Source organism: Terrapene carolina, unplaced genomic scaffold, assembly GCF_002925995.2.
Source record: "Terrapene carolina triunguis isolate 2854851 unplaced genomic scaffold, T_m_triunguis-2.0 Scaffold374, whole genome shotgun sequence".
NCBI classification, from domain to species: Eukaryota; Metazoa; Chordata; order Testudines; family Emydidae; genus Terrapene; species Terrapene triunguis.
This window is the reverse complement of record NW_020664725.1, coordinates 6,517,049-6,588,278: the sequence shown is the minus strand read 5'-3', so window position 1 is coordinate 6,588,278 and position 71,230 is coordinate 6,517,049. Positions and strand designations below refer to the sequence as shown.

At 50.0% G+C, this 71,230-nt stretch overlaps 1 protein-coding gene across 1 annotated transcript; it reads right to left on the bottom strand.

Annotated features, from left to right (window-relative positions):
* Nucleotides 1-26,763: 26,763 nt before the first annotated feature.
* ADAMTS15 (ADAM metallopeptidase with thrombospondin type 1 motif 15) lies at nucleotides 26,764-56,050 on the bottom strand. The gene is made up of 8 exons (XM_024195043.2): nucleotides 54,787-56,050; nucleotides 41,254-41,386; nucleotides 39,226-39,393; nucleotides 37,571-37,854; nucleotides 36,363-36,540; nucleotides 31,654-31,835; nucleotides 30,609-30,784; nucleotides 26,764-29,276 (listed from the first exon to the last, which is right to left on the bottom strand). Exons 1-8 carry the CDS (start codon nucleotides 55,750-55,752, stop codon nucleotides 28,496-28,498), a joined length of 2,868 nt encoding a protein of 955 aa, XP_024050811.1. The 5' UTR covers nucleotides 55,753-56,050; the 3' UTR covers nucleotides 26,764-28,495.
* Nucleotides 56,051-71,230: the final 15,180 nt, after the last annotated feature.

Below are 71,230 nucleotides of genomic sequence, written 5' to 3'. Positions count from 1 at the left end.
CTTTGTTGAAGGTTTATTTTTCCTATTGTGCATTTATAATATGAGTATATATATATTCTGAGGGTCAGCCTTTAGGGTTGAAGTGAGGAGGAGAATAGAGGAACAGGGGAAGTCCTGAAGGAATAAAATAACGAGGAGAGATATAGCACATGTTCTCTACCAGTTTTTGCATACTGTGTAGTAGGCCCTGATCCAGCAAAACAGTGGGATTCCTCGTGCGATTTAAATTAGGCACTCATTTTAGTACTTTGCTGACTTCTGACTTTAGTATATTAGGGCTAGTCTACACTAGAAGCGCGACAGCAGCGCAGCTGCACCGATGTAACACGTCTAGTGAAGACGCTCTTTGCTGACGGGAGAGAGCTCTCCTTCCAACATAGCGCTGTCCACATCGGCGCTTAGGTCAGTGTAACTTCTGAGGGGGATGGCTTATTCACAACCCTGAGTGCCATAAGTTATACTGACATAAGTGGTAGTGTGTACGAGCCCAAAGAATCTACAATGAAAAGCACCTAAAATAAAGACCCACCAGGGGTCACCTTATTAAATTAATAGGTAGTAGGTTTAAAACAACCATAAAGATATACTTCTTCACACAACACAGACTCAACCTGTGGAACTCATTGCCAGGGGATGTTGTGAAGACCAAAAGTATAACTAAGTTCAAAAAAGAACTAGATAAGTTCATGGAGGACAGGTCCATCAATATCTATTAGCCAAGATGGTTAGAGATACAAGCTCATGTCCAGGTGTCCCTAAACCTCCAACTGCCTGTAACTGGGAGTGGACGACACAGGATGGATCACTCAATAGTTGCCCTATTCTGTTCATTGCCTCTGAAGCACTGGTTACTATGAGAAGACAGGATCCTGGGCTAGATGGGACATTAGTCTGACCCACTACAGCTGTTCTTCCGTTGTCTCTCTCAGACCCTGATCCAAAGTCCTTTGAAGTCAGTTGAAACACCCCCACTTACCTGTTGAGCTTTGAATCTGATATCCTGTTGTCTCTCTATCGATCAGCAGAGGACAGTCCTACAGCATCACCGAGGGCAGCCTTACTGGAATGTGATTCGACTTAGTTCTGATGCTGACTGTGATAGGAAATGCCTGCATTCAAGCCAGGCTAGCTTGTGACGAGAACTGTATGCTGGCTGTTGCTTCAGCAGATGCCTGGAATAAAACAATGCAGAATGCAAGAGAAGTAAAGGATGACTCATGGATGAGTGACCATCAATTAGCAGCAAAAAGGAATATCCCCCCCCCCCCCCCCGCCCCGAGAGAAGGGTGGAAGGTGCATGGCAAATAGGCACGGAGCAACAGAAAATAACAAAGAAATGTCAGCAGCTGCGAAAGCCAAATTCATAATGAGGGTTTGCAGCATGTCATACGCACATGCTGATACCAATGTCATTTTGCTTCAAATTACAGGGAGGGGAAACACGCTCATTGGCTGGGTCGTATTATCTCTGCCACACAAACATGTACAGTGGGGAGAAGAGATGTTCGCACCTGGCGACATCCGTCCCCCCGTTGGTAAACATTGATGCATTTGTGATTACATGTCCCAGGTCACCAGAATGTATCTCACTTGCTCAAAGGAAAGATGAATAATACCCTCTGTAAATCAGCCAGGGACAGATAGCTCACTCCTGCAGCCTTCCTTCACATCATGCTCAGGCTCATTGACTTCCATGGGCCCACTCACATGTGTAAAGACCACTGGGAGGAAGGAGGGTCATGTTGCTGGAGCAGTAGCCTGGGCTCAGGAAAACTGGTTCTGCCCATGCTTCTGGGCTAGTCCCTCTCTCTGTGCCTCCGGCTCCCCCTCTGCAGAATGTGGTTAATAATGTCTCCCTTCCTCACAAGGGTGTGGAGGGTGTGAAATACCAGGGTACAATCCAGACTAATGAGCTGTTGCGTTCCCCCTGCCCTGCAACCTCGGGTGCCCTACAACGCCTTGCTGAAGTAGCTCCCACCTCAGCTGCTCACAAACATTTTCCCAGCATGCAAGCCACATCCTGAGTGTCTGTGTGTAACTGCAGCCTGCTGGCCACACTTGGGTTACATTCTGGCTCTCACCAGCCTGGGTTTTACTTCAAGGTGACCCCAACATACTCCCAGTCAGCAGCCTGTTAAGCCTAGTCCAGGGTCTGCATCCCAGGGTGGATACAAGTTAGCATTTTTGAAATTCGTCAGCATGCCTCTCTAGCCCAGAGTTGCTGCCACTCTGCGAAGACGTAGCTGTCAGCCCTGCTTTACCGTTGTTGGCCAAAAATTGACACTGGCCCGGAAGCACTGGATAAACGCATGAACCTCCGCCGTGAAAGGATGTCAGACGAGTTGTACATCGATGAGGGAGTGTGTCTCCTGAAGCAAGACATGTCCCCTACCAGGGGAACTGTAGTGGAGCTACTCCATCTTTACACCAGTGTGAAAGAAGAATCAGGCCCCAGGGGTGGGATTCAAGGTCCGTTCCACAGACAGCGTGAGTGTTTGTATTTCTCCCTCCCTAGCTATCCATTGTAGCACATTTCTGGCATCCATCAAGGAAGCCCTGAAGCCCCTTTGTTTGTCTCTCCCATCATGCTGTTTGGTTTACAGTCATTTTCAGCCTTTGTGCCTCACGCCATGAGGGGGATTGCAGTCGGGTTTTATCTCCTTTCCGCTCCGGATTTATCAGTTATTTGTTTATTTGGGTTTATTGCTTTACTTGTTCATTTTGTCATTTAATTTATTAAATCCCCGAGGCTGCTGAAACATGGCACCGAAAAAAAGCAAAGTACAACTTATTATTATTTGTGTGTTCTCTGGACTGAGCCAAGAAAAAGAGTCTGTGGGGGAGGGGGGATTCTTCTCTGTTTGTTTCTTCAGAGACACGATCAAGGGGGGGGGAAGGCTGATGAAATACTTAACCCTTGCCTGCCTGGGCCGTCACTGCACCATCAAGCTCTCGGCATCCCATTGAAACAGAGGAGATTGTGGGGTGTAGGTTGAATATTCGGTAGCAGGGAAAAGGAAAATGAGAGAGTGTGAATCAGAAGCAAGTTTCTTTATATTACCGGCTTTCTGCCGTCAGAAACTTGTCCGGTTACAAATGCTGGGGGCATGTCTATCGAGCAAGTGGGAGAAGGGGCCAGTGTGGTCTGATAGGGCACCAGAATGAGAGTTGGGACCCCTGGATTCTACTGATGGAGCTAAGAGCTATGAATATACCCCCACAGGCTTACATAGCAGAGGCCTGCAAATGCCTTGGCGGCATGAGAAGGATCTGACCTCAACGCTGCGAATGAAAGTCTGTTGCAGCAGCTCGGACTTCTCCCCCAGCCACTTTCTCCATTGCAAAGGGGTGTCCGTTGCACATCCCCTGCCTTCCTGCAGTGGCAATGAGGTCACAGCTCTGCCGTCACTCGGCAGAAGGGTGAACAGCAGTCTTTGCTCCGACGGGTCTGACACATTGATGCCCATCAGATACTTTTCTGGAGATAGTCCTTGGGCAAAACAAGGGGTTTCAGCTCTGATCCTATGGCTGCCTATTGTCTCTTCTAGCTCGGGTCAGAACTGTTGATCTTCATTGTATCGTTTGCAATCATTAAATCCCACTCCATCATTATCCCCTGGCATATTCCGCAGCACAGCTGCTATTCCATCATTAACTGGATACAGCAGCTTAGATAAGTCATAAGCATCTCCTCAGCCTGTGTCTTTCCCGCTGTGTGTTTAGAGTTTCTGCATAGAGCATCTCAGCCTTCCCCCAACACTAGATCAAACCTCTGGAACAATTTTGTTTGCTTTGCAAACTCAGTTCACATTCACAAAGGTCTTCTCCTGTCATTTAAGCAGTTTAAAAACGTTTATTTCAAGGGTGTTTTGAATTTTAGAAAAACACAACCGACGTGACATCTTTTCCCCGGCTGAGCTGTGTAGGTGGGGGAGCAGCGCCCTTAAGTGCTCAGCCGGCCCAGCAGGGTGCACTATGTACTGCAGCCAAGATTTTCAGAAGTGACTAAATTTGGTTTCTCCCATTTCTTGGGAGCCCAACTTGAGATACCTTACAGAGGCCTGGTTTTCAGAAAGTCCTGAGCACCCCCCTGCCCCCTGGAAACCAGGCCCCTTTAAGGTGTCCCAAGTTGGGCTCCCAAAATCACTAGTCACCATGGGCAGCACGTGCACTCCCCCATTCAGAGAGGCTACCCCGGTCTAGGGTGACCAGATAGCAACTGTGAAAAAACAGGACAGGGGGTAGGGGGTAATAGGCGCCTATATAAGAAAAAGTCCCCAAAAACGGGACTGTCCCTTTAAAAACGGGACATCTGGTCACCCTACCCCTGTCCTGCTTCTTCTACCCAAGGCCCCGCCCCACTACACCCCTTCCTCCTGAGGCCCGGCCCCCACTATGCCCCCCATCCCATGCTCTCACCAGCCATCCCGCTGTCACAGCCCCAAACCCCAGCCAGTGCCCAGAGCAACCCCGAGCCTGGGACAGCCTGCCAGCACCCAGAGCAGTGCGGCGGAGCCCCGAACCCCAGCCAGGAGCTCTGACCCCCACTGAGGCCCGGCCTCAGGGCTGGGGCAGGAAGCATTAGCAGACGTTTGGGGAGGTTTAGCCTCCTCCAGCCTCCATCATCCATCGCCCATGCTAGTCACTTTTGAAAACCTCGTCCTAGACACCTAACTGTTGGCACCCCACTTCGCAAATGCTGACCCCAGAAACGTCCCATGGCTCGCACAATGCATCAGCGGCACATCCAGCGACAGACCCTGATCCCTAGCCCTCTGCTTTCCGCGAGTCCTCTCTGGTTCTAGACCACACCTTTCTGCAGGAGCGGCGCCAGGGTTTTTGCCGCCCTAGGCGGGGGGTCCTTCCGCGCTCCCGGTCTTCGGAGCACTTCGGCGGCGGGTCCCAGAGCGAGTGAAGGACCCGCCGCAGAATTGCCGCCGAAGACCCGGAGCACGGAAGGACCCCCCGCCGCCGAAATGCCGCCCCCCCAAATTTCTGTTGCCCTAGGCGACCGCCTAGGTCACCTAAATGGAAGCGCCAGCCCCGCCTTTCTGCCCTCTCTCCCAGCGTTTGTCCACACCCAGAGTGCATGGAAGTGGAACTAGCTCCCATCTCCGTTAAGAACTGTATCTATGCACCGAGCCAGAGAGGACGAAGGAAAGCGGTTTTGTAGGTCAGCTGTTGCTGAATGGGAGACGTGGCCATCGTGGAGAGTTTGATCTTCCAATCAGAGCTGTCTCCCTTCCAGGTTCCATTCTGTCAGCGTTTGGCAGCATGGAGAACAGACTGCTGGCCTCAACTCATCCACGGTCATTGTTTCTTTAGTCAGCAGCAATCACATCTGCAAAGGCAAATGCCATTGGGTCAGAGGGATAATACCTAACTAGTTTCCTCCTCCTCCTCCTCCTCCTCTCTGGATCACAATGAATGCTCCCTGGCACCCTGAGCTGATGGCTTAGCCCAGGTAATGCCAACCACCAATGGGGGACTTTGCTGGGGAATCCAAAACGTGTGACTCATCAGAGCTGAGTGGGCTCAGAGATGGGGCCCGGGTAGGAAAATCTGCTCTCCTGGGAGCAAACACTTGCTGTGGTTTCTTAAGGGCCCGGACTTGTGTTGCTCCCACAAACCCCCCTGTGCATGTGAGTCTATACAGCAACACACATTTAGCCGGATGACCGCTCTAAAGGCCTCAGCTGTATTCTGTAGCCATGAACAGAGTGTCTTTCAAATTGCCCCAGCTCCCTTTGCACGGGGGGAAGGCAGCAGGAACTGGAGATGGCTTCTTCTCACCATTTCCACCTCCTCCTTGTTCTGTGCTCTACAAAAGGTGCCTTGCATTTTCCCCAACCCCTGGGCAGCTCCCGCCCAGAAGCTGGGGCACCTGCAAACTTTACTGCCCTGCAAAAGCCATGATGTGTTTGCTGTAGGGAAGATAATCATATGAGCTGGTGAACCTCAGAACGATCGGCAAGTCAAGCCGGGAAAGCATCCGAAAACCAGCAGCTGACAATGCCTCTTTGGGCGAGGGCTAGGAGCATTGTCCGGTGGGGAGGGGGGCTAATGTTAGATTACGATGAGCCTAATTTTGCTCCTCTTTCCCATGCCAAGGTCCACTTACTCATGGGAATAGTCCCATTGGGCCTGGCATTTGCTCTCATTGTCCACTGTATAGCCAGGGTGCACAATGCTACCCGGTGAGTGTTTTATACCCACTTGGAGCTGACTGCGCCGGGGTAAATGACCCAGATTGCAGGGCAGCAGCAAATCAGGCCCACCGTCTTGGCACATGCCACAGTGTGGGATCTGTACACCCCATCACACTGTGACAGCCAGGAAGGGGTTAATGGATGGGTCAGTTACTTCTTCAGCTGCAGCTGATGAACCCAACTGCGATAAAAAGGTTTCAGCTGAGGTCGAGGAGGGTGGCTGCCAGAGTGGCTAGAAACTACCCTGAGACGGTGCCCCAGGAATGAGCCAGGAAAAGCTGCATGGAGAATGGAAACTCCAGGGAGAGGTGACTGGAGATTGCAGCTCTGTGGCAGATCCCTGCAAAGGTAGGAAGCAGTCCAGGGAATCAGCAAGGGATTGTAAGAACCAGACCCTAGCTGTGTATTGCTGGAGGGTGGGGCTGGGTCCCTGTGCCATCCTCTGCTGTAAGCCTTGGGAATAAAGGGAGAGCAACTGGTGAGGCTGAAGACCTGGTAAAAGGCCTGGGAGTCTAGGTTTTTGTTTGGCTTTTCCTGTTACCTTAGAAGGCATGAGGTATTTTACTTATTTCTTTTATACCTGGTGTGTTTTTGTTTTTTAAATGCTGGGGTTGGTACTACTGGTAGCTCTGCAAGACATAGTGAAGCATTAATCAGAGCCAGAGAGAGCGAGAGAGCATGCGTGCACCCATTTCAGACACCTCGGCCTACAGGAGACTTCTGAGTATGGGTTAATTGCTTCCTATCGTTGCTCATTTATTTGTCCCGAAGCAAACTCATTTCAGGTGGCTTTTCCGTGCTGTAGATTAAGTTTCAGCCACTGCCCTGAGAGATCCCTGCCCTGGGGCTACTGGGCTTGAGGGGCAAATGCTCAAGAGCTCCCTGTGCCCTCTCTTTTGGGCATGGCATAGAAAGCCAACTTGTCAGGTGCCCTGGTAGATGGGCAGCTAGTCCTGTTATCTGCAACAGCAAGAGAGAGTGAAAAGGGAAGAGCAAAGAAAGAAGGAATGGGAGGAGGAGGAGATGGACAAAGAGATTGTGAGCCCATAACAGTAGCCCGTTGTAATCCATCATTATTATTGGGGCTACCTCCAGTGGCATTAACCAGCCCCTGATCTGCTGCATGCGCCCTGGAACCAGTTTTCAGTGCATCCATTTGAATGAATTTTGGTGAGGATGGACCCAATGAATGGGTCGCAGTGGGGCAAGTGCATTTCCAAGGTGGTATCCAGCATATTCATCCACAGATTTTTAAGGCCAGACTGACCTCCCGAATGAACACAGGCTCGGTTGCTCCCTGAATTTCAGGGACTCGGCTTCCTAGCTCATGAGTGTGGTGTGATGTGTAAGAGAAGGGCCTGGGTATCAGAAGACAAACCTGGACTCCAGATCTAAATAGCAGTGCAGCCTAAAGAATCATTAGTGGCGACAGCAGAGGCACGGCTGAGCCCGTGCAGAGTACGAATCCATGTGAAACGGGTGAGTTGGCACCACTCAGCTGTGCCACAGCGTCACTGCCATGTACACTTGCACTAGCGTGACAGCCAACATGAGTATGTGTGCACGAGCAGGGGAATCACACCCCTAGCTTGTAGTATAGATATAACCTTGGTGTCTTAGTTGATCTGTAAAGTGGAGATGATAGCATTCAGGGATGTTGGAGGATAAGATACTAAAGAGTGTGAGGGTTCATACCCTATGGTAATAGGGGCCATATAAGTACCTTAGGCCTTGCCTTCACTGCTAAAATGGGTGATCTTTTTACAACAGGGTAACTAACACACATGAGCTATCCCAAGGTCAAACCCACAGGGGAAGACCAAGCCCTCTAGTTTTACCTATAGGAAACCAGCCCTGTATCCCCTCCAGGGACTGACCTCAGCAAGTTTGTCTTAACTGAGCTTTTTTTATCTCAAGATACCTCATGCCTGTTAGCTACCCTGGCATAAAACAATTCATCTTTTCAGCAGTGAAGACAAGGCCTTCGGTTCCTTCTCTCTCTCTCTCCTTCCATGTTGCCTTCAGTCCCTCTTTTCCTCATGTTTCCTGTCCAGATGCCCTGTCTGTACCTCTGGTGCCTGTGTTTATAAAGCAGAAGGGATTGGTTCTGGATAACCCATGTTGTCAGGAATGTAGGGAGTCATCTCAGAACATGCTGATATTGTCCCTAAAGTTGATATAACATGTTTCTGCTATCAGGGGTGGCTCCAGGCACCAGCGCACCAAAAGCGTACCTGGGGCGGCAAGCCGCGTGGGGCGGCCTGCCAGTCGCCGTGAGGGCGGCAGTCAGGCTGCCTTCGGGACGTCCGCCAGTCCTGCAGCTTCAGTGGCAATTCGGCGGTGGGTACGCCGAAGGTGTGGGACCTGCGTACCTCCCGCAGGCATGCCGCCGAATCCACGTTACTCATCGCCACCGTTCTGAGCACCCCACAGTCATAAATGGAGTTTATCCTTACAACAGCCCATGGAGGGAGACGCTTTACCTCCGCTTTAGAGAAAGATAAACCAAGGCAGAGAGAGATCAAAGGATTTGCCCAAGATCAAATAGCAGATCTGTGCCAGAGCTGGGATTAGAATTTAGATTTGAGGGGTCTTAATACACTGGACACCCACATGGAAACAGTGCAACTGGGGACTTTAGTTATCCTGTCCCAAGAGTGAGGAAAATGCTTCTTGCTAATCTCTGCAATCACTAGTCAGTATCCATACTTCAAGGGACAGGAAAGAGCTGTAGCTCTGTAGCATAGAATTGCCCATATAATCACTAGCTGTTATTGTTATAATGATATTCTTATCATGTAGAAGACTCCAAAACACTTCACCAGAGAGACCTTCAGTTTCCAGGGAAGTTGAGCTGGCACCTTTCACCAGCGCTAAATTCATTTACAAGAAAAAGATGTAAAAATAATCCTGCTAAATTAAATTACCCTCCACGATTTCATCAGGCTCGGCTGGTGTCCTGGCTGCACCTGATGTGAATTACGCCAAATCCAAAAGCAGTGTCTTTTGTGGTACTCGGATGGAAAGTGCTCCCTGATCACCCCGTGGCTGCAATTTCCAAAGGATTTACTTAGTTAAAGGTTATAATCTTTAACAGCTGCCTGATTTACTCAACTCATTTTCCACCCTTCATTAGAGATGCTGACATGGATCTCAGAAGAGGAGTATAATCTTCCTCCTTCTGATGCCACTTCTTTGAGGATTAAGCCTTTTTCATAAAGGCAAAGTCTGGGATGGAGACCTCAGCATGGAGCTCCAGCGCTTTCCAGCATACAGCTCTGGTACAGTCGACACTATCAGCGAGGAGCTGAAAGCATATTTGCCACAAATCTGCTTAGGGCCACGCTCCAGGTTAGAATTGCTGGACAAATCTGACCATCTTCATGTTGCATAACTGGGCAGCTCTAACATCAGCTTCTTGGCTAGGGAGTCTGATTCTTTAGGAAGGCCAGTGGGCATCACCCCATACCTGATCAGTATCTCCCCCACTCTCTCACTTTTGCAGATCAGCAGCACGTAGAGGCTTTTAAAGCTATTCCCCACCCACCTCTTAGTAATGTAAAACATGCCATTAGGTCCTTCCTTTCTTGATCTAGATCTGTTGCTTATCTGGCACTGGTCTAGACTTCCTGCAGGCGCATGTCCGGGGCCATTATCAGTGTCTGTCAAAGCTGGCTTGGGGTGAAAAAAAGACTTTCCTGCATGGAGAGCCTCTCTTGGCTAGACTCAAATCTTGGGCAGAGATGCCTCTGGAGAGCACACATTGTGGCAAGAAGGCTATGAAGGTTAGCAAAGTCTGCAGTCAGCCAAAGGAAACTGTTCAAGTGTCCCAGTCACACACAAAAATTGGAGAGGGACTTGCGACAGGTTCCCAGATCTGACCTACTGTGGGCTTTGGGAGTTTGAAATTGTTTCAGATCTTGGTTTTGCAGTTTGAGGTCAGCTCTACTGAAAAACAAATTGGGTGCAAGGTAACTTGTCAATATCTGAACGCTATTGGGACACACTGGGGCATTTCCATGTGAGGAAAGAGACACTTAATTCGTGCCTTCTCTTGGGATGGGGGCAATTCTCTCTTCTTCCCAGTGCCTCGCTGTTCTCTGCTCTGACACGCTCAAGCTGAGAACTAATCACCATGGCCACAACTCATAGAATCATAGAATATCGGGGTTGGAAGGGACCTCAGGAGGTCATCTAGTCCAATCCCCTGCTCAAAGCAGGACCAATTCCCAACTAAATCATCCAATCAACTCTGCCATTGCAAAGCTCCCTCGGACATCAGTGGGAGTCTCGACTCAGGAAGGACTTCAGGATTTCGCCACCTGTGAGTAAAAGGCATTTTCCTGTTGATCATCGTCCATCCTCCACGCTTTTGGCCTATGGGAGGTAGCGTGGCTCAGTGCGTCGTATGCTGGATTGGTACTTGGTTCTTCCTCTAACCTGCTGGGTGACCTTGGGCAGTCCCATCACTTTTCCATGCTTCAGTTTTTAAAATGGGGGCTTATGAAGCCTACTGCTTTTGTAAAACACTTTAAGAGCTATGGATGCAAGTGCTATGTCCGAGCTAGGCAGGTCCTGTCTGCTAATTGCTGTGCCCAGGGACGGCTCTAGCTTTTTTGCTGCCCCAAGCACGACAGGCAGGCTGCCTTCAGCGGCATGCCTGCGGGAGGTCCCCGGTCCCATGGATTCGGCGGCATGCCTGCGGGAGGTCCGCCGGTCCCGCGGCTTCGACGTACCCACCACCGAATTGCCGCTGAATCCGCGGGACCGGCAGACCTCCCGCAGGCATGCCACCCAAGGCTGCCTGACTGCCTCCCTTGCAGGGACCGGCAGGCTGCCCCCTGTGGCTTGCCGCCTCAGGCACATGCTTGGAGCGCTGGTGCCTGGAGCCACCCCTGGTTGTGCCATTCCAATCTGCCGTTGAACAAACACTCACTCTTTGGCTCGAAAGGATTAATAGCAGCCTAAAACAGGGGTAGGCAACCTATGGCAGGCGTGCCAAAGGCGGCACACGAGCTGATTTTCAGTGGCACTCACACTGCCCGGGTCCTGGCCACCGGTCCGGGGGGCTCTGCATTTTAATTTAATTTTAAATGAAGTTTCTTAAATGTTTTAAAAACCTTATTTACTTTACATACAACAATAGTTTAGTTATATATTATAGACTTATAGAAAGGGACCTTCTAAAAATGTTAAAATGTATGACTGGCACGCAAAACCTTAAATTAGAGTGAATACATGAAGATTCGGCACACCACTTCTGAAAGGTTGCCGACCCCTGGCCTAAAACTACAGAAGCAGGTGTCAGGCAGGGATTCTGTTGTAGATGTTGTCGGTAGGTTTATTGGGCATCCCATCCACTCTGCATTGTAAGTGGATTGGGACTAAATTTGATGCTGATCCATTGAATGTTTGTGGACCCCCCGAAAGGTCTGTCCACCAGCCTCCCCGCCAGTCCATCCTGTACAGGATTTTCAGCCTCGCTTCACGCAGGCAGGCCCCAACTGTGCCATGAGCTTCCTCAAACCTGCTCAAAGTTTGAGGCTGCATGTACCCAGTGCCCTCCGATGACTCGCACCTCTTGCCCACTCAACAGATATCATGCAACTGCCTCTTCTGCACCAGCTGGGGTGCCCAGGACTTATCTCCTCCCACTGAGTGGAGCAAGAGAGTTCCACCTCCCTTAAAGACACATCACCCTTACTAAGCGGAAAGAATTGTCACCGATTTGCTCCTCACTCTTTACCTTCTGAAAAGCTGGAGACTTAATTTCAGTTGCTTTGTCTGCAAAAGTGGTTACAATTTTAAAAAAAATAGACTGTATAACAATCCAGTGATGGAGCCTGTGACGGGTTGGATCACAGAAACCCCCTTGGGAGCTGCCACCTGATGTACCAAGACTACCGCTGCTCCTGTTTTCCCTGCCAGCTCAGGACTCCAGCACCCTGTCTTGCTGAGCCAGACACTCCCGTCTGCTCCAACACAGACCCAGGGTCTGAATCACTTGCCCCAAAGCTGCAAGTTTACCTGAAAACAGCTCACAGAAGTGTGCTTGTCTTTAGCACTCAGATGCCCAACTCCCAATGGGGTCTAAACCCAAATAAATCCTTTTTACCCTGTATAAAGCTTATATAGGGTAAACTCATAAATTGTTCGCCCTCTATAACACTGATAGAGAGATATGCACAGTTGTTTGCTCCCCCAGGTATTAACACATACTCTGAGTTAATTAATAAGGAAAAAGTGATTTTATTAAATGCAGAGAATAGGATTTAAGTGGTTCCAAGTAGTAACAGACAGAACAAAGTAAGTCACCAAGTAAAATAAAATAAAATGCGCAAATCTATGTCTAATCAAACTAAATACAGATAAGTTCCTCACCAGTTCCAGAATGCTCCCTTTTACAGGCTAATCTCCTTTTAGCCTGGGTCCAGCAATCACTCACACCCCCTGTAGTTACTGTCCTTTGTTCCAGTTCCCTTCAAATATCCTGGGTGGGTAGAGAGGCTCCTTCCTTAGCCAGCTGAAGACAAAATGGAGGGGTCTCCCACAGGTTTAAATAGACTTTCTCTTGTGGGTGGAGATCCCCCTCTTCCCTCCTATGCAAAGTCCAGCTCCAAGATGGAGTTTTGGAGTCACCTGGGCAAGTCACATGTCCCTGCATGACTCAGTCTTTACAGGCCGAAGCCATTGTCCACATGGTATCTTGTATGTCTCCAGAAAGACTTCTTATGTGGATTGGAGCATTCCAAGATGCATTGTTCCCCAAGTGCTTCCTGATCAGGTACTTAACCTTGCAAATTCCTTCCTAAAGAAACTGATCAAATGCCTCACAAAGCTTACTTAGAAACCAAGCAAGTATACAGCCCATATTCTTAACCTCAAGTAGAAAATGATATATGTGTACAGATAGGATGAATAAATATAGTAGACCATAACCTTTACGGAGATATATTACATGGCACAGGCAGCACAAAACATATTCCAGTTACGTCATACATACATTTATAAGCACACACCCCCCCCTTAAAGCCTTATGGGGTACACTGTCACAGAGCCAGCAAGCTAATTCAGTGGTCAGCTGGCAGGAGTCATGCAGTAAACAGTGATTACAGCAGAATAAACTAAGGGGCATTGAGCGAATCAGCTGTCTTCAATCATCTGAGTGGGAAATGAGTTTACCACATCACAGACCAACGTGTTTCTTGTTCTTGGTATCATCCTCTGGTGCATGCTGCCATTTTTGTTTGGCTTTGCCGACCCCACGGGACCGCCTATATTTTATGTATCTGATGCTAGGCATGACTTGCTAAGAGCCCCAAGTCATCCTGCACAGCTTGGTTACACTCAGGAGCAGCATTTCACTCCACATGTTACGAATTAGGCCTATTAATTCAATCTACGTCTGTTTGTTTTAGTCTCTTGGCCAAAAAAAAAAAAAAAAAAAACAGGAACCCAGGCTCAACAAGTTGATCTGAAGCCACATCTCAATCAGAACTAAATCCTCTGACCAAAAAGAAATACCAGGAGGCCTTTTAACATTGCTTAGGAAGGTTTCTCTCCCTCAACATACATTTAATACTGTTCTCCTCCCCACCCTCAGTTCCGTTTAGAACAAAGGAAAACAAGCAAAATCCCGTTCAGTCCCAGACCCAGGATCAGAATCTAATTTTGAAAAGTATTCAGTATGCACAGATCAAGCCATCTTCCTTCCATTGACTTAAATGGAGATACATAAGGAATGAATTGGGAGCGAAAAATTAGTTGATTTGGACAGAAAGCAACGTATGACTTCCTCCCTGGCACCAACCGCACGGCATATTAAATCACTTAGCAACGTTATTGCTCATGATTTGCATTACACTGATTTGCATTACATTACATCCAAAAGCCTAAAGATCTGTTTATCCACATAGTACACAACACTACTGCCTCATCCCGCTCTGGATAGGAAAGTTCAGTTTCCACAGACATGGGGGGTAGGTATTTGGAGTCAATAGCTTTGCAATGCAGACACCCCTCCCCTGGGAGCTCCCTTCACAGAGTTGACCTTTCCTTGACTGCTGACCTGGACTGGCTACCAATTAGGTCAAAGGCACCAGAACCCCAATTACTAATAGCCTGGGCCATCCAGTTCCCCTACAATAACTGGCTTGACTGGAGATAGGTGTGAGCCCCAGTCTTTGGACCCAGTGTTTAAGCGGGATGTCTGCACACAGAGTGGTGGCTTTTAAATTTTTTTTTCAAAGATGTCTAGAGGGTTGGACATGTGTCAAAATCCCACCCATACCATACGGCACCTCTTCTGTGTCACGTATGTTGCAAGGCCAGAGAGAAAGGATGATCTGCTGGTTAGAGCACAAGAGTAGGACTCAGGGGAAATCTGGGTTCAATTCCCTGCTCTGCCACAGACTCCTGTGTGATTTGTGTAAGTCACTTACTCTCTCTCTGTGCCTCAGTTTCCCATCTGTAAAAAGGGGGCACTAGCCCTGCCTTGCATTACAGGGGTGTCATGAGAATAAATATGCTAATAATTTGGGGGAGCTCAGATATTATGGCAATGGGGCACTAGATAAGGTGACTCTGTGTCATGGCTGGGGCTCATTGAGCAGAAGGCTGTGTAGCTCAGTTCTTATCTCTTTGGGCCATCATTTTATTTTAAGAATGTGGGGATTTGTTTTGATTTAAAGGCCAATAAAGAGACCCCTCTCCAGTTCTAGGGGCCCTAACAGTCATGTAATACAGCAGTAACCACCCAGCAGGGTAACCGTCCCCTCCACAACACAACTAGAGTAAATGAACCTGCCACTCATGTAAACAGCAAAGAAAAAACCACCCAGTCTCTGAACGGTCCCCAGAACTTTGTAGCGTGCTGTAACAGGGCGGCCTGCTACTTTAAGGGCCAAGAGGACTGGAGCCGGTCAGCTCTGTTCATTGAGTCCTGCTGCAGCGCAATACCTGTGCGGGGTCTGGGGTTTAAAAGGAGGAAGCCCAGCAGTTGAGGACTGGCTGGAGTGGAGAACAGCAGGCTGTAGGGACCCACTTTGGTGGCAGAGCGGCACCATGCTAGGCCTTGCCGTGATGGGGTGCTCTGAGGTGATGAGTCTTGTAGGTGTGCCCTAAAGAGTGGCGCTATTTCAGTAGAGCAGCTAGTTTCTCAAAGGATGTGCCGAGCTGGCTGTTCCCACCCTTTTTTACCAAGGGGAACTGCAGCTCCTTAGAGCACAGCTGTGGCAGAATGGCATGAGGGGTCGCTTGGGAAAGCAGGCAGGTCCCAAGCTTATTTAGGGCTTTCTAGATTCATAGAAGATTAGGGTGAGAAGAGACCTCAGGAGGTCATCTAGTCCAACCCCCTGCTCAAAGCAGGACCAACACCCACTAAATCATCCCAGCCAGGGCTTTGTCAAGCCAGGCCTTAAAGACCTCTAAGGATGGAGATTCCACCACCTCCCTAGGTAACCCATTCCAGTGCTTCACCACCCTCCTAGTGAAACAGCGTTTCCTGATATCCAACCTAGACCGCCCCCACTGCAACTTGAGACCGTTGCTTCTTGTTCTGTCATCTGCCACCACTGAGAACAGTCTAGATCCATTCTCTTTGGAACCCCCCTTCAGGTAGTTGAAGGCTGCTATCAAGGCTTCAGGTAGTTGAAGGCTTCTAAATCATCCCTGTCCCCAATCTCATCCAAACAGTGGCTAAGGCCCTCAGCTGCAGAGTCAGATGAGACAGACTTAAAACTAGGTGTCTCTACATACTGAAGATACTCTAGGGGAACGTTAGTGAGGCGGCCTGGGTGGGGCTGAGGTATGTTTACGCAGCAAGCTTGGGTCAACAGACTAGGGCTTGTGCGACTTGCGCTACCGCACTTACAAATATCTGTGTAGACGTTGTGGCTTGGGCTGGAGCTCAAGCTCTGAAGCCAGGGGAAGGGTGCAGGCTTCAGAGCTGCCGCAGGCTGTGTAGACATGCCCCTAACGGCCTCGTGTGCGTGTGCAAAAGGAGTGAGGATGGAGCCCTACCATCATGCCCGAGTGTAAGTGGAGAAATTGCCTACAACTAACCCCCTGCAATTTCCCTGGGAGAAGACCAAAGCCGTGGGAGAAAAATGTTTGAAACATTCTGAGCAGCTCTAGTCACTGCTAGATTCCCAGTGTTAAGTGCTGACCACCACGAATGAATGCATCAAAGGCACCGCCCTGGGCCGAAGGGGAGCATATTACGTCAGGGCAAATTCAGAGCCATTCTGAGGGTAGACGAGGAGGTGCACTCCTCCAGAATGCTCTGGGATAAATGCAGCTGGGAAAAGCATGCATGATGATTCTCCTATAATGTTCAACTGACAGTGGAAGTCCTCTGTCTGCTTGATGCTAGGGCTACTTCTGCTAAATCCTGTATTAAGTCCTCTCCCGTCTACCCAAAACCACTTATCTGAACCTCCAGCTGGCTGACAACAGGGATAGCTACACTTCCTTCTACCTGACTCTTTCCCTCACCCCTGGGTCGTACTAGCCCCTCTCCTTGTCTGCCCCTACTACACACTTTATAAATGAGAGTTTCAGGGAATTCCTGGGCTGGGGTTTTCAAAGAGACTCCTGCGAGCCCATCTCCAGGAGAACCACTGCGATGTCCCTAAAACCATGCATTCAACACAGCACCAAACACCTTCATAAAGTTCAGAGAAGGGGGGGGCTCGTATTAGTGCAGCAATCATTTCTGTTTGGTGGCTCCATCGAGGTGAATGGGCCTTTTTATTAAATGACTTCCCTCTAAAAGCAAAACATGGCCCGATGTGATTTATAAGGTGCTATTGTGCTTTTATTAATGGCAAGTGTTTGAAAGCAACCTGCTGTTGGCACATCTTGGCGCTGCTGCTGGCATGTGTTGGGGTGCTAACAGAACAAAGAGGAATTAAAACCCAGAAACGTTAATTTAAAGGTGGGCCGCAGGGAAACGTTTATAAGTGCCTTATAGCCAGTTCCCAGTTCGAACAGTGAACAAAACCACAAGGTGACCTTGGTAAGGAACAAGAGTTTCTACAGTTCCTTTTTGATAAGGAGATTATATTTGTACAGCTCCTTTCATCTTGAAAGGTTAGTAACCATGATTTCTAGTTAGTTAAGAGTCACTAATTCCAGTGTTCTCTAAGCTGCTACACAGAGCTGCTTAGCAGAGCCATACAAGTAGCGAAGAACAACACTGCATGCAGTTGTAACAGGAGGGAGATTTAGGCCTGGTAAAATGTAGTCATTACCCTAACTGAGCTGGGCCATGCCTACATCTCTGTTCTTGTCAATTGCTCCACTTATGTCCTGGCTGTGCTACAAGTTTCCTGTGTGACCTTGGGCAAATCACATAGCCTCTCTGTGACTCAGTTACCCAGCTGTAAAATGGGGATAATAGCATTTCTGTACATCACAGAGATGTTGTGAGGGGAAATATGCTAAAGATTGCGTGGTGTTCAGATACTACGGTAATTGAGGGCTAAATAAATACCATAGTTTTATGGTTCCATTCACTGTACTACCTAAGCACCTCAAGTCACAGATGTGAATCAATCCAGTCTCTCAACGCCCCTGTGAGGTAGGGGAGTGTCACAGACAAGGAGCTGCCACATGGATGGATTAAGCAACCTGTCCTGGAAATCTCAGTTAGAGTCAGGAACGGAACCCAGGTCTCATGAATCCCACTCCAGTGTTTTCACCACTAGGCTGTCTTTCTTCAGGAGCTTTTTACATGCTCATAAAGTAGTTGAACCCCAGATTTCTGATGCCCGTGAAAGGAGACACTTCCAGTGGCACAGCACTGCCCTGAGGCATTGATTCAGGAGTGGCCCCGAAGGGAAAGTGCCACCAATGCCCCTTGCCGCTATACGCTGGGGTTTCACTGCAGCTTCCCACTCTGAGCACTGCCTGGCTGGTGAGATGGCAGGAGTGCACAGGCCCAGGTGGGTGTGGCTGCAGGCCACGCGGTGAGGCAAAGCTACACCCTTATATCTTGAATTCGCTCCCTCCCCTCTCAGAGCGAACATTCCTCTTCAACACTCTATTAATAGTGCTCTGGGCCTGAGTGCAGAGGAGATCCGGAGGCACAATGCTGGCAGGTCAGTGACTAATACCTGGGGCACTCCGTCACCCAGGGTGGCCAGCAGACAGCTTGGAAACTGCCCACTCAGAGGAAATGGCCTTGCAGTTACAAGCTCACCCATCCCTAAAATGTAAAGCCTTCCTGGAATAGCCTCTCTCAGTCCACGGGTGTATCCAGGGACCCGGAGCACTGGGCGTGGCTGAGGGAGACCACAGGCAGCTGAGTCAGTCACTGAACAAATACCTTTTCCTTTTTCTTATGGTTCTTGGTCTTAAAACAGTTCCTAAGAGCCATCATTTCCCCTCGAATTCAATATCGCCCATGAACGCCTTGGGTTTCCCAAGCTTCGCTGCATCCCCGTGACTGTCATATACTGTAGCAGTTACTGTCAAATTGCCACAACTTACACACTTGAGGGGTTCCCACAGCAAGTGGCTGGAGCAACTTGGCTTCGTTTGGACAGACTTGTCCCCTTGCTATAGCCTAATGCCATTAGCTGACTGGGGACGCTGTCCAGAATGCACTGGATTTGCCATAACTCTTTGCGAGGGGATGTCAGCACGATTGGATCAAGCACTGAGCTCAGGAGACCTGGATCTATTCCTAGCTCAGCCCCAAGACCTGTTGTCTGACCTTGTGCAAGTCACTTCACCTCTCTGTGCTTCTGCTTCCCCTCCAAGCCGTTAGGTTGTTTGTCAGCAGCCCAGGGCCTGTCCCTTACTCTGTGTCTGTGCAGTGCCAAGAACCATGATTTCAGTTGGGCCCTTGAGGGGCTGCCATCAGACCAACAGTAATAAACAGTCCTCCTTTGTTGGAGCAATTAGCTCTCCTCCCTCTGTAGGGTGATGGACAGTCCATTGAAATGGAGATGCCACATCTCATGCTGGCCCATGTCCATTGGGAAGCGGGAGAGGTTCCATATCTCTTCCTGAACCTTGCTTCCCCTTAAAGAGAAGCCATCCTTCGAGAGAGGTGCAATGGCAACCCAGCATCGGGTTCCACTGCTGTGCAGAGTACTCCCAACTATTGTAAGCTGCTCTTTTCTAAATGCTGTGGGTATCTACATCAGCTGCCTCCCTGGAGCAAGGCTTGCCTGGGGGTGGCTCCTGGGTGATTATAGTTTACCCAGCCAAAGGCTGAGGCGATGGTGGGTAAAGGACGCTGAGTTGAAGTGATCTCCCGCTCCCTTTCTCCTAGATGGTGGGGGCTCCTGGGCTATTTTGGAGGGGTAGGAATATTGAGAGGACTGGCTGTGGTTACAAATGGGTTTATCTAAGCGATGTGGGCCACATCATGTGGCCAAGGTGTATCAGTACTTGTCTCCTGGGGACCCGGTGATAGTAAAGGCTTGTGTACATGGGGACCTTCAGGAAAGTTAATCCGAAATAACTAACGGTCTGAATTTAAAGTGGATTAGTTGAACTGCATTAAATGTATGTGTATGTTTCCTTTCTCCAGATGCAGACAAAAACAGACTGAACCACATTGTTAGGGAGACCCTACAAATAGGAAAGAAAACAGCTCAGTGTCAGAAACCCAGAAGCTGATGTCCCTTAAACTCAGTCTGACCCCAGGGAAATCTACAGATTTACATTAGTGCATGTACTCGAGTGTAAATCTGTGTCAGATTCAGTCGTATGGGATTTCTCTCACTGGGATAACAGATCTGAAGAAAGTCATAGAGCCATAAGGCTCAATCCTGCAAGGTGTGCTGAGCATTCTGAACTCTCAATGATTTTGGTTGTCAGAGGCGGATCCTCAGTTGGTATCCATCAGCATAACTCCACTGTAGTCAATGGAGCTCTGTGAATCACAACTGCTGCAGATTTGGCCTTCAGCATTCAGGACCTTGCACAAGTGATCCCTTTGGGGAAAAGTTCTAATTTGGGTGCCTTCCGCTAGACACCTAAATCCATAGGCATAATATGGATTTAGGAGGCTACCTGACCATTTTGGTCTTACCACATCTCATAAGAATGGCCATACTGGGACAGACCAATGGTCCATCTAGCCCAGTATCCTGTCTTCCAACAGTGGCCAGTGCCAGGTGCTTCAGAGGGAATGAACAGAACATGGTAATTATTGAGTGATCCATCTCCTGTTGTCCAGTCTCAGCTTCTGGCAGTCAGAGGTTTAGGGACACCAGAGCATGTGGTTGCCTCCCTGACCATCATGGCTAATAGCCATTGATGGATCACCCCTATCACAAAACTGATTTTCTAACCCTTTGTTGGAATGTTATGTGCTTCTTTTTCTCCAACCCCATATTTTGGGATTGAGATAAAGCAATTGGTTGAGATTTTGCCTGTCAGTAAGAACTTCTTTCCTCTGCCACTAGTTATGCTCTCTGTTTTTTCTAATGTTTGTTCTTCGCCAATATGCTGTTCCTGAACAGTTTGTTTAATATGGCTGTTCCATGTCACGTACGTCACTTATGTCATGCCCTTTAATAGTATATTTCTCAGATACATTAAGCAATTGTGTGGCTTTCCCTAGGCGATATTCCCAGACAAGGCACTGAGCAAACAAACTTGGAGTTGACCAAACATAGACTCTAATCACTTTACTTTGAGCTGGGGTTTCAAATAGTGGTGGTTGTTTCCTTTAGTCTTTCGCCTGGAGATGGTTTCTCTGCATCCACATAGATTCCTCCCTCCTCCCCCCCCCCCCCCCCAGGGGCATTTGATGAGATGCAGTGGTGCTATCTAGTCCCCAATGAACAAGGGGTTAACTTGAACTCAGTTCCCGGCTCTCGTCACATGGGCACTCAGAGGAAGAGGTATGGGATCAGAATAAAGTTCACCCTTGTACAGAGGGTTAGCACAAAGCTCATTGTGCTTAAGTGAGACTTAAGTGGCACATAGATCTTGTACTAAAGTGGGGCTTAAATTGTGCGGGTCCTCTGAATTTCACTCTAAATTTCCCTCTAAAACAGTGAGAGCTGCCCATACTACCACACCAGCATCTACCAGACTAGATTATTACCTATGCATCCATTTGGTTTGCTGGTATCTTAGAAATCCAGCAATCGTAATCAGACAGGATCAATATCTCCATCTCCCTTATGCCCCACTTCTGCAGCAGCAGGAGATATTTATGCCATGTAGACATTCCAGCTAGCTCCTCAGCTGGTGTCAATGAGCAGAGCTCCATTGCAATCACTGGATCTCGGTCCATGTGCACCAGCTGAGGATCTGGCCATGTGATCTTGATAAAGCTGTTTGTAACTGGATCCTTTGCAATATTGTCATATATTTGAACAGAATTTTGTTTTCTTTTTGGGGGGCAAAGAGGAACAAACTATCAATCACTTTCAATAGATAATTTAGATGCAGGAGTGGTAGCAATTTCTTGTGCAAAAGAAGTTCACCCCCGAAGTCTTTGGGGTGCCCTCAAAATTTGCCAAGCAACTGCAATATGAAAATCAAGCTGTCATCTCCTTTGTTTGGGATAAAATAAAGAAAAGGACAAACTGTCCCTGATGAGAGCTGGATGTGACTTTAGTCATCTCTGTACAGACATGTCCTGCTACAAGGAAGGAATTGGGGCTTATCTCATGTTGGCGCTGATATGACTTAAGGAGCGGGAACTGACTCATCAAGGGTGTGCTGGGAATCGTTCCGCAAGCAACGGAAGGCATCGCTAATGTTTTCTAAGCACCTAGCAACATTGTTCATGAGCCAAACTGCTCTCATTGGCACCCATGTAAATCTGGAGTTGCGTTCATGAAGAACTCACAGGTGATGTGGAAAGTGGTATAACTTAGCGTCCCTTTAATATGACTCCTTCAGACTCGGTACACCTAGACTCCCTCAAGCATTGGTGCATAAGATGGTCCAGAGGAGCCTCAAGGAGGTGTTAACAAGGGTCAGTTAAAGTACTGCACCAGTTATTCTAATGTACACCTTCCTTTCAGCAATAAAAACAACCATCTACTAACCCCTCAGCATGGGAATTCCTCCAGATTAGATTCAATTATGTTCAGTGGGCCAGATTCACAGCTCACTTATTGCAGTCCATGGGAATTACGCCAATTTAAATGAATAGACTCACACAGAGTTACCTAAGTTGAGAAGGAGTAATTGGAGTAACATAAGCACAGAGTGGGCCTGATGAAGATGCAGCTTATAGCAACCTGCATGGAACTTCAGAGGAGGAGCACAGGTTGCAGGAGGAATATGTTTGGAGGAGGCACCAGGAAGTCAGTCTGCGGGCACATGGCTGGAATGTTAGCTGCTGTTGCAGCATCTCTGTAAATAGTTATTTTAATTAAGAACTAGTCTAGCTGAAGTCGTCTCGTGCCATTACCCAGCTCACAGGGCATGAAACACCATGGAAACGGTCAGTCTAGTGAGACTCAGTGAGCAAGAATGAGACAAACAAAGCATCATCCAGATACAGAGCAAACAGGCAGCATGGAGGAACTGAGACCACAGGCAATGCTAGATTCCTATCTACCTTGCACAAGCATGGAAGCAAGAAATGAGTCTTTATAGGAAGCTGACCATGGGGCAAAAGATGAGAAAATGAAGATACAATTTAAGAAAGCTTTCTCGTTAGGGAAAAGGAGAAGAAGTGAGAGAGACACTGTTGCCAGAAATAATGTCCAAAACATGAACAGCTAATACGTGTGTTTGAGTACTGTGACCCTAGGCAGAGAGACTGAAGAGAGAGTAGTGTTTTTGGTTTTTTTACTGGAAACCAAAAGCAGAAGAGGGAATGGATAATAATATTTACAGAACTGAGATCTCTGGCACCCACATGTAATTCTGGAGACATTAAGATTCCTTGATGGGGGGCATGCGAGTGACGTGATTCAAGCTTACAAGAGGGATTGTGGAGAGAAACTGCTCTAACCCTAGAGAAATACCCTTGCTATTTGCAGGCATCTGAACTGTCCAGAGACAGGATCAGAACAAGAACGCAGGCTCTAGCTAAAAGGAGCATGGGGAAGAGGAACCATTTTATGTCCCAATGCAACAGCTGCCCCCGAGAAGAAAAAAGCAACAGTCCATGCGGTGCTTGAGGAAAAAGAGAATGAAGAGGAAGATGTCTGCAATATGATTTTAGCAGATCCAAAGACTCAATGCACTGCAGGAAGAGGCTGCCAGCCATTCAACTGCCATATTTGGAACAATGACAAAGTTTATTCCAACTAGATTGTGGAGCCAGCTGCAATGTAATCCTAGCAACAGTGATAAGCAGCAATGTTCGAGTGGAGAAATGTGACCAAGTGCTAGTGATGTACAATAAAACCATTGTTAGGCCAATTAGTAAAATGCAAGTTGTAGATAAGAGACATTATCACTTAGCAAATATGTTCGCCCACAAAAGTACCACCCGCTGCTGGGCAGCAAGGCAGCGAAAGCCATAGATTTAATCACAGAGCAATACCAGAATATCCTCAATGTGAGAGAAGAGGGAGAACGGTCACCCTGGGCCCTGTCCAGCATTGTAACAGAATATAAGGACCTACTTCCAGGAGATGCACACCTAGAGGGCAAGCTGAAGTTAGGGGAGGAAACCTCATGTGCAGCCCATAAGGCTACCAAAATACAGAGTTCCATTAGCCCTGGTGGAGTCGCTGAAGAAAGAATTGGCAAGCCTGCCAAGAAAAGACATTGATACTTTTGTTGAAACTAGCACAGAATGGATCATCGGCCTGTAGGGGTAAGAGAAACTTCAGGTCAGCTGAGAGCTGCATTTGACCCAAAACCACTGAACAGAGCATTGAAACAAGTCACTCCACATTGCCAAGGATGAAGGTCCTTCTATCCAGGGCCAAAGGTTTTCGCTGTTTTGTGGCATCAAGAAGGGGGACTGGTGAGCCAGTCAACCACTTGACAACCTTTTCCAGATCTTTTTGGCAGGTGCTGGGGGATACGAATGTCTATAGCATCAGCCTGGCCTCAGAGGTGCTCCAATGTAAACTCTGTTTTAGCAGTTATGAATCGCTAACTTTTTGAATTTTTACTGTCAAATAATTGTCTGACCCGCCCCTCACACAACTGTGGACATGTAAATTGATTGGTTTTAACCGTTTTTTTTTATTTTAAACATCAATATATCTGAAATTATATTTAAAAACAAATCTAATTCTTCCAGCCTCCATGGAGGTAAGCCAAGGTACATGCTCTCTCCTCACCGTAAACTTTAGGCTCTTTAGGGTGTACCTTGACCAGTTAACATGTATGAAGACTACACCCTTATGGAATAAAAGTCCAACCCTAGTAGGGTTAGGTTGAGAGCATGGCCAGATTCTGCTCCCAGATAGACAGAATGCACGGACCCATACTCCCAAATAATCGGATGGAACTTTAAATACCACTTTATTTCAGGTTTGCTATCAATGCACAAACAGCAAAGACTGATGTACAGTATACATGGTATACACAAAGCAGCCAGTACAATAGGCATTTCTGTCCTTCTGCCATACATCTTGCAAAAGAACCACAAAAAAACAAAACACCCCACCCCCCGCCCCCCCACAACTGTGACAATTCTTGATGGTGTTGGGAACCAATTCTTTTCGATGGAAAGACACAAAGGGCAGCCCCTCAGGACCAGCTACACAACTGGAACTGGTAGGGGTCAGCTGTGCTAGACACAGCAAACCCACCAATAAACATAATGTATATTCCTAAGGATGAGGGGGTGGACTCTAAGACAGGGAAAGAGGTAAAGTAGAAGTGTTACATACAGACACTGATTGGTCTAGGGCCTGGTCCAGTCTGGCCTAGTGCAGAACTCTTTGACAACCCTGGTAACTGCTTGCCCAATGGGATTTCATTTCCTTTCTCTTGATCCTCTCCCACTAAAACATATTATTTCTCTTCTGTAACCAGTAACCAACCAGTCCAAGTTCTCTCTCCCCTATGCTGATACTAATTTTATATCATGAGAGATTATGGGAATGCTGAGAGTTGACACTATCTTATCAATGCTCATTGATCATTAAACACTGGGAAGAAAAGTGAAGTGAACACTCAAGAGCTGATTTGTTCTGGAGACTGGGCGCATTTTTAAGGGGATATTGGATTATGTTAACCAGGGCCTTTAAATAGGATAAGATGCAGTGCTGAATCACAGCTGGAGTTAGGTAACAACAAGCCCCATCATCCATTCTGCACAGCATCTGTGAAGGACAGTGGGGAGAGAGAGTTGGTGTAATTTGGTGTAGCTCTATCAAAGTCAATGGCGTAATTAAGGCAACAGACCTATGCTGATTTACACCAGAGGAGGATCCAGCCCAGAAGCCCTAAATCTATCCATCAGAAAGGGGTTTTGCCATCGAAGAACTGTCTATAATCCCAGTGCTATAGTTCCTTGATCTGAAATCCAGCATTAGGTGTGGTTAATGCCCTTTGTAATAAAAAATCTGTTGAATTTCCAGGTGGGGTTATTTTGAAGCCCAGAGATCTTTGGGCCCAGTCCCGTCCCACGCAAGTCTATGCCAGAATTCCTACTTGCTTCACTGGGACAAGGAAGACTCATCTTCCCCATAGAGTGGAGAGGCTGCCTCACAAGACATTCCCTAACTACTGTTGCTCGCATCCCAACATCAGAGGGAATCCTCTGGATAATATAGGGCTTGGGGGCTGGAGAATGATCCATGGGCAAAGCTTGGACAGACCATTCATCATCTGCATGCAGATGCTCAGTGCAGCACTTTGCCTGTGAGACAGACTTTGTGCCCTTCAGGACACAGTTGTATGCTCAAACAAGAGATTTGGATGCTCTGTTCTGGGCCCAAACTTGGGAGGTGGGCTTGTGAGGGCAAGCTCACTCTAGAAGAGTGTCCTATCACAGTATATCCAGTGGGCTGGCTGGAAGGGGGCACGTTGGTAAGAAAGGGTATGATGGAGCCATGGGGAGCCCAGGAGAGGGGCAGGAATTGACAATTAGCCCATTGCCAAGCAACATTTGAATATGAGTTGTTCATGCACTTTAGAGTGCGGGGGGGTCTATAGCTAGCTGCCGTCTCTGGCACTGGAAGGTGGTTGGTCTTCGGTTCAACGCCTGAGTTACAACCCAGCCAAGGGCCAATAATAAAAAATCCTTTCCCCTGTTCTGGTATCTTCCATGCTAAGATCTCAAAAAGGTTTGCAAAAAATGAGCAAGTATCGTGATCCCCATTGAACAGGTGGGGAAATCAGGCCCCAGGGGCCCCAATTCAGCAAGGCATATGCCTCACTTTAAACCGGTGAGTTGTCCCCTTGATGCCAGTGGGAACACTTGCAGACTTAGCCCTGGTCTACACTGGGAGGGGGTGGGGGGTAGCGATCTAAGTTACGCAACTTCAGCTACGTGAATATGTCGACGTACTTAGATCTACTTACCGCGGTGTCTTCACTGCAGTAAGTTGACAGCTGACGCTCTCCCATCGACTCCGCCTGTGCCTCTCGCCGAGCTGGAGTACAGGAGGCGACGGGAGAGCGCTCGGGGGTCGATTTATCGCATCTAGACTAGACGCGATAAATCGATCCCTGCTGGATCGATCGCTGCCCGCCGATCCGGTGGAATCCTGCAATCCTGCAATCGCAGGGTGTGATTATAGCTTGAGTTGACCTCCCCAAACTACCCTCCGTCTAGCTAATCTGAGTCCTGGAGAAATGAAACTGTGCTGGTTTGTGCTTCCGCACGGGTTGTCCAAGCCTTCCTGGACCCCTGCTGATGCTAGCCTGGGCTGAAGCATTCATTACTGCAGCGTCACTGCTCCGGGACCCGAGCTTGCTAGATTAAAGCTAGCTCAGGTATGTCTGCACAAGATGTAATCGCACTCCACAATTGCAGGATAGACACACCCATAAAATTAGAGATGGGCTTAAGCAGGGTACGTAGCATAGATCTTAAGGCCAGAAAGGCCCACGCGATCATCTTCTGGGAGGAGAGTTAGTCCCCATTTCTTTTATACTTCAGCACCGAAGATCTCTATGTGTTTTTGAGAAATAACCTGAACAAAGATGTTAGGAGAAGAGGGTGGAGGATAGTGCGAGTACTGGGCACGGAGTGACAGTTACTGACATACACGGAGCACCGTTTCAAAAAAAGACTCAGTATTTGCCACCCGTGGTAGTCACGCATACAATACTCTTGGCAGCGTTTCTCATTCTTCCAACAGGAAGCACTGTGGTGGGGCACCATTGTGCAGTACCTCCTAGAATTAAAGCCATATTCGCACGTACACCGAGATCCCTTTAAGCTTCAGCCGTGTAAAGGGGTCGTGGGAATGCAAGTTGTGCTCATTTTAAGGCACCTTTACATTATTAGCAGAGCAAAAAGGGACCTAAGTGTATTTGGTCTAAAGAGGTTTCTTTAAAACACATACCCACCTTGTATTAGCAACACACTGCCCCTTCACACACCCTTCTCAAAGCACCATATAAAGAGGCATAGTCTTCTGAGAGGATCCAATGGAAAAATGACAAAATTACCCCAGGTACGCAGGGTTTGCGTCAACCACGAGGAAGGAGAATAAAAATACAGATATTAAGCACCATAAGAATCTACGTTGTTCGGTCCATACACATGAAAAGCAAAAGCCGCCGATCAATGACCCGCATACAGCCCTGCATGACAACGCTGCTGCCCAGGTGTGGAGAGCAGCAACACATCGGCTGCAGAGTCATTGCTAGCAAGCCCTGAAGGCATCAGTTCTTAATAGACCCCAGCACTTTATTGCACCGGTCGTTAAGCAGTATAGTTTGTCGTCCTTGCAATGGTAATTCCTTTTGGTCCCATCTAGCACTAGTGTTTCGGAGGTTGGGGCGTGACCCTTTGAAGCCTAGAGGGAGGCTGGCCATGGCGATATAGAAACACACTCTTGTTGTCCTTGGTGTTTTGGTGGATCCCGGAGAGCAGTCCCCAGAGACCGATCCTGCCCTCGTTCCTGTCCCTCCCCCTCACGCCCATAGCATCCTCTGGATGGGGAGGGAGCCTGGATAGTTTGGCAGCTTCGAGGTAGATGTTTATTTTACTCCATCTCTGAGCAACCTGTTCTATAACACCACACTGGGCCTCTCTCACATGTGCACGCTCTCGCCCTGCGTACAAGTCCTTTGTCCGCTGATATGCCCTATGTAACAGACCCCTCACCTCAGACAGCTCCCCCTCACCCTCCCCCCAGCTGCTGTTCAGCCTTCAGCCATTTATCTCCAGCCAGAGAGACACCAGGCCTTCTTTGGAAGCAGCGCCCGCGGGGTCAGCACGGCCTCAGGGTGCAGAAGTCCAGCTCCTGAGGCTTCTTCCTGAGGTTGCAGCGATCCCGAGGCAAGAGCTGGCCGGCCCGCGCCGTGCATTTCAACATGCGCCTCTTGAAGCCCCGGCCGCAGGTTTTGGAGCAGGGGGACCAGGGGCTCACCTCCCACGTGGGGCAGGGGTCGCCACATATCCTGACATCGATGGGCCGCTGGGCAGCATCGCACACGGAGGCCAGTTGGCCGTAGGAGTCGCGACAGTGTACGGAGCGCTTCTGCAGCCCGTTGCCGCAGGAGACGGAACAGGCCTCCCAACCACTGGCCGCCCACTTGTAGGACACACGTTTGTAATTCGGCCTGCCCGGATCCAAGCGGTTGGACATGCTCAGGACGTGGTTGTTGAGCACAGGCGGGCTTTTCCCGTCTTTCCGGTAAGAGGACTTGTCGTCTTTGCTCTCCTTGGGCAGGTAGAAGGAGTAGCGCACACGTGGTGGAGTCATCTTCCCCACTGACAGCACCTCCACGGTCAGCGGCTCCTGGATGGGCTTGAAGGCCTGGAGGCTTTCCACCGCCATGCCCGTCCCACTGTACCGCAGCACGCTGCCCTTCACCATCAGGTCCCTCTCCACAGCCGAGACGATGAAGTGCCCGTTCAGCAGATACTTGCCTTGGCCATTCTTCAGAGCTAGGTAGTTATCATCGCTGATGAGGCCCTTGTACCCCCGCTGCCTGATGTCAATGCTGGAGGCTCCTGCTGGGATGGTCACCACAAAGTTGTAGCCGTGCCTGTAAGAGAACAGCAGACAAGCCACCCGGGAGGTGGTGTTAGCACCACCGACATCACTGGGCATGGGCCTTTCATTCATAAGCTGTTGCTCTTAGAGGTGAGACTTGTCCTCTCTAGGGCTGGTGCTTCCCAAACTTCTCCCTCCTAGCTCTGCCAGGGCCCCTCCCCTTGCCTGAACCCGCCTCTGCTAGACCAATAGAGGGACCCCACAGCTCTGCCAATGTGCCTCAGTCCTGACCCACCGTACCCCATTCCAGCCCTGCCAGTGCTCTGCAGCCCTACAGCAGCTCTATAGCTCTGTCCCTGAGACTTTCCCGGCCCTGAAAAATCCCCACAAGAGGTGCTGGACAGACCGCTTCAGGGTAGGCTTCCCTGTCCCCCCAATGGGCCTCAACCCTGACCTGAAGGGGTCACCTCTAGTGATGAGAGAGGAGTTCAGTCTCCATGGGTTTCCTTGGTCCCTCTGCTGAGAGGGCTACCAAGGCAGGCAATTGTGGCGCTGAGTCTTTCTGATGTAGACACCTGAGCACTAGGAACCAGGCTGAGAGCAATCATTCATTTTACACAGTCCACTAGAAAGCCACCGTAAAACCATCCACTCACTCCCAACCTGGGCTGGGTCTGATTCAGAAATCTACAGCTGAAAGGGTCACTGGTCCAGGATCAGCCCCTGAGTCATCTAGTCCAGTGGCTCTCAACCTTTCCAGATGACTGTACCCCTTTCAAGAGTCTGATTTGTCTTGTGTAACCCCAAGTTTCACCTCACTTAAAAACTACTTGCTTACAAAACCATACAAAAGTGTCACAGCACCCTCTTACTGAAAACTTGCTTCCTTTCTCATTTTTGCCCTATAAAAATAAAAAATCAATTGGAATATAAATACTTCTATTTCTGTGTTTAGTATTTAGAGCAGTATAAACCAGTCATTGTATGAAATTTTAGTTTGTACTGACTTTGCTAGTGCTTTTTATGTAGCTTGTTGTAAAACTAGGCAAATATCTAGATGCATTGATGTACCCCCTAGAAGACCTCTGTGTACCCCCAGGGGTACATGTATCCCTGGTGGAGAGCCACTGATCTAGCATACCCATGCGAGGTTCAAGTGTAGACAGTTCACCCCCAGCGCAAGAGACCAGATTGAAACCCCTGAGAGTAGCCTAGAACTTGGAACCTTCTCTTCCAAAGAATCAGGGCCTACCGATGAAGCTAACGGCAGAGCTCCCGTCCCTGGAAACAGTACCATTGGTCCCTCCCTTCCATGAGCCCTATGTTTTCTGAGGCCTATTTTATAGGGCACATGGGGAAAGCAGCAGGATCCTCTGGCACTCACATGGGTTTGGTGAACAAGCCCGAGACCTTCTTGCAGCTCTTGTTGTCTCCTCCACACACGCTGCACTTGTCAAACTTCTTCTTGGAGCCCAGCTTGCCGTCGCATCCCGCTTTGATGCATTTGCCCTGGACGCAGACCGAGGTGGATTCGGGCGCGCAGGGAGTGCCATCCACAACCTGAAGTTTACCGTAGGCAGAGAGAAAGCACAAGCCATCAAGTCACTTTGTGCTCAGGTGAAGATATTTGCCCCACCTGTGCGTGTTCCGCCGGCATTTCAAGAAAGAACTTTTGGGTGCCCATCCGGGACTATCGTAGCCCTACGTGCCAGTGAGCCGGCAGCTGCTCTAAGCTAAGTTGCCTGAGCAGCCCAGTATGGAGGACATAAAACCGCCTTTGCCTCCGTTCCGGGCTGTGCCTTCGAGAGGCACTCGAGAGGTGCTCTTTGACTGCTGACTGCCACGTCTATAACCACATCTCTCTCTCTCTCTCTTTCCTCACATTGAATCCTGAGGGCAGCACCCTGCAAACTAGCAGCTTTGGAGAGTTGATTAACTCTTTGACGGTGTCATGTGCACACCACATTCCCAGTCCCAAATCTGACAGGCGGCCCCGCCCTGTGCGTGTGAGCCAGAATCCCCGGGGGGAAGTGTCTAGTTGTTATCCTTTATTCCTGTTCTAGTGCCATAGGCATGCAAGCTGGGATGCTTTACAAACACAGGTCCAGGCATGGGACCAGATCCACAGCCGGTGTAAATTAGCACAGCTCCATTGATTTACACCAGCTGATCTGGCACATGACCTCTCATCTAATCCCCTTTATGCCCCATGATAACACTGATAGCCAAAGAACAGGCTAATTTTTCTTGAATCCCAGCCTCCGGGGCAGTGAATTCTGAACGTCACCCGCTGGGTCAAAAAAAAAATCCTTCTGTTCATTCATTTCCAGCTGCCCTTGTGTTTCCCTATAGCCCCTTACCCGATTTCATTTACAATGGCCCCCCTTCCCTCATGGTCCCCGGTTCACACTGTTTGTTCTCCTGCTCACCTTAGGAGCCAACACGTAGAAGTAACCGGTGCCATTAGCTCTGCAGATGAGCTTGCATTTGTCCCGAGGCGAGACTCCCGAGTACTTCGGGACCCAAGAGACGGTGGCGGTGAGCCGGTTGGTGCTGTGATTGTAGCCGTTGAAAGCCTCGCACTGCTCCTCTCGGAAACTCTTTCCTAGCCCTGGAAGGATACAAAGCATGCGTGGGCATTTCACTGGAGAGGACATCCTCAGCTAGGCAGCATCAGCCATACAGTATCACACCGTGGAATCTGGGGATGCCCAGGGTCAGATTCTTCTCTCCCTGCAACTGGTTTTACTCCAGTTCTGCTCCATTGACTTAAGTGGAGTCACTCCTGATTTACACGAGTGTGGCTAGGCTCTGGTTCCAAATGTATGGCTGGTCTGAGTTGGTTCCCAACTGGACTATTAAGGATTGTAGGTGTCTGCCAGACTATCTGGCTTTCTGGGTTTACTGAAGCAAATGAAGCTTTGGTGTTGCGATTCGTGAGACATGTTATGTCCTAGACTCAGAGGAAACTTGTCTGACTCTTTGTATAGTCAGGGCACCCCCAATGAAGAGATGATACAAGGGAGAGTGGTTTGTGGGGGTACGATAACAGCGGGACAGTATCACCAATGGTGGAGGGTACAGAAAGCCACTTCAAGCCACACTCACAGCTAAGCCAGTGTCAGTTCCAGGGGTAACATCCCACAACCATTGCTCGAAACAACTGCCACCTTTTTACTCCAGGGAGAAATGAAACCGGCAAGACTGTAAAGTCTGCGTGCATGGCTCATGTCTTGGCAATCACTGCCTCATATTGCAGGCCATATCTAGTAACGGGGGGGGAGGAGGGCACTTGATGTTATTGCAGTCTTTCAGAAATGGGAACAAGATATGTAATAAAAGATAATACAGCTTTTCACCCAAGGGTCTCAAAGGAGAGTAAATAGTATTATCCCCCTTTTACAGATAGGGAAGCGGTGAGACACAGAGTTGGGCAGTGACTTGCTCAAAGCAACACAGTAAGAATATAAGAATGGCCATACTGGGTCAGAGCAATGGTCCATCTAGCCCAGTATCCAGTCTGCTGACAGTTGTCAGTGCCAGATGCTTCAGAGGGAATGGACAGAACAGGGCAATTCTTGAGTGATCCATCCCCTGTCATCCAGTCCCAGCTTCTGGCAGCCAGAGGTTTAGGGACACCCAGAGCATGGGGTTGGATCCCTGACCATCTTGGCTAATAGATATGGATGGACCTATCCTCTGTGAACTTATCTAATTCTTTTTTGAGCCCAGTTATATTTTTGGCCTTCAGATCATCCCTTGGCAATGAGTTCCACAGGTTGACTGTGCGTTGTGTGGATAAATACTTCCTTTTGTTTGTTTTAAACCTGCTGCCTATTAATTTCATTGGGTGACCCCTGGTACTTGTGTTATGTGAAGGGGTAAATAATACTTTTTCTGCACACAATTCATGATTTTATAGACCTCTATCCTATCTCCCCTCTACCCCTCCCCACCACAGTTGTCTCTCTTCTAAGCTAGGGAGTCCCAGTCTTTGGAATCTGTCCTCACAGGGAAGCTGTTCCATGCCTCTGATCATTTTTGTTGCCCTTCTTGGTACCTTTCCCAATTCTAATATCTCTTTTTTGAGATGGGGCCACCAGCACTGCACACAGTATTCAACGTGTGAGCATACCATGGACATTCCAAACTATGGTTATTTTATCTGTGTATTTGGCACTCCTTGCAAGGCCTCTGAGCAGTGTGCAATAAAACCTGAAGAAGACATCTGACAGTTATATTATTAGAAGAGACACAAAGAGACCCTATCCAGGAGATGGCAAGGAAAGAGTTAACCCTCTCTCCTGAGCAGAGGAAACTACAGTACACAGCTGCAGCCCCTCAGTGCAGAGATTGTGGCTCCTGTCCATGACTATGCCTGAGCCCAGCTGTGAAGAGTTAGGTAATTCCCCCCAGCACATTACAAGAGACATGTGCGGGGAGAAAGCTGGAGTAGCTGGCATTAGGAGTTGGGTCCTGCTGGTGGGAAGGAGGAGGAAAAGTTAAGTGAACAGGCATTTCCAAATGGATCCACGCTTGAGCTGCACAAAGCTTGGTTACTCTCCAGACCTTCTGAATAATTCTGTGAGAAGGCCACGCTCAGAAGACCTTCCAGAGCTTGGGGTATTGGTCTCACACTGTGCAGGGATGTTAGGGGGTTGTTAGATATCTATCTGAAAGGTTTTAGACTGCTGCCCATCGCCATGGTATCTGGGCGGCTTCCGCACATAATCAGTAAGAGTAGCAAAGCTCCAAGAGGATTTCATGGCACCTTTGGCAACTCTCCCTTTTTGGGGTCAAAACTCTGCTTGGGGGATGGTGTTTCGGGGGTTGGAAGTAGAAAGCAGGGTTTGTATCATCAGGGTCACTGAGGGGATCTGCCTTTCTCAAAGTTGTGCAGCGTTTTCTAACGATACTCAGACACTGGATGTGCCTGACCTCCCCTGGAAGACTGTTCCCTAGCCAGAACCCCTCAGCTGACAGTGCTCTGTACCCAGCTCTCAGTGGCTTTGTCGTGGGCTTAGTGATCTGCATAGCCCCCAGAAGAGCACAGCTGTGGTGGTGGTGCATAGGGACAGGGCCTGTGGAAGGATGTTTCGCGCCCTAGGTGAAACTTCCACCTTGTGCCCCCCCCCCGTCCCTGAGCCCCCACCCTGAGGCCCCCCCCCCCCCGGCTCCCCCCCCCCCAGGGGCCCCCCCCCCCCGCCCCAGCTCACCCCTGATCCGCCTCCTCCCCGAACACGCTGTGGCTGCTTCACTTCTCCCGCCTCCCAGGCTTGCGGCGCCAATCGGCTTAGGGGCTGCAAGCCTGGGAGGCGCGTGCTCGGGGAGGAGGCGGGGCAGGGGTGAGCTGGGGCGGGGAGTTCCCCTGTGTGCTGCCCTCCCCCCCCTTGCTGCAGGCGGCCCTCCCCGCGCTCCACTGCCCCAACTCCCTCCGCCTAAATGCCAGCGGCGACCGGGGCGGCCGAAGATCCGGCCGCCGCGGTCGCTGCCGAAGAAAATGGCGCCCCCCAAATCCTAGCGCCCTAGGCGACTGCCTAGGTCGCCTAAATGGTTGCACCGGCCCTGCCTAGGGACCATCATACGTAGTGACTTTGGAGTGTATAATCTCTCTCTCACACACATGCACTAGCACTATATTCCCCTGCCCTGCAAGCTGTGAAGTCACTTCCACCTATCCAGTGCGTAATATTCTACTGTAGTACCATGGCCAGGCCTGGTTCTCTGGTTGGGTAAGCTGGCGATGCTCTGTTGCCTTCAATAAAATAGGCTGCTATAAATGACTGCACAAAAGGCCAAGGAGAATTGGGCTCACTGTCTCTAGTGAAATTGTCCCTAAACTTTCAAACCTGGCAGTGGTTGCTATGGCGATGCTAGCTACAGCTCGTCGAAAAGGTTTGACATTTTTTCCAAAATGTTCTTGCTTATTTTTTGCCAGCTTAAAGTGCTCAGAATGTTCCAGAAAATTGGATTTTTGATTACAGTTATTTTGCGTGCGCGCAAAAAAATTCTGCATATCTTTCACATACTCTAACTTTAGTTCTGCTGTGCACAGATGAAACAACAGTTGCAGACATCTGTCCGAGCTTTAGTCTCTGATGATGTATTGTTTGCCTTATACTACAGGTGGAGTTAGGTCAGACGTTACCAGCTGCAAATACCACCTCCTAATCACCGTGGGCAAATTAAAAACCCAAACCAGCTATTTTCAGGTGTGGTTAACTTTCCCTTTCTGCCCCATCTGGTTTCATGGGCCTTTGAATGTTGGCCAGGGCAGAAATACCATGAGAACTGGGATTTTTATGGTATTTTCAGCTCAGCTGGATTGAGTGGAAATAGAGCAGAGAAGGAATGAGCCAAAGTGGATTCTACTAAAAGACACAAGCGCCCAAAACCGTTACCTACTTTAGATCTCTCCAGACCCATTGTAAGACTGATATTTAGAGCTGTTTTCTTCGCTTCTGGCATGAAAATCCCTTCTGACCGTCTGTTTTCCCTCATTCGCCTGCTCAGTTTTGCAGTCTCAAGAGGTTGAGATACCGCTCTGTTGTTTTTGTATCCGTACTGACCACACACTCAACCTGTGGAACATTTCTCCATCCCATCACAGTGTCTGAGCGCCTCACAGTCTTTCGTGTTTTTATTCTCACGACTCCCCTGCGAGGTAGGCAGTGCTGTTGTCCCCATTTCACTGACGGGGCACTGAGGCCCAGAGAGGCTAAGTTACTTGCCCGAGGCCACACACCGAGTCTGTCTCTAGGTACTCTAACCCACTGAACTGCCTTCCTCTGGTACCTACTGAAATCTCTAACTTGATTTGCAGACCAGAGAGATCTGTGTCACCTGCAGAAAAGCTGCCAAACTTTTGGGGTCACCTGACCCAAACCTCCATAGCTCCTGGGACTCACACCTCCAAAACCCTCATCCGCCACTAACTTCAGTGACACCTAACAGCACCATTAGCACAACGGAGAACCAACAGCAACGGGACTGAGTGGGATAGCAGGTAGCTGCTTGGGATTGGTGGTTTGCTTGAACATGTACAGCTCTTTGCAAGGCCCAACTGTGCCCATTAGAAACTAGTGCCAGGGCAGGTCTCTGCCCTCCCGGCTGGCCCCATCCCTTGGGGAAGCCTCACCTGACTCAGAACAAAGGTCGAGGTTACAGGAGCGGTATTTGACTCGGACACCTTCGCAGTACTTCCCTCCATTGGCAGGCGCTGGGCTGTTGCACTCGCGCTTGGCTAGCTGGACTCCCCCACCGCAGGTCCGAGAGCACTGCCCGTATGGGGTCCACTTCCCCCAGCTGCCCTCCACCTGCAGGAGAGAGGGTGTTAAGAGGAAAACCCCTTTGCCCTACAGCCATGTCTCTTCAAAAGCAGCCCGGCGTGCAATATTTGGGTCCCCTATGGATGGAATCAGACTCAGATGGGGGTACCCAGCATTAAGCAGAAGGGACTCTACCCTCTATAGCTGCCACACCCAGCATAAGCCATTCACACATGGTGCCATGAGAAAACACTTGCCAGGCACCAAGAGGAGAGCAGAGCTGCTTCAGAGCGACGTTTTGGGCGTAGCTCTGTCCTGGGGCAAGAGCTAAGTCGAGGGGAGCCTCAGCCCCAGCAACCAGGGCCGCAAGTCCTTTGCAAAAGATAATCATTTGTTTCCTCCTCTTCTCCATCCCCACAAGCGCATTTGCTGTTTATACACCTGCTGGGGACTCCGTTTGGCCTCCCGGGTTACAGATGGGAAGTGGGGGCCTTTCCAATCTAGCTTGCTGACTTTCCGCAGTGCTTGGAATTGGCTGGCCTGTTTGCAACAAGTCAGAGACTTTGCTTATTCGTGGCCAGGTGTTCAAGCAACACACCCCAACACAGCCAGCATCTTGGATGGCGGCCGTGGAGATGAACTCCTCTCTGAGCCCTCCAAGTGCTCGCTCCGTGGTGAGGCCGCTCCATGAGGAGTACGCTGCGGCTATCCGGTCTGGAGGAGCCCTGGATAACTGCAGCCAGGCCCAGCGCCCTGGGGAAACGGTCATGATGGCTGGGTTCAAGGACGATGATGACTAGCACGCCTGTGCAAGTGGGGAATGGACAAACCCCTTCAACTTCTGGCTGCTTCCCTCCCTGCAGCGGGGTACAGCCTGGTGGCTTTCAGCCATGCCCCTCCTGTGGCCAGCCTCTGGGAGAGCATTGGCACTACGTCGCCTGGTTTCAGTGCACAAAGAACTCTGAGCTACATGTTCTCAGCGTCAGCCCAAGCTGCCTTGCCGGGCTTCACCTTATATACCCCCTGCCCCCTGCCCTCCCCACTCACATCCCCCAGCACGGAGCGGTTAGGTACTCACCCTGTACTTACTGATGTTATGCCTCTCGACACACGTGCCCTTCAGGCAGAACCTCCCCTCCCCGCAGCTGGTGCCGTCGGCCCAGGGGAAGTGGCGCGTCTGGCAAACAATCTGACCCCGGGCTTTCCCCGTGCACCAGAGCTTGGTGCAGTATTGCATGTAGGGGCAGGGTTTGGAGCCAAGGCCGAAGGCCAGCTCGCACTGCTGGTTGAGGTTGTAGCTGGCCCCAGGGAGGTCCTCCGGCAGCGAGATGGGCTTGATGGGCTGATCCAGCAGGCAGTCCCCTGCGGGGCAGTGAGAGAAATATTAAATGGGAGATACCATTCAACTGACCGGGCATTCAATACATGGTGTTGCTGCACCCAACCCTTGGAGAGCATGCAAAGCAGACGTTCATGGCCGGTGCTGGCAGACCCGTTACTTGGCACCATATAACTTGTGGAACTCACTGCAGCAGGAGGCCAGCAAGTAAAGCTACAGCTGGATTTTCTTCTCTCTTAACAAGGCCTGTGTGATTTTTCTAATCAACAGCATTTGTCGTTTCTGTGGTTTCCATCCAGTTCCTACAGGTACAGGGGTCCATTACACAAAACCTACCAATGCAACTGGCACTGACTAGCAGCTCCATCAGACTGGCCAGTGACCAGCCTCCTCTCACACTTAGAAGTAACTATTGAGCTTTTGAGATCGGTCTAGGGGATTTAGGCACACGTCTCCCATTAAAGCTGAATGCCCTTGAAAATCTCAGCCAACCCCTCCGGGTCACAAGACATAAGCATGTTGGCCGTGAGTTGTTCAGAGGCGCGTCCCAGGAGAGGGCTGCAGGAGTTGTGTATCTAGCCCTTACGTCATGTAGACCGCACAGCAATGAGCACAATAGAGATGGTGCATGCAGGGGGAGGGGACGTCGGTGGGCAGAGGCAGGTGGACTCTCTAGCCTGACCTGGCTTTGGTTTAGCCAGGTTGAAACCAAGAAACCACTGAGTCCGAGTTAGCCAGGGCCCAAGCTGACCTGCCCTCGGCCGCTATTGACCCCCTGCATGAACGCAGCTTATATGATTTACTGCTTGCCCAAAGTAAACTGTTTAAAAAGGGAGAATCGTGCTGGAGTCTGTGGAGCCGAGGGACGTCCCAGCTCAGCTGTGTGAGAGCTTCAAGGCTGCAGACATCTGGTGTGAGGAGCACAGATGCTTCTTCCCTCCCCACCCCCACATCCCCGTGAGAGGGAAAGGCTCTATTCTTCACACTTAAAGCTCGTGAGCTGCAGGGCCAGTTTTAAACCAGGTCCCAGCGGGCGAAATGGGACTGGTGACCAGCAGCTGGGAGAAGGCGAGATAAAAGCCCGGGCTGCCCTGACCCAGAGCCCTGGGATGGAGCGGATCTCACCACAGAGCAAGCATGGATCCCGTCACCGGAGTAGGTAGCTACAGGCTCCCAACGCCTGCCCTCGCTGCTTACCCACTTCTCCTCCCCGCAGTGTCTCCACACTTTGTGTCTGAACCCTTGCCAGCTGGATGGCCCCTCTGGGCAGGGATTTTGCCCCTCCATCTGTTTTATTAAGTGCTGCACGCCTTTACGGCACCTTAGACACCAATAACGACGAGCCACCATCAGCAACGGCTGCCAAGTCCCCCTTCCCAGCACGCCCAGCTCACCGTGCCCGCTGTCCAGGAAGTCGGTGATTATGGCGGCACTGCAGGCCGACCAGGGGTTGGCGCGATCGATCTGTATGAGGGTGGGTGACATCATGTGGTTGGTCTTCAGCCTGCCGAAGACTTCCTCACAGACCTTCACGTTGTCGTGGGGCATGTTGAACACGTGCCCTGGAAGAGCAAGAGGGGCCGTTAGTCGTCCCGAGCTGTCGCGCAGCGCTTTTCACCCGTAGATCTCAGAGCAATTCACAACGTCAGTCCCGTTATCCCCATTTTACAGCTGAGAAACCTGGGGTACTGAGAAGCCAAGTGACTTGTCTAAGAAGCCTAGGGCAGAGCCAGGAGGAGAAGCCAGGAGGCCCATGTCTGAGCCACAAGGCCATCCTTTCATCACAAGGCAACTTCTCCTTCTCTAGCAGGAGGCTCTGATCTGACCAAGTCTCCTATACGTGGGTAGTGCACTTAGTCTCAGTTTATATACATATCTGGCTAGTCCCCTAGGATCCGGCAAGCTGCACCACAGACCGCTGGCACGGACCCTGCTCTAGCTAATGCCACGGAGCCCTCATTTGCTTTGATGACCCACCACACCTATATGAGCCCTGTTGTAACAGCCAAACCACCACTGCCTCAGCAGCTGATGTCTCTCCCCTCCACCCCTGTGTGATCTTCCCGGATGCTAATGAGTCACATCGCCCCAGATCTTGACCACTCTGGCTAAGCCAGACGAAAGCCTTTTGCTTGTGGGACTAACAGCTCTGAAATACCTGCAGCCCGGTGGTTAATGGTCTGGGCGTTCTGTCCCCCTGACCTCGGGCTCCACAAGCTCCGTTCCTTGTGTTTAAATCAGATCGCCCTTAAGACCGACAAGTTATGAGCCTGCCAGTGGGGTCTCTGAGCCGGCACTTTGCTGGCCAAAACGCACACCATCTGCTTCATGTATGGATGCGGGTTATTCAGAGAGAAAAGAAGGAAAGGAAGAAAGAAAGAACATTGAAGAGAGAGAGCAATTTCATTGCTCAACCCCCCCCCAGGGACTGCAAGTGTCTCTGGATTTAGGTGCGTGCCTAATGCATCCCAGCCTTGGTGTGTTATTTCAGGACACCCGAATCCTGGAAACTGAACAAAAGTGGCAATAACAACAACAAAATATAGCTGGGACGCCTGACCCGCCCGCACTGGCCCCACTCGCTTTCCTAGCAGCTGTTTTCCAACAGTTCCTCTCTCACCTCCCAGAAGCGCTGGGAAGAAAGCCCGTGCGTCTCACTTTCTCACCCCGAGGTGGAGTTTCCCCAGAAAGCTGTTCCGGACACTTGGCTATTGTCTAAACTTCCTGAGGCTGCAATTCAGGGTTATTTTAAACATCTCAGGCTTTCCTCCTTCCCCCTTCCCTCCTAATTATGGAGCCATAAACATTAGCAGGTTTGGGATATGGGTTGGGTTTCTTTTTCCCCCCAGGTGGCAACCGCAGCCTGGGGCTCCACGTCTCTGCTGTGGGTTTGGTTAAAGTGGCAGCTTTCTAAGCCACAGAATGATGGATGGAGGCGTTCGCTATTAAAACCAGAAATGGTCTGGCAACTGTTTGAGGGACAACGTGCGAGGCAGAGGCATGAGAACACAGGGAATGAATGGCTTGCCCGGGAGATCGGACACTCGTGCGGGTCATGGAAGCACACCCCCGGTGACGCTAGCATTGTACAGCAAGGGGAACAGAGAGTCAGCAAACTGTACAAGAAAACGCAGTCATGCTGTTATCAGCAGGGCAGCACATTCCAGTGGGCTTGGAATCAGGACTCTGAGGTCTATCCTGACTCTGCCACAGCCTTCCTGTGTGACCTGGGGCATGTCACTTCGCTCCCCTGCACTTCAGATTCCCACTGGGTGCCACGCGCTTTGAGACCTGTGAAGTCGAGGCACAGGGGTGGGTCCAGAAAGCCAAATTCTGTTCCCACAAAAGCCGCGCCGCAAACAAACGAGGGAGCAGCCCCGAAAGGAGACGGGCAGGCGCTGCCCTGAACTTCAGCCCCTTACCCAGCTCGTGAGCCGTGGTGAAGGCGGATGGCAGCCCGTCGTCCTCGATGACCGAGCAGCTGCGCTTGGGGTCACACATGGTGCCAACGTCGGCCATCCCCAGGGTGTCGCAGGTGGTGGCACCACACAGATCCTGCAGAGAACATGGGGAGAGGACAAATTGGACCAGTTAGCGGCGGGCAAGGATTGCACTGATGCTACAGACCCTGAGACGCCAGCACCAGAGGACCCCTCTGAGATGCCAGCACGTGGCTTTTATTATTGCACTAACTAACCCCTAGAAAACAAGAATGATAGGAGACAACAGGATAGGAACCATACATCCCTGTTTACACTGAGTAGGAGCCAGGAAACCTTTGTGGCTCACTGACCTAAAATACACACAACCTTGGGCTGTCCAGTGCGATGAAATGACACGTTTGGAATTAACCCTGGCACCAGCGATACCATATATGTAACATCTTCCTGAGTCTTCAGTGACACAGATTCCTGACTTCTAAGGCCCCTATAGACAGGGAAGGGGCCCAACCTAAACACCAGGAGAGACAGCCTGACTTTTTTTTGTTTCAGAAGGCCAAAGGGCCTGACCCAAAGCCCCCTGAAGTCAATGGGAGGGCTCCTGGCTTTGGATCAGACCCAAAGGAAGGAGACGGGTCAGTTTCTCACCTCTGCTTGGCTGTGAGAGGTTGATGGGTCAGTTCCAAAGTCTGTTGAATTCATTGGAAAGGCTCCCATTGACTTCCGTGGGCTTTGGCGCAGGCCCCATGCCAGCGCTGCACTGGGAGCAGGCAGGCAGTCTGAGTTAAACAAGAACTGGCCCCACCTTCACCCGCAATTCAAACGGAAATTGACCTTTTAAGGGCCAGAAGATTATTCCATTCCTTCCCCTCTCCCCTTTCAGTTTCATAGTGGCTCCAGACTGTCTGAGTTCTGGATGGGTCCAGAAGCATTGGAGAACTGTGGACTGGTAGGAGAGTATTTCCAGGGCATAGCAGAAATGGCACAAAGAAGCACCTGATCGCCAGATTCCCAGCCTGATTCTGCGAATCCCAGAGGTTCAGAGGAGCCAGGCTGCAGAGGGATTATCTGAACCAAAGCTGTGACCTGCCTGAGGTTTGTCCAGCGCTAGTCTGTCTGAATGAAACCAAAGCAGGACTAGTCCCTGCCAGAGGATAGCCTGAGGATGCCCTCTGTCGTAGAGTGTCTGTCCGCTCTCACAATGGGCTTCTGCACAATGGGGATATTTTTGAAGCATAGGCAAATATCGTCAAAATATTCTGCACACATGCTTATTATTATAGGCACAGTGCATACACATGCATATTCATTTTGATTGATTATGTGTATTACTAAAGCGCCTAGAGGCCCCAGCTGAGATCAAGACCCCAGAGTGCTAGGCACTGTACAAACATAGAGGCAGACATAGCTCCTGCCTCAAAGAGTTTAGAGTCCAAATGCTCCAGACTGCCAAAGGATGGGGAGCCTGGGACAGCTGGGGAAATTGACACAAACACCAAGATTTTCAAAAGTAACTGGCGATTTTGAGTGCCCAACTCAAGACGCCTTAAACAAGATGTGATTTTTTCAGAAAGCGCTGAGCATCTGCTCTCTGAATATCAGGTCCCTTTAAGGTGTCTCACATTGGGTCCACAAGAACTGAGACATCCAAAGTCGTAAGTAAATCTTGACTGGAGAGATTAAGTGACTTGCCCCAGGTCCTACAGGAAGCCTGTCCTACAGCCCAGGAGTTGAAGTTAGGCCTTCTGTCTCCCTGGCTAGCACCTTAACCACCAGACCAGCCTTCCTCCTTCAAATATGCAAACAGTGCACCAGTTTCCCCTAACATTTGCTTAAACTCCCCTACCCTAAACAAGCTATTTGCAGCTCTCAGCCCTCACAGGTCATTGCAGTTTATCTGTGCGCCCCAGACACAGATAGCTCACACAAGCCAGTGAATGGCACGATTCATTCTCCGGAGGAGGAGATGGCACTCTGTGAAGCTTGCAGGGAATGGGCTGCCTTCTTAACCAATGGATTGAACCCTGATAATGATAATCATACTTTGCACCACTCATCCTAAGATCTCAGAGCGCCTTTCCAAGAGGGTAAGTATCACTCTCCCCATTTTACAGATGTGAGGACTGAGGCATAGAGTAGGGAAGTAACAGCGCCGGAAATAGAAGACCTATACCCATGCTCTCGCCACCAGCTGGTGCTGTCTCTCTCTGCCACACCAAAGGAGAACCTTTCAGAAGGAATGAGCGTGGAAGTGGCAGAGGAAGAGAAACGGATGAGGGAGCCGTGCCGGAGATGAAGGATGCAGTTGTGAGACTGTACCTACTAGGAAGGGTGGTCCAGTGGTTAAAATGCTAATCTGGGGCTCAGGAGAGTGGGGTTTGATTCCTATTTCTGTCACACCTCTATGAGATGGGGGCTTTCTAAACACCTGAGGCAGATAGACTTACGGAAGCAGGTAGGTGGGGAGATTACCCCCAGCCCCAAAGAGAGGAACAAGGGGGTTTCTCTGTCAAACCCAGAACAGCCTTTCATAGAGGAAGCTTCTCCAGCTCTGACCAGGTCCTGCTGAAAGGTTCTTTGCAGCTGGGGAAATCTGCAGCCCCCCAGTTAACACCAGAGAGAGGTAAGTTTTATCTCCCAGCTGGAAACCTTGAAGGCAACTAGTTGCTCTCCTTGTAACCCATTCCCCTTCTTTCCCAGGCTGGGAGGTTTAGGTCTGACCCTACTTTTCCCCCTACTTCCCATGTGACCACACAGACAACGCTGAACAAGACAATAGTGACAGCCACTGAAAGCAGAAGCCCCAAGCAGAGGTTATGCCATTCGCTCTGCTGGAGTTGTTCGGAGCCAGGACTGACCGTGTCTAACAGATGTTGCTTATGGAGACAGAGGCTGGTGTATAGACTTCAGCTGGGCAGTGCCATTGCCAGATATAAATTGCTTCCTTATTTTGTAGCTCACAGGCGAAGAGAACCAGTTTGGCTAACTACATCAGGGCCTGGAATTCCCTTCAACCAGAACACATGCAGTCACGTTAATAGTCTACTACATAACAGAGATAACAGAGACGTTGGAGATGCACAGCCACGGGGGGGGGGGAAGGGAAATTTCCCCTCTGAAAGAACTGCCATCCAAGCAGGGCACTTGGAGTCAGGACTCCTGGGTTCTTCTCACATCTCTGCCATTGACGAATCACTTAAACCAGAATCTTCACCCTGAGGTGCCTAAAGTCAGACACAGTATTGATTATCTTAGAGCACCCCCAAGCACGCTCGACATTTCACAGGAGACATGATAAGCACGCGCCCTGCCCCAAGGAGCATCCAATCTAAATTCCAGAGGAGGGGTGGGTGTGGAAGGAGCCAGGTTACAAGAGGTGTAACCCCTCTTTCAGAAGTGCTGAGCACCCACAACTCCTGCTGAGGTCAATGGGAACTGCCGGGGCTCAGCGCCTCTGGTGAAACCAGACCAATTATCTGGAGGTCAAAATATGGATTTTGGTATGGCAGTTTGAAGGTTTGGGTCTTTAACCTCTCAGTGCCTCAATTTCCCCATCTGTAAAAGGCAGGCGGTGACCCTTAAACACCTGGTATGGAACGAGTGATGAGAATGCATTCATTAGGGTCAGCTCCTGCATTATTAAAATCTGTGGGAGTTTTGCTATTGTCTGCAAAGGGGGCAGGATTGGGGCCAGAATCCCTGTACGGTGCTTGGACCATCACATTCCTTGAGTGAAAGATCTAGGGTCAATTCTTGGCTCTGCCGCAGACTCTCTGGGTAACCTTGGACAAGTCACTTAGCGTCTTTCTAGCTCAGTTTCTCATCTGTTAAATAGGGATAACCACACTTCCTTTCTCCCAGCCTTTGTCTGTTCTGTCTATTTCAATGATGAGCTCTTTGAAGGAAGGCCAGGGGATTGTACCTCACTTTATGTCTAAAGAGGGCCCAGCAACAACAGAGCCTAGATCTCTCTTGAGGCCAATAAGTGCTACTGTAATACAAATCATATGGTCAGATAAGTCACTGTTCAAATACATAGTATTAGTGCTGCGTAAGCACAAAATGTCCTTCCTCCTTTTCCTCACACTCTTCTCTTTCTCCAGAGCTCAAGGGAGAGAGGGAGTTAAGGAGACCTACTGAAGGTGACCGATCCCTAATGCCGGCCTCACTCCAGGACTCTCGTATCGGATTCCACTTGACAGCTCCACGAAGTTTTTCCCTTCTAGGCAGCCCTGGACTCTCCTTTGAAGTGCCCCCACAGGGGAGAGTCTGGCAAGAGAAGTAACTGCCTGGAATTTACACGCTGACATTTCATTTGTTTGTGAAGAGCCGAGCATCATTTTTCACCCCTTTATCATCTTCTGAGATCAAGGTGGGAGACACAGGAATCCAGGAGAGGATGTGCTCGCAGGACAGGCTGCGGGAAGGGGCAGGGAATCTCTCCCACCTTAAATATGGATGGGATCAAGCTACAATAGGTGGGTCTTTGGGGTGCTACCACATGATAAATGAGAGTGATTCATGATGCGTTCCTGTCCAGGCCAATAGCAAAAAAATATTTAATAAATTCATGGAGGACAGGTCCATCAATGGCTATTAGCCAAGATGGTCAGGGACACAGCCCGGTGCTGACTGCCAGATGCTGGGACTGAACAACAGGGGAGGGATCAGTTAATAATTGCCCTGTTCTGTTCATTCCCTCTGGGGCACCTGGCATTGGCCACTGTCGGAAGTCAGGATACTGGGCTAGCTGGACCATTGGTCTGACCCAGCATGGCCATTCTTATGCTGTGTAATCGCACAAGAGAGGCTGAGGTGGTCTCCAAACTGAAGTTCCTATAAGAATCCAAACCGTTGGGGGCTTATTCAAGGTTCGTCCATCAATAAATACCAACGTCAGCAACTTCAGAGGGTTCTGGCCCTGCCCCGCTGGCTTTAGTAGCAAGCACGTGGCTGAGAATTCATGAAATACTTTGAAAACATCAGGATAATAACCTGTGGGGAAAGGGCTGGCCTTTGCATAGTAAAGAAGCAAGCCTCTCACGACTGAAGAACTGGACGGACAAACCAGCACTTGTCTGCGTGTGAAATGAATGCGATGGGCTCACCCTGGTCCCTCGTGAGAACATATCGGCATCACAAAGCCATCACGCACTTTGACACAACTGGTGACAAGGAGAGGACCACAACTCGGATATCAGAGCTAAGCTGGCAGAGCTGCCCTGGGAGCCCATGGAAGGATTAGGAGGGGTTGCTGCAGATTAGGGTTGAGGGGCATTGGCAGAGCTGAGTGGGAATCCCAGGAAGGAGGTGCACCCTTAAAGTGCATGGACAGAGCTGGGGGAGTGGAAGCCTGATCTGGTTTATTTGATCTTTGAAGCTTAAAGCCACAATTGGGCAGGGAGCAAACTGGCGGCTTATCTCCAGGGCCTGGCCCAGGCAGGAGGCTCCTACAGCTTTCTTCCCTTGACTGCTGAGGGCTGTAGCTCATATGTCTTGAGGGAAATCTCTCTTTCTCTGACAGGCAGGTTACAAGAGGGCACTCAGCAAATCCATCACCGAGATAGCCCTGATGGCTGCTGAGGAATTCAGGAGAGCTGGCTTAACCGCTCTGTCTCTGTTGTTCTCCAAGGGGCAGACCTAGTTTGTGGGGGCCTATGTGCAGCGAGATACCCAGTTTCCTCCCCACCTGTTGCAGTGGCCTGTAGTGCTGTGGTGAGTCAGTTCTTGGCGACGGGGCCCTGTTGGATTCCACAGGCCTAAGGCCAACAGTCTCTCCGTCATGTGTGGGCAGCACCGCCATTGCATGAACTCCTGACCACTGACTTCAGAGGCAGTCATGCCCATGCCTCTGCCAGGATGGCCAGGCCCCTGTATCCTGCCCACCAGGGATGGACATCGATCTCAACTCCTCAGACAGACTGGCTCTACGCTGTCCCTGGCTCCAGAAGATCAGCAGCATGACTTGCCGATGTGCCAGGTGGGCGTCACGGCAATGCGTAGGAACACCCGGGCATGTCCCATCATTCAGTGCTTTGGACGTTCACGGCTGATGCTCTCAAAGCACTTTAACAAACCACCAGGGAAATAATCTTCATACCCCCTGGTATTATAAGCCTCACTTTACACTGGAGCCCAGATAGGGTAAGTGACCTGCTTTAGTCAGTGGCACAGCTAGAAATAGAAGCCAGGAGTCCTAGCCTGCCCCCTGCAAGTCCTAGCCTGCCCCCTCCCCCCGCCTTGAGAGGTGAGTGGTTCATCTCCAGCAGGGGGGGAGCCCTGGTCTGATCTACTAACGGCTAGACAGCACTACTGCTGACCTGCTTTTCCACGAGGGACAGAGGGTACTTAGCTTAGTCTAATGTAATCTGGTTTCGATACAGTAGGATTATCTGTTGCCAAGCAAGTCGGATCTCTGTGATCTCGCTCCTATTTTATGCCCTTTAACTTTCCATCTCCCTCTTTCTGTTTTTGCATTTTTTGTTAAATCTTGTCCAAGGGAAACAGTGAGCAGCATGAGGACCATGGAGCCTGACTGCTTTCACTCATGCTGGTGCAAACCAGGAGTAACCCTGCTGAAATCAACAGAGCCACACCTGTCTAGAACTAAGGTAAGCAAGACCAGAACCAGACCCTCTGAAATCCAAAGTGTCAGGGCCTGGATTCTGTTGGGGGAGGGAGGGAAAGCCCCATCGCCATTTCCGGGGAGCATTGAGGGCTGCAGGTCTGGGTGTTCACAGCCTGAAGGAGGTATGAGTCTGTTCATGATTGCATTGCTTCTGAACGGCACCCCTGGAAGGATGGTCCAATGGTTAGGATGCTAGCCGGAGACCTAGGTTCAAGTCCCTGCTCTGCCTCCGACATCTTGTGAGTCACTTAACTGTTCTGTGACTCAGTTTCCCCATCTGTAAAAACGGGAATAAAAGCACTTCCCTACCGCATAGGAGTGTTCCAAGGATAAATTCGTTAGAGGGTATGAGGCGCTCAGGTACCATGCTAGCAGGGGCCAGATAAATGCCTTAGATAAATATAGGGGAAATATGCATGTTCGCGAAGGCTGCAGCAGCAGCATCCAATGGATGAGGCACTAGACGGGGAGTCAGGAGACACCGACGTACCATGGGACCCTTTTCAGTTCACTTCCCCTCTCTGCGGCTTAACCTCCTCATCTGTACAATGGGATACGGATACTGACCTTCCCTTTGTAAAGTGCTTGGAGCGCTATGCCGGGAAACTACTAGTCAGGGCAGAGTTGTAGTAGTATCAGTACAAGTAAGGGCTGATGCCTCAAACTGGCCAGACAAAGCCAAATGCTGGGCCCCTTCTGTGAAGGAGCCAGTGCTGAGCTGAAGATGGCCTCGTGTTTACAGAGCAACCATTTATTCCCGGTTCTAGGCTCATCTGCTCCCTCCTGGGACCGAGTATCAAAGCAGCCCTTGGCTGCAGTTTAGGTAAGTCTGCTTGAGTATCTGCCACAGGCAGAGCCACTGAGGGCAAATGGCCTTGGTTAAAAGGGGCGAGGGCGCCGTGGGGACACACCGGGAAGAACCCGGCCTTCGGAATCTCATTGCTCTTTTAAGAGTTCCTGTTTCCTTGCTGGCTGAGAGCGCTCTTGGCTCCCTGCCGAACACCTGCACTGACACACTGACCCACTTACTGCTGCGAACCTTGTCCGCTGACTGCAGGGATAGATTAACAAGCAGCTCTTACCCGGCCCTCCTTTAACCTCTGGGCCTGGGTTCAAATCTGAACCTCAGCCTCCTGGTGCCATTCCCCTTTGAAATGCCAGATGGCAGCGCCACACCCACCTGCCGTGCCCCTCACCCCCACCGAGAATCCCTCCTCCAGCCACGCTGGAGGTCCAGCCAGCTCCCAAACCTGGCTCGGAAAGGTCAGCGAAGGGCCACAGCGTGAGGGGAGTTTCAAAGAGGAGTCAGCAGAGTAAGAGATTCCAAAACCATGGGATTGGGGATGTGTCTGGGGGCTCCCAGAGTAACAATGGGATAGCATCTCCTCTGTACGGGGAGAGACTCTACAGAGAGCAGATGGGGACGAAGAACAGAGGAGAGAGGGAGGAAAGAGAGAGGGGCAATTAGGAGGAGACCGGGTTACAGGTCGTGGGGAAGGGAAGGAAATAGGGGGAGTAAATGGGAAGAACAAAAGAGAGTGTGAGTTTGCAATGCAAAGAGCCTGACCCTCCACGGCCTCGTGTCAGCATTGACACTTGTGCAATGAGTGGGTGTGAAATTGCACCACTGGTGCAAGTGGGTGGAGACTCCTGGCCTTGCAGCGTTTTGCACCCACCTTGCTCAGGTGCAAGACAGGAGAGGACCAAGCCCAAAATGTGCAGCTGGGCAAAGCATATTCCTAAACGCAGGAAGATTTTGCAGTAGCAGCACAAGGGCAGATTGTTATTGGGACTACGGGGAAGAGGCAGGAGGTATGTACGACGGGGATGGCAATTTATAGCTGCCTAGATAGGCAGACTACATGTTGGAAAGAGGTAGCAGGAAGAATCCAAAGCAAGAAGATTCAAACAAATCCAAACCAAACTATTCCTTCCCTAAAACAGTCTCCTTTCCTACCTGAATCCTCAGAGATCTTAAGGCTAATGGATTCTTTAGGCTCATCTAATCTGATCTTCTGCATAGCACATGCCAGAGAATTTCCCCAGAGATTCCAGCATCAAGCAATGTAACATGATTCCACCAAAACTCGAGAGGGGGCTGAAAGCATCCGAGCCTGGATTAGGGAGAGCTTTCCCATCCCACTGGAAGCCAGGAAAATGTTAACCGCATACGCAAGTGTCACCCATTTAAAATCCCCTCAGATCTGGCTATGATGGGAAAGGGTGGAAGGTGGAAACAGCCCAGTTACAGCTGCTGCGTCCAATGGGATTTGCAGAATGTTCACAGATAAGTCATGGTCATTATTTCACTTCGTCTTGGCTATGCTGAAAATGATACTAGTACCGGTCCAAGTATGGGATTTTACAGTAAACTAAGGCCTTGCCTGTCACGCCAGCGCCCTGCCTGATCCAGACACAGCTCTCCTGGTCTGGCTCTGCCCACTGGTCCTTTACAAGGTGATAATACTTTGCTCCAACAGCCCTCTCATTCCGAGGCCCCGAGCCTCACCATAACCCTGTATTTCCAGCCGCTTCACAAATAGGGAAACTGGCGCACAGAGAGATGAAGTAACTCGTCCGGGGTGACACAGAGTCAATAGCAGAGCAAGGCAAGAGAACCTATCCTTCCCAGCTAGACCGTTCTCTGCCCCTGCCAAGCTGCGCTCGTGGGAGATGAAACAGACACAGCCAGCGTGCTGCCCACACTCCTTTCTCAAACATCACGGAGGGTCGCCAGGGGTCTACATGCTTCTTTTTGATTTGCCCACCACCGTGAGATGATGAACTGGGCAGCAGAGGTGTTCCGCCATCTGAATCCAATAGGTCCTGAGCTAATGGAGTATAGAATAAGAATTCCCCCTCTCCTCCTCCTTTCTAAGGTAGGTAGCTCTGTGCATGAGGGCGTTCACTTTCTAAGGAGGGGTATTTCTTCTCCGTCCCTTCCTAGACTTTCCTAGCCCCCTCCATTGTGTGGGTGTTGGAGAACAGCCTACACAAACTGTCATTGCCGCAACTGGGCAGGCTCGACAGAGAAGCCACCATCTCCGCGTAGGGCCCGAGCAATTGCCTCTCACCAGCCAAGCATGGCGACTGTGGTCCCATCTCCCGTGGGGTCCATAATCCCATATGATACTCAGCTTTCTCCTTGTCCCCCCTAAAGCAACTCAGGATTATGCAACCACTCACTGCTGCCCCATTGGATTTCTCCTTCCAGGCTTGGCCGCCTCCCCAGTGATTCATAATCCGTGTCTTTCCAGATGCTTTGCAGGTTGGCTGCAGGGAACCTTGCAGCAGTTGTGTCAAGCACTCAGAGGATGGAACTTCCTCCCTCCTCAGCTGCATGTTTTCTAAGCTCCCTACCCTACCCTTGAGTCCATGGGTAATGGAATTCTATACCCTCTCCTGCCTCTGGTGCACAGCAGTAAAGGAAACAGCTGTTTGGCAAAGCCAGCCATTTAACGACTGTCGATATTTTAAGAACTTCCATGGTCATCGTTGGCAGATGTCAAGCCGGACAAAGCTGCAGAGCATCAGTTTCCAGAGGGTTGTAAATGCAGCCAAGTGACCGGACGCCGCTTGCAGACCCATTCTCCATTCCGTAGGTGCAGTCACAAGGGGCAGCTGTGCATCTTAACGCCGTATGCTCCAATGGCCCCTTATTCAAGCACCAGCTAAAGTGGGAAGATCGAGATCTCTTGCTCACACTTGCTTGGCAGACCTGAATTGGCCAGATGCACAGAATGAGTCCACCAAGGACATATCCGCAATCCAGAGCAACTGACATCATAGAAAACAAGGCTGTGCGAGAGCGCCTGATGCCAGATTGAGAAAGGACAACTCCATCTATCAGCGACTTGCTGACTACAACTGGAAACTGCCTATCAATTCGCCTTTAAACGAAATAAAAGTTAAGGGTTTATGTAACAGCCTTTTGGCAGGGAGATAAACTCTTGGGTACCAGGAGACCACAGATGGACGAGTTCAGGGAAGGCAGATGTCTGTGTTGATCATGTGCCCTTGCATTGGGGTTTCAGGAATGGACGGTTTTGTCATGCGTAAAAAATGCAGCCAATGTGACAGCACGTGCATGTTTAAGGCCAAACTCATCCCTGGTGTAACTCCAGTGACCTCAACAGGTTTATGCCGGGGTGAATCTGGCCCATTAGGGGACAGTGTCAACATGCTGCCTGTTCTTGCAACAATCGGAAACCAGGCAGGGCCTGAAGCAAAGCCCAGTGGAAGCGGTTGACTTCAGCAGGCTTTGGATCAGGCCGTCTGCCTTTGTTCCCATTTAAAGAGATTCATGTCCAGCTAAAGGACGTGGTCTGAGGAGATGAATTTCCATCGCTGAAATTGTCACTGGTTGTGTTGCTACCATTCCAGGGTAGATCAGAGGTTGCTAGTTGTTGTCACAGGTCTGTGGTGCTCATATCATGTTGATCATTAAGTCGTGTGGTGATCAATAGCCTTTCCTTCCATGAGTGCCTTACTAGGATGCAAGTTACGGAAATGCCCCCACAGCTTCCGCTCCGGAATCGAATTCCCCAGAATAAAGAGAGCAGGTTGGCAGGGAGGTAGAGAAAAGAGAATTGAAGAATCACTGTCACTATTCTATGAGCTTTTTCCCTATTGTCCAACCCACCCTAGCTGATTGCCATGATATCGTGTATTCGTAGACACTTCCTCTCTTTCTGAGTAGCCTCTTTCTCCTGCCTGACATCTTCCGTCGGTGATTTCCAAATTCAGCAAGTAACATCTCACCCCATTAATGTCTATAGCCACACGGTATCACGGTCACTGACCTAAATCCGGGTCCCACTGAAGCCAGTGGCAAAGTTCCCATTGCTTTCAACCAACAGGATGAGGATTTGGTCCACTGAGCCAGATTCTGTCCCGGTTTACACACTGTATAGGAACTGCAGAGGGGTAGCTGAGAGTACAATCTAGCCTATGTCCGTCTGAAGGCCCAGGTAGGTAATTGGAGGTGATTAGTTAAGTCTGTCGATAGCACTCATCACTGTAGCAAAAAGGAGAAAGCTTCAATATACACATAAGCATCCGAGCAGCAATGTGATGTGATTCAGCAAACAGCAGCCATGGGAAAGGGAGTGCAAAGCCCAGAGTGCTTTAACGAGTTGGGGTGAAGTATTCTGAGTATTTTAAGGAGCAAATATCAAACTTGATATTTCCCATGCAAGCATTTCCCATGGGGAGAAGTGGGATTCCTCCCAGGGATTGAAGGCAGTCAGGAGCCCAGAGGCTGTCTGAGTGTGGCAGAGTTTCTCCAAGGAAGTTTGAAGCATGTCATCTGTTTGCATCCAGTCCGAGCGGGCGGTGACTGAAAGTCACTCGTTCCCATCTGCTGGCTGTTTAGGGGCCCATGCCAAGTGAGCTGCCGCTCTCGATCTTGTTCCCATTGCACAGTTAACCATGCGGCAAAATAATCATCCCAAACAGCATTGACATTGGCACCATTGCTGGCGGCATCAGCTGAGTCCAAGGACTGAATGAGGCAAAGAGAAAGAAACACATCAAGTCTAATGCTTCCATCTCTCAGCGGAGCCTCAGAGGGTCTCCCTCCAGACCACAGGAGCAGGGGCTGTGGGGAAGCCATCTCCACTACTGCCTGTGCCGTACTTGTTCTGTGGACAGAGAGAGGACTCCAGCCTGCAGGGCTCTGACACCTTTCACCAGCACTAAATTCACTCAGGACCAATGGAGGAGAGAGAGTTCCAGGTTCTCATGGGGCTCTTCAAGCGAATGAGTCAGAGGAAGTGTGAAGCTGGGAGAGGCTCTCTCTTTGGCAGGTGCAATGCGCGGCACCGGCTCCAGGCCTGAGCTTTCCAGCTACTCCCAGCTGAGGAGGAAGGCTCGGAAACCAGGGCCGGATGCTTGCTCTGCTTCTGAGGCTGTCCTCAGATGGACTCGAGCGGATTGCAAAGAGAAGCAAGTTCCTGTGCCCTGTCGGGAGCCCCAGTGTGACCCCAACTCTGCTGTTTTGTATCAGAGACTCAGGAGCTGTGATAGATACTAGTGCTGGGCGTGGGGGGTCTCCTTCCTGTCAGATATAAAATACCTGCAAACTGGAAGCGCCGGGTGGCTGGTGAAAATGCACCACGGAGAAATTAGTGACCGTGAACGGTTTGCTGGCCGCACTCAGCCTGTGACAGTGATTTTTCTGGGCTGTTGTTCAGAAGGCATTCCACGCATGCCATGCATCCAGCAGAAGCCCTGGGCTGCCCTATGGTTCTAATTCGACCCTCCGCCCTCACCATCATCTTTGCCCTCCCAGCCCGAGTTCGGGCCCTTGAAGCAATCTGTAACTGGCTGTGTGGGAGGAGGGTTGTTATTCAGCATTCCCCCTGCCTTTGGAACTGTGAATCAAGCTAATGACCCAGATCCACACGCTGGAATAGCCTGAGCTGCCTTACATGTCATCATTAGAGCGCCTCCTACTGGCCATGGGGCGCACCCGCCGATTCAATGCGAAATCCACGCTAGTGGTTCCCATCACTCAGCGCTTTCTGGGAGGCTGTAGCTGGGGGAGACGGGACCGTATTGGCAAGAGCAACCAGAATAGAAATACTATTGCAAAATCCAGCCTGCGCTTTTGCGCATGCCTCAACCCGGCCTGCCTTTGCTAGGACAATCTAGCTCTCACCTGAGCAGCTGCAGGGTTGACTGCGGAACGGGGCTTGCTTTGCGCCATCCGCGCCGGAGTGAATTGGGCTTTGGCAGGAGGGGGCAAGGGGCAACTTTGCAGAAAGGGCGCAGTGCTGCGTTTGGCCAAGGGCCGTGTCCCAGCCAGTGCCAGGGAAGGAAAGCCTGACTCGCTGCCCCCCACTCCTGCGACGCCTCCCCTCCCTGCGCGCGGACCCCAGACCCACCTGCTTGGTGAAGAGGATGGCGGTGTCCCAGTACTCGGGGTGCTTGTCGCTCACTTTGTTCCACTTCTTCTGCCAGGCGCAGAAGTTCCGCAAGGTGAGCGCCGCGTTCCCGGTGACCTTGGGCCCCTTGTCATCCTGGCCGATGACCAGGAACTTGACCACCGCGATGTGGATGGGGTTGAGGATGCTGGGGTGCTTGTAGAGCCTGGCCGCCGTGGCCATGAGGGTGAGCAGGTAGTGCTTCAAGTCAGCCCCGTGGAACTTCACCATGGACTCGTCCGCCACCACCAGCGTCTCCACGTACCTGGGGATGGAGACGAAGCGCTTGGAGCGGCCGCTCTTCCTGGGCAGCCTGGTCTCGTTCAGCTGCTTCTTCCGCTGCTGCTGGGAGCCTTTGTATTTCTCCAGAGCTTGCAGGATGGCCGGGTTCAAGCTGGAGCCCACGCCGCACCTGGAGGTGGGGTCTCCGGCTTGGATAGGCGCGCTCCTGCGCTGCAAGAGGTGCTCCCCCTGGCTGTTCCTCAGCGCCCCGTTCCCGGTGTCATTCCGGAGCGGGCTGATGAGATATTCAGCCCCTCGGTACCCGAAAGCCCCCCGGAGCCCCCCGCAGAGGCTGAGGGCTGCGAAGGATTCCCGGTCGGAGTTGACATCTCCGGAGTAGAAGCAGTGCCTGAGGTCGGGGCGCTCCCTGGCCGCGCTGGGGGATGCGCCCAGGTAGTGGATGGCGAAGGCGGGCGCAATGAACTGCGCGTCGGGAGTCAGGTTCAAGTAGAAATCCTCCTGGAAAGCGGTGATCTGGAAAATCACCCCCTGGGGGCTGGGCTCCTCCGGGCCCCTTTTGAAATATTGCCGGCCATTGATGTCCGGGTCTAAGCGGAGCGGGGTCACGATCTCGCTCTCCAGGGGGGAGCAGAGCGAGGGCAGGACAGCTAGGCACAGCCCAGAGATGCCCAGCAGCAGCAGCATGATCCCAGGCGCTGCCGAAGGGGGTGGCGAGGCGAGGGGCAGCTTCAGATCAGCAGCCGCAGCAGCTCGATCCAGGCATGCGAGGGGGGCAAGAAACAATCAAAGCCTGCACCTAAGCCCGCTCGCACCGGTAATCCAGCTGTCAGGAACCCCAGGAGCGCGCTCTTGTCAGCACCAGCCTCGCCAACTCCAGCGCCCATGGAGGGGCTACCCAGCCCCTGCCCCCCGTACCTGTCTTGTCAAGTGCATCTGCTTTTCTGGGGGTTTATATACATTTCTGTCATGGGCAAAAGAGCGAGGATTTGTAACCAGAGTTCTTGGGGGGGGGGGAGAAGGGAGGTGCTGAGGGCGCTTATTGGACCTGCCCTCAGCCACTTGTAGCTCTCCAAATACTATTATCACTGCACAGGGCTGCAAGTTTTTAAAGAGGCAGAGCAGCTTGTTACCAAACTGCTAGAGTTGCTGGTGTGCTGGTGTTATTCTTGGCCTTTGCTCCCCTTCTCCTCCCCTGCAGCTGGTTTGCACTTTGTTCCACTTTGGGGTTGTTTTGGCAGCTTTGATTTTTTTTTATTTGTTTGGGGAGGGGGGTTGTTTTTGATTAAAGTCCTGCCTTCCCTGGGTCTGTTGTCCTTCTTTATTATTGTGTTTGTTTGTGGCTGCTTTGAGAGGAGATCTTAGTGTTCTGACCCTCCCGAAGTGTTGACAGCTCAAGAAGAAGTGCCAAGGGCATGTTATGTAAAAGGGCTCGCTAGGAAATGCACTAGAGGGTCCAAAAAAGGCTGCATTGTGTCTCCCTTCTCCTAATTAGTGCTGGCTTTATCCTGCTGAGAAGCGATTAATCTTCACTGCTGACCACTGGTTGCAAAAAAGGTTCTTTAAAACAAGAAAGCTTTCTGTCATTGCCCTGGCAGTTTGGAGATTTGATTTAAAATTAGTGTTACACCGAGTTCTGCCCCTCAGAGCCACAGCCTAAGCTTGCCTCCCCGGCACTCGCTGAATAATGCCTTTGATCCTACTGAAATCAGTGGGCTGGCGTTCCTCACAAGGACACAGCATATAATGGTGTCACCCCAAGAATGTCCCAAGGAAGGAATATTGTCTCCTAGAATCGCAGTTGGAACTGGCTGGAATTTTTGCCACAAAATGTTTTTTTTTTCACCCCAAAATACCAATTTCTCGAATCTGAGACTGCAGGTGGGGAAAGGGAAAGAACATGAGAACATAAGAGCGGCCATACTGCATCAGACCAAAGATCCATCTAGCCCAGTATCCTGTCTTCCAATTGTGGCCAGGTGCTTCAGAGGGAATGAACAGAACAGGTAATCCTTTTGTTTGTTTTAAACCTGCTGCCTATTAGTTTCATTTGGTGACCCCATAGCACAAGAACTAGGGATCACCAAATGAAATTAATAGACAGCAGGTTTAAAACAAACAAAAGGAAGTATTTTTTCACACAACGCAGGGTCAACCTGTGGAACTCCTTGCCAGAGGATGTTGTGAAGGCCAAGTCTAGAACAGGGTTCAAAAAAGAACTAGATAAATTCATGGAGGATAGGTCCATCAATGACTATTAGCCAGGATGGACAGGGATGGTGTCCCTAGCCTCTGTTTGCCAGAAGCTGGGAATGGGAAAAAAATGGGATGGATCACTTGGTGATTACCTGTTCTGTTCATTCCCTCTGGGGCACCTGGCATTGGCCACTGTCGAAAGACAGGTTACTGAGCTAGATGGACCTTTGGTCTGACCCAGTATGGCCGTTCTTATGTTCTTATATTCTTAAGTGATCCATCCCCTGTCGCCCAGTTCAGTGTGGAGAAATTTCCTGACTTGAAAAAGCGTTGAAAAAAAATTAAGTTTTGAAATTGTAACAAGGTCCTAGTTCGACTTTTTCAAATGGAAAAACTTTGGGTTGTATGGTTCAAACCGACTTTTGTCTTTTTGAAATTTCACTTAATTTCTACTAAAAACAAAGTTAAGAATGAACAAAAGGGCAAAATCAAAATGAGACCTTTCAAAATGATCAAAGGGAAACATTTCAATTGGCCCAAACAAAAAATAATAATAATAATTTGTTGGTTCATTAAATTTTTCAAGATTTTGATTTTTGACCCAATTCTGGACAAGGAAATTTTTTTTTTAATTTGGAAAATTCTCACAGGAGGGGAAAACAATTTCCTGCCTGCTCCCCCATCACAATTCCCTTCTGCTCCCCACCAGCCTCCTGGGGGCTAGTAATTTGCTACTGGCCTATACCAACAGTCAGTTAATACACACACTTTTACCTGCACCAACCAATGAATGGAGAGGGTGGGGTTAAGTCTCCACCCATGCCCCTCCCGCCACACCTGCTTTGATGGGAAAAGGCTGGAATTTTCAGAAGAGCTCTGCTCTCATTTAGGCACCAAAATCAGTAGGTGGATTTTCAAAGCAGCCTGGCACATTGGATGCGTAGTGCTTGAAAATCTTACCCCACCTGAGCACTTAGCCCTGTTTACTTTCATATACTCAGGCTCAAGGTCAGGGTTGCCCTGGGGCATAAGGGCTCTTATTCCCTCCTTCTCTGCTGCATTGATGTGCTGTCCAAGTCACAATTTAGCCCAATGAATCAAGGTGGCAGAATTTGGCCCATGGTAAAGACGCCTGGGATCTTCAGAACAGGGTTTAATGTTAGAGGAGATGTGCGGCTAAATCCCCTGCACTGTCTTGCAAATCTCAGCCTATGTGCCTTTGACAATAACTGCCCCAAACAAAACCTTCAGCACACATACTTTCTGGGCATGTCCCAATGCAAGGGAGACAATACAATCCTTGGGCTATTTGTCTGGCTTTGTAATTCCAGTACCTCATTCCCCACTTCCCTCCTATTGTTAATTACATGTTTATTGCTTCTTGACTTGCATTAAACTGCAGTCTCTTTGGAACAAGACCTGTTTCTTAGGCTAGGTCTACACTACCCGCCTGAATCGGCGGGTAGAAATCGACCTCTCGGGGATCAATTTATCGCATCCCGTTGGGACGTGACAATCGATCCCCGAATCGACGCTCTTACTCCACCAGCGAAGGTGGGAGTAAGCGCCGTCGACGGGAAGCCACAGAGGTCGATTTTGCCGCCGTCCCTACAGTGAGGTAAGTCGGCTGCGATACGTCGAATTCAGCTACGCTATTCGCGTAGCTGAATTTGCGTATCTTAAATCGACTCCCCCCTGTAGTGAAGACCTGTTACTCTCTGTGGAACAGAGCACAATGGGGCCCTGATCCTGATTGGAGTCTTTGGGAGTAATAATAATAATGAAGCTATTACAGCAATGAGCACATTGGCTTTGATTCAGCAAGGTGCTTAAGCACACAAGGAGTCTCCTTGACTTTAATGATGCTTAAAGTCGTGTACTTGCTCCTGTGCCTTGCTGAACTGGAGTAGTGTCAATAGATGTATGGAATGGTGTCTGCGGGAGTGTAAGAGCCTCAAATGTATTTAAGCTCCTAATTTCCACTGATCCTTTGAGAATCTGGTCCTATAGTGTCTTTGTCAGCTGCCAAAGCACTGGCGATCATACTGCGTGGAACAATCCCGTACTGATCGGGAGGGGTGCACAAGGTGACCAAATAGGTTTTTTCCATCTTTGGCTTCTCTCATTCCATGCTAAATGGTTTTATGCTTGAATTAGACACGTGCATTTAAATAATGCTCTACAGTTAGCTGCTTATACATAAGTCACGTATTCAAAGCAAAGGCTTGTTTTTACTCCACCGAGTTGATTTAATGGTAAATTAAGCTGGTCTTGTAGACATGGTGGTTTTGATGTGATTTAAAGGATTTGGCATGGAAGTGATGGTAGCAGAAGAATTTTATGCATTTCCAAAATATAAACCAACAGTGCTGCCTAAGGGAGAGTGTGAGCTTCCTGGCCTGCAGTCCTGCCTGTCCTAGCACCAGGATCTCACCACTGACTGGATTCACCATCAGGTCACCCCATAAACTACCTTCCAGCTGAACTTGTGACCCAAAAATCAGACTCGATGAACCCATAATTTTAGCTAATGAACTCAGTGACTTTAATGAATCAAACTCCGTTTGTACACCAGCCAAAACTCAGCAGTAACTTGGGTTCAGCTGGGAATTCATACTTCATGTTTCATGTCAGACCTTTCGAATTTAACCCAGCTAAACAGAGTCCTGCCTGCATGCTGATAGCCTGGTAAACTTGGGTTCTTATCCAAGGTTTCTCTTTTGCATGCTGCAGTCAGAAAGTAATGAGCGGAGGAGGGAACCCCTCAGAGAATCTCACACTGCACCTGATAACACATCAGACTCTGTGTGCCCTGATGTGGACGTGTTTTGAGATGGACTCAGAAGCACAGTTAATGAATGTGCAAGAGGCAAAGGCCAGGCTTAAGTATGAGCAACTCAAGACGCGACAGGGGATCTGGCTTCTGAGGACCCAATGCTGCAGAGATGAGCCTGAACCAAACTCCTGGATCCAAACACTCTCAAAGTCCAGGGATGCTCAGAATCTGAATTCAGATCTGAATGTGGCACTGGGCCCCTCGCGCTACAATGGACCGAAATAAACCTTTGGGAACGGGACACCCCTGTGGGGAGGGGTTGAACTCCAGAGCTGAACTTTGCAGCTCAGTATTGTACAGCACCTGGCACCATGGAGCCCTGACCTGACTCCTGTAGGCATGACTGCAATATAAATAGTAATCAGCTCCACTGAGCTGACCTGGCTACTCCCATTCAGGTCAGACCTCCCAATCTGACACCGACACTGCACGGGGGTGGTGGACAACTCTCCACATCATTGGCTGGTCCCCTGGTATCTGAAGGGATGTCCCTTATCTGGAGACTAATGTCACACATCCCATTTGGATGCAGAATGCACCGTGGGTGAAATTCGCACTGGTGCAGAGGGCCAGGACAAGGTACAAGTTAAGTCCTACGTAAGCTGGATTCTGAGGCCTTTGCTCAGTGAAGAATGATACAGTGTGATTCAGCCATACGGGCAGGGAACAGAAGCCGAGGGGATGCCACCCTTTAAAAATCAGCCTTTTCATCTCATTGGTCTTCATTCCTTTGACATACAGGGAATTATCCCACTACGTGATCCCTTCCTCTGGCAGCAGGAATGGAGGGGCAACTCATAACCCAGTTCTCTCTCACCATGGCTCAGCTGCTGGGGATCCTCACAGATCAGAAAGCCCAGCCGGAATCCATGACTCAACGCTCCCAAGCAGAGCACATGGGCCTTTTGAACTTGACTTTTTTTTGCTCTAATCTAACCCTCCCACTCTGTTTATTCTAATGGCCACAAGTCTAAAGAAAACAAAACCCTGTTATTTTAACATGCAACTCAACTCCTGTTTTTTCCCCTGTGCGTCAAACTTGGGATGGACCGGGCTAGTGTCATAGAATCATAGAATATCAGGGTTGGAAGGGACCTCAGGAGGTCATCTAGTCCAACCCCCTGCTCAAAGCAGGACCAATCCCCAGCTAAATCATCCCAGCCAGGGCTTTGTCAAGCCAGGCCTTAAAAACCTCTAAGGATGGAGATTCCACCACCTCCCTAGATAACCCATTCCAGTGCTTCACCACCCTCCTAGTGAAATAGTGTTTCCTAATATCCAACCTAGACCTCCCACACTGCAACTTGAGACCATTGCTCCTTGTTCTGTCATCTGGCACACTGAGAACAGCTTAGCTCCATCCTTTTTCTACCCTTCAGATAGTTGAAGGCTGCTATCAAATCCCCCCTCACCCTTCTCTTCTGCACCTAAATAAGCCCAGTTCCCTCAGCCTCTCCTCATTGGCCATGTGCCCCAGGGGCGGCTCCAGGCACCAGTGCCTGGGGCGGCAAGCCACGGGGGGCAGCGTGCTGGTTGCTGTGAGGGCAGCAGTCCGGCAGCGTTTGGCGGCATGCCTGCGAGAGGTCTGCCGGTCCCACGGTTTCGGCGCCAATTCGGTGGCAGGTACGCCGAAGGCGCGGGACCAGCAGATCCCCCGCAGGCACGCCGCCGAAGGCCGCCTGACTGCCGTGCTTGGGGCGGCAAAAAACATAGAGCCACCCCTGTGTGCCCCAGCCACATAATCATTTTCATTGCTCTCCGCTGGACTCTCTCCAATTTGTCCACATCCTTTCTGTAGTGCGGGGCCCAAAACTGGACACAATACTCCAGATGTGGCCTCACCAGTGCCGAATAGAGGGGAATAATCACTTCCCTCGATCTGCTGGCAATGCTCCTACTAATGCAGCCCAATATGCGGTTAACCTTCTTGGCAACAAGGGCACACTGCTGACTCATATCCAGCTTCTCATCCACTGTAATCCCCAGGTCCCTTTCTGTAGAACTGCTGCTTAGTCAATCGGTCCCCAGCCTGTAGCAGTGCATGAGATTCTTCCGTCCTAAGTGCAGGACTCTGCACTTGTCCTTGTTGAAACTCATCAGATTTCTTTTGGCCCAATCCTCCAATTTGTCTAGGTCCCTCTGGACCCTATCCCTACCCTCCAGCGTATCTACCTCTCCCCCCAGCTTAGTGTCATCCGCGAACTTGCTGAGGGTGCAATTCATCCCATCCTCCAGATCATTAATGAAGATGTTGAACAAAACCAGCCCCAGGACTGACCCCTGGGGCACTCCGCTTGATACCGGCTGCCAACTAGACATCGAGCCATTGATCACTACCCATTGAGCCCGACGATCTAGCCAGCTTTCTATCCACCTTATAGTCCATTCATCCAATCCATACTTCTTTAACTTGCTGGCAAGAATACTGTGGGACACCATATCAAAAGCTTTGCTAAAGTCAAGGTATATCACATCCACTGCTTTCCCCATATCCACAGAGCCAGTTATCTCATCGTAGAAGGCAATCAGGTTGGTCAGGCATGACTTGCCCTTGGTGAATCCATGTTGACTGTTCCTGATCACCTTCCTCTCCTCCAAGTGTCCGGCACTGGTTTCTGGCCATAGCATCCCAATAGGCTTGAATGAGGGCTTGAATATCGGACTGGGAGGGACCTATTTGGTCACAGATGCCCATCCCCTGCTATCACAGGCAACCCTATCATGGAAGCCTGCTCATAAACTTAGCAAGCTCCAATTTAAAGCTAGTTCGATTGTTTACTCTGACTACTTCCATTGGGAGGCTGTGCCAGAGCCTCCCTCTGATGGTTAGAAACCTGCTTCTAATTTCCAGCCTCAGTTTCTTCCTGGCCAGTTTACCCCATTTGTTTGTTCTTGTGCCAACATTGTCCTTTAGTTTAAATACCTCTCCTTTCCCCCTGCTTCCCCCACTCCCCCCAGGGTTTACCACCTGTCATAGGGTGACTGGTGCGACGCTTCTCAGAGCACCCGGGGCAGGGAGTCATCGAGTTGCCACCTCCTCCAGTCCAATGGTCTTGGCTATGCCAGCTGGGTGTCAGCTCCCTAATACAGCCAACCTGTCAACTGCTTAAGCACCCACCTCTGAACCTGCCCAGCCTCCGAGTCCCTTCAAAGTGTCCCCCTGTGGTATCTAGCCCCTGACCACTGGACACCCACAGACATCCCAGATCCCCTGTTCCCAAAGGAGCAGTGTACCCCTGTTAACCAGTTTTCCCTCAGCCCACTGCTCCTATCCCACACACAGCAGGCGCGTTCAGTTCTAGTGAAACAAGAGGAAATTTTGTTTAAGAAAAAACAGAGACTCCAGCTGAAACAAATGTGCATGCTGCAAACACATAGATATACTCAAAACAAAATCAGATAACTCAAACTAGAGCCTATACTTCCTAATAGTCACCCTTCCTACCCAGCAAAGTAGATCCTCACCCCAAAGTTACGTCTTTTGCAGTGCTTGCTAGCCCCACGGAGCCAGGACCCAATCTTTCACGCAAAACTCAGCAAGATACCTCCTCAGTGAATGGATGCAGGGTGTCTTTCTCCACCCTGCGATATACCAAATCCATCTTTTGTCTTTATTCACAGGCAGGGCCATCCCTGTCTATTGTAATGTTCCTTTTTACCTCCAAGTGGGTTTGATTGTTTGCAGTTGTCTTTGACGGTTTTCCATTCACTGTTCTGTGATGGGGCAAGGGTAGACAATTGAGCCTTGCATTACATCACCAGAGGAGGGGTGCCAACTCCCTCCCACTGGAATGGGCTCTCCCCAAGACACATGATTCCCTGGTGACTAGCTTTTACTCCAAGACCACAAGGCATAGTTACATTATTCCCTAAATATTACCCCTACACTCATCTCACAGTGATTAGGAGTATTCAAAAATTACAAGCTTTCAGGAAAACCCTCACATGCTACCCTTCATGGATAAATACCATGAAAGTGGTGTATTAGGTGTAGCGAGTTTGTCAGGTCTGAGACAGGAGTTGCTTGTGAAAAACAATGAGCCCTTTGCCAGTTGGCACCAATGGCACAACTGGCCCTTTAAGAGAGAGTGCTGTCCAGTGTACCTGTGACTGGGCAGCTGCCTCCCAATTGGGCTTCAGAGAAGGCACTGGGGCTATATAAAAGGCCTGAGGATGAGCTAGAGTTGAAGTGAGGAAGAGTTCAGGTGAAAGCTTCCTGAGAATGGAGGAGAACTGGATGGAGCAGCCGAGAGTTGCCAGAGGGGAAAAGCTGCAGGAAACTTGAAGGAGAGCGGTACCTGTAAGCAGCTGGTGATGAGTGCTGTGGATAGTTGTTTGGAGGACTGGCTAGAGCTGGGGGACCCTGCTAAGTTGTGGGGAGGCTTCTGCTGAGGAGTGAGGAGAAGAACCAGCATAGTCTGTGCAAGCCAGGCCTAGAAGCAAGGGGTTGGTTTAGGGCTGGTGGTCCCCAGGAGTGGAGGTAGACATCCCAGGTGAGGGGGCTGGGGAGTGAAATGCTGTGGGGAGCCATCTTGCAGGTGTCCTGACTTGGGGTCCAAGGAGAAGATTCCTGGGAAAGAAGTGGGTCTTGGCACTCTCTGGTAGGAGGCCTGGGGGGGTGGAGCCCTGGAACAGGAGCTAAAGGAAGTGGGACAGAGGGCTTATGACTGTGGGGTGGCTGTGTTGGGAATGGTGGTCTTCAAATGGGACTGAAGACCTGCTGTGGTGTAACCTTGTTTTACTCTGGGGGGTTGGGAGGAGCTGTGTTTGCCCTGAGGGGTCTGCAGCCTCTGGCACATCCCTATGAATAGAAGGGCTTGAATTTGCCACTGAAAGAGATGCTTTTCCTCTGAATGGGCAGATAAAGGGGCAACTGAGGTGAGCTGGGCCTGTGCTGCAGGAGGATACACATTCTCTGTAACCTTCACCTGATGTATTTTCAGAGAGCAATCAGATCCCCGCTTGGCTTGTTTAGTCTAGGAAAATGAAGGCGAAGTGCTCTTATCTGCTCCTTGTGAGATTGGTGCTGATCATCCAGTAGCTCTTTTCTGCACCTGCGCCTGTTTGAATTTGCCTTTCTTGAACATGTACTGTCTTTTTATTCTATGTTTGTACAGCACCTAGCACAGAGGGGCCCGGGTCCATGAGCAGGGCTCCTAGGTGCTGCAGTGATACAAAGAACAGCATGGGTGACCAGAGCTGGACACAGTATTCCAGCTGAGGTTTTACCAGTGCCTTGTACAATGGCCTTGACATCCATTAATATTAATATACAAGGGGGGGAGGGCGACTGCTGTCCTTTGAGTTGGACAGAGGAGGGGAATGAAATAGCCTGTGGATTAAACTCTCGACAGTCCTGTTGGAAGGCAAAAGAAGGGAACAGGTCCAGAACCTTCTCCTAATACCTCGGGGCTGCAGACTGCCCTATGCACCCCGCACCACAGCATCTCTCGGCCTGACGCTGATGACAACTTGCAGGTGTGTCTTGTTGCTGCTGGGATGCTCTTGAAAAACATAAGGAAGACGCAGTTTTCTTTGTAATGATCTTTCTCTTGAGAGACAGCTAGAGAGAATATTCATGCCCTGCATCTCATGTATCTGCGGTTAACATTGTCCCTGGATGGCTTCACTACTGAAGAGAGGAGCTTATGTGTAAGCAGGAGAGATCGCCTACATGTGTGTCTGTTCCCTTGGGATATCTCAGTCTGTTCCTATAAGAATTCCTCGAGGAGGTGAAAAGGGATCGCACACAGGGTCAAGCATTGCACAGTCGGTCAAATCACTTATTTGCCTGCCTTTGATGTCTCAGATATTGGGCATTGCTGGAGGAGGAGGAGGAGGACTCCTCGGGGAGCTAACACCTAGCTCTCATGTAGGGTATTTCATCCACAGATTTGGGGCCCTCAATCTTGGTTGGGCCTTCTAGGGGCTACTGGAGTAGATATAATAACAGCTCTTTAAGTGCCTTATAAAGGAGGGGCAGTAGTACTACACCTATGTTACATGGGGTGGGGGGAAACTGAGGCATGGGGACATGAAGTGATTTACCCGTAGGTCACAGGCAGTAGAACAGCGGGGAGCAGAACCCAGCTCTTCTGATTCCCAACCCAGTCCCCTTGATCACACAGATTTCCAAATCTCTGCCGCTTGTCTATTTTAAGGTATTTTGCTCTGAAGGGAACACGTGCCTCTCCTGTGGTAGGAGAGGCCATCCATAGATGCAAAGAGCGCTGATCACTCAGTGATGGTTAAGAAGCTCTTTTGCTTCTCCTTACAGTCCCCGGAGTTCATTGTCTTTTCTCAAGTGTCAGGATGACCCCTGGGGTTGAGACTGCGGGGTGTCCTCTGGTGTCCTAACAGAATGCTGTTTCCTCGTTCTCCTCATAACTGGGGTTTATCTCAGATGCAAATGAACTGCCCATTGTCTCTGGTGTCCCCATGCTCAGTTTATATTATAGGCACAGGCAAATCAACATCCCTTTGTCTAGAACAAACTTGTTTATCAAGCCTGCCCCCAAAATAATATTTCAGGACCATTTTTCCAGCACACATACACAACCTTTTATCCCCCATTGGTACATACATTATGCAACAACATTCATAGAATATCAGGGTTGGAAGGGACCTCAGGAGGTCATCTAGTCCAAGCCCATGCTCAAAGCAGGACCAATCCCCAACTAAATCATCCCAGCCAGGGCTTTGTTGAGCAGGGCTTTAAAAACTCCTAAGGAAGGAGATTCCACCACCTCCCTAGGTAACCCATTCCAGTGCTTCACCACCCTCCTAGTGAAAAAATTTTTCCTAATATCCAACCTAAACCTCCTCCACTGCAACTTGAGACCATTGCTCCTTATTCTGTCATCTACTGCCACTGAGAACAGTCTAGATCCATCCTCTGTGGAATCCCCTTTCAGGTAGTTGAAAGCAGCTATCAAATCCCCCCTCATTCTTCTGTTCTGCAGACTAAATAACCCCAGTTCCCTCAGCCTCTCCTCATAAGTCATGTGCTCCAGCCCCCTAATCATTTTTGTTGCCCTCCGCTGGACTCTTTCCAATTTTTCCACATCCTCCTTGTAGTGTGGGACCCAAAACTGGACACAGTACTCCAGATGACTGGGGCATCACCAGCTCTTATTTGCTACTTCACCTGATGCTCTTTACAGATAACTATGACAGAAATGTGTTGGGTGTAATGAGTGTCAGGCCTCATGGAATTACAGAACAGTGGGCAGTTGGCACTGAGGGGCTCATAAGATCACGGGTGGAATTTTGATTTCAGATTCTTTGTTCTTTCTTGTTTCTCCTCAGGTCAAAGAGAGAACATGCAGTGAGTCTCTTTGTACCATTCTGCATCTGAACAATAACACAGAATGGTCCCTGGTGTCTCACCTGCTGCTGGCAGAGAGGCTCTATTACCTTTAAAGGTGCAGTAAAGAGAAATCTGAATGGGATCTCTTGGCTGTTATGTAAACTGCAAACACCATGATGCCCTTTGTATGTGCATCTGTGAATCAACTAAGACAAGAAACGGGAGAAAGATGCACTGATTGGATTGCACTGTAAGTCTCTTTCAAGGCACTTGGGGCTGGATTTTGCTGCTTTACACTCCAGTAATTCCATTCTCTTTGATGGGAGTCAGCCCTGAATTGTAGTGGGAGTGGTGCGATCTAAAATAGATAGTATCCGGACACAGAAGGAGCTAGTTTTTCCAGATCTGGTTCAGATGATGCTAAACTCTCCCAAGAATAGCTGGTGAGATCTGGGCAGCACTGGATCCAAACATGAACCCTTGCCTTCATTTTAAACTCAAAATCCCAACCTAATGTGGAATTTTAAATCTGCTCTGGATCCAAATGCTTCCTCCTCAGCCCTTCTCCCAACTCTCTCTGCTCCCATTGGTGTGTTGCCAAAGGCAGAGATTTTTGGGTTTTGTTTTGTGTTGTTGTTTTTTTTACATTCTGAAGCCACTTTGCAAAGTCAAATGACGAGGGGGGAGGGAGGTGGAAAACCCCAAGTATCTCCCATAAGCTGCAGTTCAAAAAGAGAAGTAGTTTAAAATAGCCCGGTAGAACGCTTGAAGCCAAAGATAGAGTGGAAAGGTTCTAGCGGAGGAAATTCTGGCTTTATTACCCCACTTGTCATGTTGGCTGCGTCAGAAACTGGATTGCAGCCCAATAGGACAAACTGAGCTCTTCCCCGCTGCCTAAGCCGGGAGCTCTGTCCTGACCACCTGGTCAGGAAGAAGTATCCTGTCTCCAGGGAGAGAGGATGAATCAAGCCGAGCTGTTTGGAGGCTGTTATACACCTAGGGCCAAACCCATCCCTGCTGTAATTCCAAGCAGTCAGAGGATTTGCAGCAGGGATCAATCTGGCCCATGGTATTCGCCAAATAACACTGGTGTGGAGCTTAGGTGACATGGGGAAACTTGGAAGCAATTCTTGCTCACTTAGTCTCTCTGTGCAATGGCAGTAATAGCACTGCTCTGCTCTTGTGGGTGTCTAAATACACTAACGATTGTAAGGTGCTCGGATACCATAGTGACAGGGGGGGCCATATAAATACACTGATGCCCATCTGTCTATTTGATGTATGCGAAAGCTGCAGATATACATGGAGTTGGCCTGGGAGAGTTACACATTTGTCTAAACAAATCAATGCCAACTGATTAGGAGCCAGAGTAGAGTGTAAATATACAGGGCCTCGTCCTCTACTGAAAAATCTACTGAACACGTTCCCAAAGGACAAGCCTACATGAATCACCTGATTCCTAGTTGAAAAGTCATTCTTACACAGGAATCGCTTAAACTTAGGCCCCAAATGGTGTGTCCCATCTATGCTGGGGTGTTTTGCACACTTGTAGCTGCATTCGTGCAAACCTCTAGTGTAAATGCATCATGCTGGTGTAAAAAGTGAGGTAAATTTCACTAATGCAAGTCACTTTTGTACATCGTGTAGCACATCTACAATTAGGGGGTTGCACTAGTGAAACTACAGCGATGCCAGAATTCCCTGGTGTACCCAAGTCCTTAAGACAGCCAATTCCCCTCGAGTGGGCCACCCTGCTAAGCAACTGTTTTGAGGAAGAAATAGGAATTTCTTCTATTGCTCCATAGGTCTCTGCCCTTCTGGGTCCCCTCTATGTGGAGGCTAGGGATGAGCAAACCAGTTTATTTTTCAAGTGGCATTCCCTGCCCCTATGCTCTAGTTCCCGACAGGCAGGAAGTCTCATTTCTGCAGAGCTCTGAGAATGTCCAGGTATGGGCCACTTCACCTTGAATGGGCCCTTAAACGTATGTTACCTACTGATGCTAAACAATTTGGTCCACCTTGTATTGAGCTGTGACACTCAGTACATTTCCCAGATCTGAAGAGCTCTGTGTAGCCAGAGCCGTCCCTTGGGTACGGTGAAGAGGGGCGACTGCTCCGGGCCCCGCGGTCAATCTTGGAAGTGATGGGTCGGTCCCGGAAGTGACTGATTCGTCACTTCCGCCCCAAGCCCTGCACCCCACTAGGGACGGCCCTGTGTGTAGCTCAGACTTCTCTCTCTCTCTCTCTCCCCAACAGAAGTTGGTCCACTAAAAGCTATTACCTCCCCCACCTTGTCTCTAATATCCTGGGACTGACACAGCTCCAGCACTGCTTAGAGGTACTCTTCTGTCACGCCTGCCTTGGCTGGTGCTCAATCTGGAAATACCTAAATACCACAAGCAAGTCAGCTCTTACCACACCTCCAGCCTAGCTTGGCAGGCCTGAGGGCTGCATGTAGTTCAACTCAGCTTCAGCAAAGCATCCAACTGCTCTTTTCTGGAACCCCAAACCTTTCTAAGGTTCAACCCTCCTTCGGGCCCAGTGGGCCAGTTCTGTTGGCCCTGGGACGAGTAATGGGTAGGTGAACTGTCCTTCCAAATCGACTGATGCTCTTTGTAGATTGGTGCTTTTCTGTAGTGGCCCCTCTGATCAAACACTTGCATGAGAGGCAGGGTTGCCCAGGGGTTAGTGCGCTAGCCTGGGCCTCCAGAGACCTCTGTTCTATCACCAACGTCCTGGGAAACCTTGGTAGAGTCACATAGTCTCTGTGCCTCAATTCCTTGTCTGTAAAATGCCTCCCAATGAAGCAGCAGCAGCAAAACATCATGCAGGTATTTAATGTAAAATGCATCCACAGGGTGGACTTGGTACTGGAGCCCTAATATGCAACGCTGAGATTTACAAGCCATGATAGTGCACGCAACTGTTTTATACAGGGTTCATTCCCGATTAATAAACCTCCCGCAGGATGTCCCAGCTGGATGCAAAGTGTAGCTCAGGTTCAAAACAAAACCAAAAATACTATGGTCATGAAATTGCAACGCTCCTGAGCTGGGGAAGTCCGAAAGGTTGCCCGAAGTTTACGCTTCTGGAATAAACCTGGTGTAATGGGGATTCACACTCCAAAGACACATGTGGACTGAGCAAGCTGTTCTACAATGATTTGTTTTCTTGTCAGCCTATAACCCAGCAACGTCAGAGCAGGGATTCTCACGCTTTACCATAGGGTGCTAACCAGCATACGCTCCCTGCCCTAGCCAAGGGGAACTGAGCAACTGTGACTTTAAGGGACTTGCTCGAGATCATACAGAGAGTCTGTGGCAGAGCCAGGAGTGAGCCCACGGCTCATGAGACTTAATCCAGCACCTTAACCATACAACCACCCTTTCTCTCTCAGTAAAATGATTGTGTCGGAGATTCCTCCCCTCCCATCTGGCTTTGCACAGCCCACCTCTTTCCGCTCCATAAACACGTAAGATCCCTGCAGCAACTACCTATGTGGAAAATAACCCTGGGGAAGTATTGGACATATTGGTAGCTGACTTTAATCTATCACTGATACTTATTTGGCTGCTGTCGGTGCAATAGTTGAGCACCTCCAAATCTTTCATGAATTTATCCTCAACACCCCAGTGAGGTAAGGCAGTGCTCTTTACCCCCAATTTACAGATAGACTGACTTTCCCCACTGTAGGAGAGCCGAGACTTGAAACTCACGCTCCCAACCACTAGGCCACCTGCTTCCTCCCACTACAGCGGGGATCTAGCTGCTGGGACTAAAGAGGAGCCAAAACCAGGTGACCAGCCAGTATTCTGCAGCCCCCG

Excerpts from the sequence above, each read along its gene's own strand:
- ADAMTS15 (XM_024195043.2), bottom strand. The coding sequence starts at position 55,752 with ATGCTGCTGCTGCTGGGCATCTCTGGGCTGTGCCTAGCTGTCCTGCCC. Across the intron at positions 30,785-31,653 it reads TCTACGTGTTGGCTCCTAAG|GTTGTGGATGGCACTCCCTG; the intron begins GTGAGCAGGAGA and ends GGTAAACTTCAG. Across the intron at positions 29,277-30,608 it reads GGCTTGTTCACCAAACCCAT|GCACGGCTACAACTTTGTGG; the intron begins GTGAGTGCCAGA and ends GTTCTCTTACAG.